The sequence below is a fragment of the Patiria miniata genome, unplaced genomic scaffold, assembly GCF_015706575.1.
Source record: "Patiria miniata isolate m_02_andy unplaced genomic scaffold, ASM1570657v1 HiC_scaffold_3, whole genome shotgun sequence".
In the NCBI taxonomy this organism is placed as follows: Eukaryota; Metazoa; Echinodermata; class Asteroidea; order Valvatida; family Asterinidae; genus Patiria; species Patiria miniata.
This window is the reverse complement of record NW_024037069.1, coordinates 36436209-36503268: the sequence shown is the minus strand read 5'-3', so window position 1 is coordinate 36503268 and position 67060 is coordinate 36436209. Positions and strand designations below refer to the sequence as shown.

The 67060-nt window shown below is 40.9% G+C and overlaps 4 protein-coding genes across 5 annotated transcripts; 2 read left to right on the top strand and 2 right to left on the bottom strand.

Moving 5' to 3' along the window:
- Nucleotides 1-6398: 6398 nt before the first annotated feature.
- On the top strand, nucleotides 6399-10803 carry LOC119736778. The gene is made up of 4 exons (XM_038210787.1): nucleotides 6399-6412; nucleotides 7124-7358; nucleotides 8012-8466; nucleotides 8619-10803. Exons 1-4 carry the CDS (start codon nucleotides 6399-6401, stop codon nucleotides 10801-10803), a joined length of 2889 nt encoding a protein of 962 aa, XP_038066715.1.
- An 8125-nt stretch (nucleotides 10804-18928) lies between these two features.
- Nucleotides 18929-35647, bottom strand: LOC119737108 (CMP-N-acetylneuraminate-poly-alpha-2,8-sialyltransferase-like). The gene is made up of 7 exons (XM_038211202.1): nucleotides 34802-35647; nucleotides 26121-26243; nucleotides 25704-25881; nucleotides 24933-25045; nucleotides 24488-24577; nucleotides 23121-23365; nucleotides 18929-22263 (listed from the first exon to the last, which is right to left on the bottom strand). The coding sequence occupies exons 1-7, from the start codon at nucleotides 35053-35055 to the stop codon at nucleotides 21998-22000; spliced, it is 1269 nt and encodes a 422-aa protein (XP_038067130.1). The 5' UTR covers nucleotides 35056-35647; the 3' UTR covers nucleotides 18929-21997.
- A 2455-nt stretch (nucleotides 35648-38102) lies between these two features.
- Nucleotides 38103-44769, bottom strand: LOC119737968 (uncharacterized protein C19orf44-like). 2 transcript variants are annotated; one of them, XM_038212645.1, is made up of 8 exons: nucleotides 44616-44769; nucleotides 43806-43960; nucleotides 42082-43068; nucleotides 41027-41213; nucleotides 40008-40754; nucleotides 39805-39891; nucleotides 39405-39568; nucleotides 38103-38965 (listed from the first exon to the last, which is right to left on the bottom strand). In XM_038212645.1, the coding sequence occupies exons 2-8, from the start codon at nucleotides 43947-43949 to the stop codon at nucleotides 38879-38881; spliced, it is 2403 nt and encodes an 800-aa protein (XP_038068573.1). In that variant the 5' UTR covers nucleotides 43950-43960; nucleotides 44616-44769; the 3' UTR covers nucleotides 38103-38878. The 2 variants fall into 2 exon arrangements, with proteins under 2 accessions (XP_038068573.1, XP_038068572.1); XM_038212644.1 differs by having other exon boundaries at nucleotides 43806-43957.
- Nucleotides 44770-48178: 3409 nt separating this feature from the next.
- Nucleotides 48179-61656, top strand: LOC119737940 (E3 ubiquitin-protein ligase TRIM23-like). Its single transcript, XM_038212618.1, has 10 exons — nucleotides 48179-48339; nucleotides 49793-50086; nucleotides 50483-50761; nucleotides 51424-51606; nucleotides 52087-52302; nucleotides 52962-53096; nucleotides 53964-54093; nucleotides 58275-58385; nucleotides 59018-59142; nucleotides 59991-61656. The coding sequence occupies exons 1-10, from the start codon at nucleotides 48277-48279 to the stop codon at nucleotides 60168-60170; spliced, it is 1716 nt and encodes a 571-aa protein (XP_038068546.1). The 5' UTR covers nucleotides 48179-48276; the 3' UTR covers nucleotides 60171-61656.
- Nucleotides 61657-67060: the final 5404 nt, after the last annotated feature.

The following is a 67060-nucleotide window of genomic DNA, read 5'->3' as shown; positions in this document are numbered from 1 at the left end:
AACCCTAACCCTAACCCTAACCCTAACCCTAAACCTACCCTAACCCTAACCCTAACCTAACCCTAACCCTACCCCTACCCCTAACCCCTAACCCTAACCCTAACCCCTAACCCCTAACCTAACCCTAACCCTAACCCTAACCCTAACCCTAACCCCTAACCCCTAACCCTAACCCTAACCCTAACCCTAACCCTAACCCTAACCCTAACCCTAACCCTAACCCTAACCCTAACCCTAACCCTAACCCTAACCCTAACCCTAACCCTAACCCTAACCCTAACCCTAACCCTAACCCTAACCCTAACCCTAACCCTAACCCTAACCCTAACCCTAACCCTAACCCTAACCCTAACCCTAACCCTAACCCTAACCCTAACCCTAACCCTAACCCTAACCCTAACCCTAACCCTAACCCTAACCCTAACCCTAACCCTAACCCTAACCCTAACCCTAACCCTAACCCTAACCCTAACCCTAACCCTAACCCTAACCCTAACCCTAACCCTAACCCTAACCCTAACCCTAACCCTAACCCTAACCCTAACCCTAACCCTAACCCTAACCCTAACCCTAACCCTAACCCTAACCCTAACCCTAACCCTAACCCTAACCCTAACCCTAACCCTAACCCTAACCCTAACCCTAACCCTAACCCTAACCCTAACCCTAACCCTAACCCTAACCCTAACCCTAACCCTAACCCTAACCCTAACCCTAACCCTAACCCTAACCCTAACCCTAACCCTAACCCTAACCCTAACCCTAACCCTAACCCTAACCCTAACCCTAACCCTAACCCTAACCCTAACCCTAACCCTAACCCTAACCCTAACCCCTAACCCTAACCCTAACCCTAACCCTAACCCTAACCCTAACCCTAACCCTAACCCTAACCCTAACCCTAACCCTAACCCCTAACCCTAACCCTAACCCTACATAACCCTATTTCTAATGTTTTTCTTTGTTCTTAGGGTTCTTATGTTTTTCTTTGTTATTAGGGTTTGGGTTAGTTTTTCTTTGTTTTATGAATTTTTTATGTTTTTCCTGATATTTTTGAATATCTGATGTTTTTCCTGATATTTTTGAATTTCTTATGTTTTTCTTTATTTTCGGTGTCGGAAATAGACGGATATTACATAGAGGTAGGGCTAGGGTGTCGGAAATAGAGGGATTTGCATAGGGATGGGGCTAGCTGTCGCAAATAGACGGATATTACATAGGGGTAGGGCTAGGGTGTCGGAAATAGAGGGATTAGCTATAGGGGTAGGGTTATACACTGTGATGTAGGGTAAAATCGCCCGAAATATTGTTAAACCGTCTCGAATAGGGTAAATACGGTCGAATCAGGGTAAAAGGGTTAGGGTAGTCTTTTAACGGTCCAATAACACTATCATAGGGTCAAATAGGGTCAAAAACTGGGTATCCGTGCCTAGGTACGGTCCTGCAGACCGCCCAAAACGAATAACTCGGGACCAGGGTGCCAACTCGTCCCTAATGCTCTAATACATCCCAAATACTGGCGTGCATCCAGTACTTCCATTGATATGTGTACAAAGTCGAATTGCCATAGGGTTTGTGCACAAGCCCTTGCCCTATGCGTTAACGCATACACACACTTGAAAAAACGACGAAGTACTAACCCATTCCCTTATATTTGACCCATATTGACTTATATGTTTTTTACACGTTTCACACCATTTTAGAATTTCTTATGTTTTTCTTTATTTTGGGGTGTCGGAAATAGACAACTTTTGGCCATAACTCCTGACCCCAATGACCTATGACCTTGACCTTTGGGTCAGAGGTCATGACCTCCCCCGAAAGATTTTGACCTAGTCACAGTGTTATGCTCCCCAGGGGTCAAAGGTTATGACCTCTCAAGTTTTTTTCCTATACTTTGTGCAGTAACCTTTGACCCCGTGACCTTTGACCCCTAGGGAGCATAACCTTGTGACCCCACCAACAGTTGCAGGGGGTCATGACCTTTGACCTCAGGGGTCACCGACCTTATACTCCGAGGTCGGCCTACAGAAGATCCCTAACTCTAACCCTAACCCTAACCCTAACCCTAACCCTAACCCTAACCCTAACCCTAACCCTAACCCTAACCCTAACCCTAACCCTAACCCTAACCCTAACCCTAACCCTAACCCCTAACCCTAACCCTAACCCTAACCCTAACCCTAACCCTAACCCTAACCCTAACCCTAACCCTAACCCTAACCCCTAACCCTAACCCTAACCCTACCCTAACCCTAACCCTAACCCTAACCCTAACCCTAACCCTAACCCTAACCCTACGGTCGTGTTACTTAACTCCATCGCGTCATCCCCCTCCTCTTTCGCCCCACCCACCCCATGTAAAGTTTTTATATATATACCCCTTTTTTTCATGTTCCCAAATCACTATTCGCCATTTTTTTACAATCAACACTAGCTTTCATTCTGCAACTGCGCATGCTTGGTGACACTGTAAATATTCATTACCTATTTCAATTTCAACTCCCACTTTCATCAACAAGTCCCTAGCTATTCTTACCCTTTTTAGGCTTATAACTCGACAACATCCGTCTTGTTAATACTGCGCTACAGTCGGCTCCCGTTATAACGAGGTCCGATGGACTTTCACAATACTGTCGTTATAGCCGGAACCTCGCTAAAACCGGAGCGCAGTTTTCCCCATTCGTTGTGCACAAGGTACGGTACATGTGCGTGCGTGTTTTAATCGTGTTACGCACGTCCGAAGACATGAAAAGAAGGTCATTTGTTGGTATGTACGTCTGTTAATAATGTATATTAAATATTTAACTGATGGTGATGAATAAATGAAATAAAAAAAATACCTTTGAGGGAACATTGTTCAATATTTGAGGACCTGAATCCGGAGGAAAAGGCATCATCGCTGAGAAGAATCAGGCAAGTAGGTCACTCGCACAAATCGTGCCGAGTGACATTTTGCTTTCATTTTGCATTTGCTGGAATCGGGCAAGAGAGGGCGCCAATACCTGCATTACTTCCGGGTTTTAATGACTCCTGATCCTTAGATGCCTTTTGGTTGTTGACTTTGTGGAACAGTTGGGTATTATTGTTTCTGAAGGGATTCTTTGAAATTGTAATTATTTTGGTTAACTATAGCGCACATTCGTGCCAAGTGACATTTTGCTTTCGTTTTGCATTTGCTGGAATCGGGCAAGAGAGGGCGCTAATATTACTTCCGGGTTTAAGTGTCTCCATGTGTAATTTCGCAGCAATTAGTGATTATTGTTTGTCGGGAGGGATTCTTTTAAGATAATAATAATAAATAAACAAAAGTAATAATTTTGGATTAAAATTTGTTCAATGTATATGTGGTGGGGCGTTTGAAGATCTTGGAAACCTGTTTTCATTGGGATTGTTTTTTAGGCGGGGCCGGAGGGGTTCTTAATTTGTTTAAGATTTTTATTTTTCGGGGGTGGGAACCACGGTATGTTTTAAACTTTGTTTTTTGAAGACAGACTGAATTATCTCTTTTTGGAAGTTGTGGTGGCTCTGAAAAGAGCCGTTTGTTTTGTGATTTGCTGTGTTCTTTACTTCGTATTTTTTTTTATAGCCACAAGCCAACAATAGGGAGCAATTACGCACCCGATGTTCGGGCGGTAGTACTAAAGGCTATTCCTTACAATGTTAACACTTAACTCCTGAGCGCCCCCTATTGTTAGTTTGTAATAATATAGAAACGTGGTACCGCAGTCGTAAGCAAACTTCAAACCTGGTCACGCTAAGGGACTTTTTATATGAAATTTGGCCAAAAATGACTTCTTCAAACTATGCAGAAATACTGTTAAAGGTGCGAGAAACATCAATCAGCATTCAAACACCCAATATTTTAAAGATTTTGGCCAAAATCATCAATTTTTGGTGAAACAAAATATTATTTTAGACTGTTTTTAACGCAAACTTTTGTCAAAATATCCTTTTTAAAAGCTGATCTGTCCTGAAATCGAATCGGAATGTGTTCTAGGGTCTTTAAGGCATCTTACCAGCAAATTTCAAGCGATTTCATTTTTTGACCAAAATTGAAAAAAACACAACGGGTTAGCCTTACTTTTTTTATGAAATTTGGCCAAAAAATGACTTCTTTTTCAAACTATGCAGAAATACCTTTAAATGTGAGAGGAGCATCAATCAGCATTCAAACACCCAATATTTTAAAGATTTTGGCCAAAATCATCAATTTTTGGTGAAAAAAAAAATATTTTAGACTGTTTTTGCCGCAAACTTTGTCAAACTATCCTGTTTAAAAGCTGATCTGTCCGGATATCGAATCGGAATGTGTTCTAGGGTCCTTTAGGCATCTTTCCAGCTAATTTCGAGCAATTTCATTTTTTGGCCAAAATTGAAAAATACACAAGGGGTTAGCCTTACTTTTTTATGAAATTTGGCCCAAAAATGACTTCTTTTTCAAACTATGCAGAAATACCTTTAAATGTGAGAGGAGCATCAATCAGCATTCAAACACCCAATATTTTAAAGATTTTGGCCAAAATCATCAATTTTTGGTGAAAAAAAAAATATTTTAGATACCGCAATCTTTTGTCAAAATATCCTGTTTAAAAGCTGATCTGTCCGGATATCGAATCGGAATGTGTTCTAGGGTCCTTTAGGCATCTTTCCAGCTAATTTTGAGCAATTTCATTTTTTGGCCAAGATTGAAAAATACACAAGGGGTTAGCCTTACTTTTTATTACTTTTTTATGAAATTTGGCCAAAAAATGACTTTTCTTCAAATTATGCAGAAATACTTTTAAGATAATTTTTTAAAGATTTTTAAGGTTGGAGATCCAACCGCACCTGCCTTCAACAAGACCACTGATTATCAGCTGTGTTTATCGACCACCAGACAATGAGGCATTCTTCGAGGATTTTCCAGCTATTCTTGATGATGTCACGAATATGTATAACTCAAGAACTCCACCGGAAATGACCTGCTTGGGCGCTTTTAATACTGATCATTTGCCTTCAAGTTCAAGTCATTGGACAAAATTGAAACAACAATTCGATACTTATTAACTGAATCAATTAATTACCTGTCCGACAAGAATAACACTGCAAAGTTCTACTTGTATAGATCATGTCTGGACCAATCAACCATCTATGTACACTAATTCAGGAACAAAAGAGGTTAATCTTAGCAACCATTTATTGATTGATTGATGCTGTTCAAAAGTCTGTGAAAATTTCCACAGGTCATAAATATATTCGTGCTCGGTCATTTCGAAATTTTAAGGAAGAAGCTTTTAATCATGATCTTAAACATCAACCATGGGATATACTGGAATTATTTATAGAACCAAATACAGCATGGAATATTTTTAAGGAGATATGCTAATGAGTGTTTGTGATATTTATAGCCCAGTGAAAAGTCTCAGAGTTTGCACAAACAAAGCAAAATGAATCAATGGCAATTATTTGGAACTCGGACGAAAATATATGAGGGCCAAAAATCTTGCTAACATATCCAACAATGATGAGCTTTATGGAACAGCAAAGGTTCTTCGAAATAGATTGAATAATCTGGGTGTTAACTTATGAGACAGTACTACAACAAAATTATTTATGACAATAACGGAAATACTAAAACAAATTGTGGACCACTCTGAAAAGCCTGCTTCCGAGTAAGAAATCAACTCATACTTACACCGACACCGAAGAAAAAGAAAAGAATCATGACGTTGCAAATTTCTTTAATGACCATTTTGCTGTGGGCCAAATTCAGGACAGCCAGTTTGACACTATTTTAGAAATAGATACAGAATTAAATGAGAACAACGCGATTAAAGATCAACAAAACTTTAAATTTTGCCCAGTTTCTACTGGCGAAGTATTGAATCTTCTTAGGAAAAAACCTGCTGGGAAAGCCTTTGGTATGGATGGGATTAACGGCTGGTTTTTTTTTTTTATCTGGCGCTTATGTTCCTGCCAAACCACTTGCTGTAATATTTCAATAAAGTTTGCAGAGTGGTATTGTTCCCGATGAATGGAAATTGTACAAAGTTACTACTATCCACAAAGGTGGTGTAATTCATGACCTTAATCAATATAGGCACCTATTTCATTTATATCAACTGATATAAAAAAAAATTGAGCGTATTGTTCATAATCAGTTTCTCATTTTCTTACAGTAAATGACTGCTTAGCACAGGAACAGTCGGGCTTCAGACCTCTTCATTTCAAACAAAGAGCACTCCTTGATGTCTCAGACTTTTTACTCAAGCAGATGGACGGTGGTAAATTTATTGGAGCAGTGTTTTTAGAACTTCGTAAAGCTTTTGACACTGTCAATTACACAATTTGTCTTAACAAATTACACAATATAGGCGTAAGAGGTCTGGAGCTCGACTGGTTCCGGTCTTACCTTTATGGAAGGACACAGGTAAACAAAATTGGGAATGTCTTATCGAACAAATCGAATGCTATCAATTTTGGAGTCCAACAAGGAACTATCCTGGGCCCATTATTATTTTCTAACTTTATTAATGATATCACGTCAGTGACTGAATACCACCAAGTCAAAAAGCATATTGATTGATTTAGCCTAAAAACTTGCCAGATGTGAACATTCCAATGTTAATATTTTTGTAAATGACAATTGCCTGGAACAAGTAACCACTTAAAATTATCTCGGTGTTCACGTTGATTGTAAAATGAAATGGATGGAACAGATTGACCATGCAGCATCTTCTGTCTCTAGGTATTTTGAATAGACTTAAAATGTTTGGCCTACACAAACCCTTAACCTTATTGTAAAAAGCCGTATTTTACCTCAGTTTGATTATTGTGATTTTAAATGGAGTAGTGCTTCCTAAACCTTGATACAACGGCTTGATGTACTTTTGAATAGAGCAGGAAGGACAATTCTTAAGGTCCCATCTAGAACATCAGCATCAGCTGTTGGAAAACTCTACATGAAAGAAGAGACATTCATATTAATACTCGTGTACTAAAGTTTTCGAGTTTGAAAGTGCAGTTTAAAAATGCTCTTATTTAAACCAGTGTGTTAGTGGTTTACCACAGGGTGGTGTGATGCGTCTAGTGCAGTAGCGTAGTTGTAGTTAGTATTGCACACCCCGCTCTCTACCTTCAGCTGCTGCCGCTGGCTAGCCCCGTTTTGGGGCGAAAAGGGAGCCGAGTGCGTAAGTCTCCCCTGCCAGTACATAGCCTCTCCCTCACCAAGACTCCTACAGTGCCTCCTCGTGGCAACACATGGTAACTGGGCATCTTGCGACCCCAGGCTGAACTGTAGGGGGTCTCGGAGCAGCAGTGGGCCCCAGAGACATGGTGTGCAGGCCCACCGGCGTGTGGATACGCCCTGGCGCCATGTCAACCACTGCCCCAGCTATGGGTAAATAGCAGGGTAGATGGAGCTCTTCAGCCCCGTAAGGCAGTTCATCTTTTAAAAATCCAGAGCCGGAGTCCCGAAGGCAGTCTGATGTTGACTCAACACCCTACTGGCAACTCCTGCGGCGTCTCTGATCCCAAATTGTAATGGCCTCTGCCTTTCCTTTGGACCCATCACTGACGCGGAGAGGGGGGATCCGCTGAATGGGCTACAGCCTTTCCTCCATAGAAATCAGCCCAGGCCTGCGCCCTGGAGAGGACACTCCAGCCTCGCCACATGGTGTGGATAAAACACGGGAAGTAATAGTCTACCAGTAATAAGTCTAACTCAATTGGCGTAGAGTAAGGCGCTAGGGGTTGCTTCCGACGGTGGGAGAGATCATCGCGTCTCAATGGACAGCTGCAGCTACCGCCCGCCTTAAGCTGGGCAGCCCCCAGCCAGTTAGGTGCTGTCCCGCCACAGTTCGCCTGCCTCACTGGGTGCGTGGGGCTCAGGGTTTTAACTAGCCTGACAAGCGGACTGTAAAACCCATGTACCAGACAACAAAAAAAGAAAACCAAGTAAAAAGCCGGCACTCAAGATTGGGTGCTGGAATGTACGGACAATGACCATTGGACTGACTGAAACCTGCAGGAGATCAGTGACTCGCGCAAGACAGCGGTGATCAACAATGAGCTACTGAGACTGCAGGTCGACATTGCTGCAGTTCAAGAAACTCGCCTATTGGGCTCAGGCACCCTGCGCGAGAGGGATTTTACTTTCTTCTGGCAGGGAAAGGGGCCAGAGGAGATCAGAGAGCATGGTGTCGGCTTCGCTGTCCGAAGCACACTTATAGGGATGACCGAACCATGCGAGAGAGGAACAGAGAGAATTCTCACACTACGCTTACATACAACTGATGGACCAGTCAACCTCGTTAGTGCCTACGCTCCTACCCTCTACTCCTCGCAAGAAGCCAAGGATGAGTTTTACGACCAGTTGCAGACTGTTATACAGGGGATCCCCAGTCGGGAACTACTGCTGCTGCTCGGCGACGTCAATGCCAGAGTGGGTGCTGATCGTGACTCCTGGCCCACCTGCTTGGGAAGGCACGGAATTGGGAAAATAAACAAGAACGGGCAACGTCTACTGGAGCTGTGTACATTGCACAACATTTTTTTCAGACCAAGCCACAACACAAGGTATCTTGGAGACATCCCAGATCTAAACACTGGCACCAACTGGACCTAATCATTACCAGGCGAGACCATCTGAGGAACGTGCTCACCACCCGTTCCTATCAGAGCGCCGATTGCGACACTGATCATTCCCTTGTGTGCTGCAAGATCAGGCTCCAGCCAAAGAAGATGCACCAAGCCAAACCTCTTGGCAAACCACGCATAGACGTCATCAAGACCTCACATCCAAAGAGGGTGGAATCCTTCACCAAGAGTCCGGAAGAAGCTCTCTTCACAGACCCCCCAGAGGGAGACGCTCAACAGAGATGGAGCCAGTTGAGGCAAATCATCTATAACAGCGCTTTACAAGCCTTCGGGAAGAAGCAAAAGAAGACTCAAGACTGGTTTGAAGCCAATTCCAGTGAGCTCAACCCCGTCATTGAAGAAAAACATGCTGCACTACTAGAACACAAACGCAACCCCAGCCAAGCAACACAGCAAGCTCTGAAGTCAGCTCGAAGCAAAGTTCAGAAAAGAGCCAGAAGATGTGCCAATGACTATTGGTTGCAGCTCTGTAAAGATATTCAGACATCAGCTGACACCGGCAACATCCGAGGGGTCTATGATGGGATAAAGAGAGCCATGGGACCCACACAAACCAAGGTGGCGCCTCTTAAATCCTCAACAGGTGAAGTCATCAAGGATAAAGCCAAGCAAATGGACAGATGGGTTGAGCATTACTCGGAGCTGTACTCCAGAGAAAACATCGTCTCCGATGATGCCTTTGATGCCATTGACAGCTTGCCTTGCATGATGGAGCTGGACGTGCCGCCCACGGTGATGGAGTTGAGAAAAGCAATAGACAACCTGCCCACTGGAAAGGCTCCTGGACTTGATGGCATTCCACCTGAGGCCATCAAGTGTGCGAAAGGAGTCTTGCTGAGCCACCTGTTTGAATTACTCTGCCAGTGCTGGACGGAGGGACAAGTACCTCAGGATATGAGAGATAGCAACATCGTCACCCTCTACAAGAATAAAGGGGACAGGAGTGATTGTAATAATTACAGGGGCATCTCTCTACTGAATATCGTCGGCAAGGTCTATGCACGTGTCATCCTGAACAGATTGCAAAAACTGGCCGACAGAGTCTATCCCGAGTCTCAGTGTGGCTTCAGGTCAAGGCGCTCAACGATAGACATGGTCTTCTCCCTACGCCAGCTACAGGAGAGGTGCAGAGAGCAGAGACAGCCACTGTACATTGCCTTCATTGACCTCACAAAGGCCTTCGACCTTGTGAGTCGCGATGGCCTGTTCCGGATCCTAGCCAAGATCGGATGCCCACCCAAGCTACTCAGTGTGATACAGGCGTTCCACACTGACATGAAAGGTGTCGTGCAGTTCGACGGCGCTTCCTCAAAGGCTTTCAGCATATGCAATGGCGTTAAGCAGGGGTGTGTGCTTGCTCCAACCCTGTTTGGCATCTTCTTTGCTGTCATGCTGAAGCATGCCTTTGGCTCATCTACAGAGGGCGTGTACCTCCACACTCGATCGGATGGGAGGCTGTTCAACCTCTCCCGGCTCAAAGCGAAGACCAAAGTTCGTAAAGCGGTTATCAGGGATATGCTCTTTGCAGACGATGCAGCTTTAGCCACCCATACAGAGCAGCAGCTACAAAGTCTCATGGACAGTTTCTCATGCGCCTGCCTGGACTTCGGCATGAACATCAGCATAAAAAAGACTGAAGTGTTGGGCCAGGGCGTTGAACAGCCACCGGTCATCTCAGCCAATAACAGCAAGCTGGAGGTTGTGCACGAATTCACCTATCTAGGCTCAACAGTGTCAGACGACCTCTCCCTGGACATTGAGATAAATAGGCGCATTGGACGAGCGGCCTCTACCTTTGCCAGGCTTACCGAAAGGGTCTGGGAAAACGGCAAGTTGACCATCCACACCAAGACAGCCGTCTACAGAACCTGCGTTCTCAGTACCCTCCTTTATGGCAGTGAGTCCTGGGCCCTATACTCAAGACAGGAAAAGAGGCTCAACACATTCCATCTGCGAAATCTGCGGCGCATTCTTGGCATCAAGTGGTCCGACCATGTGACGAACACTGAGGTCCTTGCCCAGGCTGGCATTCAGAGCCTGGTCACCCTTCTCCAACAACGCAGACTCCGCTGGCTTGGACATGTCTACCGCATGCCAGAAGGGAGGATCCCAAAGGTCCTGCTGTATGGTGAACTGGCTAGTGGCAAAATATCTATTTCGTAAAAACCTTGTGGAGACGTATTCATCTATAGAAACTGCCCTGTGGAGACGTATACAATCTTTTGTTCCCTATTGTACACACGTCTCCAGAAGGTACGGTGTATCAGATTCATGGAACAAAGGAATGTCTCCACAAGGATACAAATTACAGTATGCGTGTTTTTCAGTGTTTATCAGGCAATGTTCCTAATTATCTCAGCGAAGTTTTTGCTCCAGTCAGTGAACTACATTGTCATCGAACTAGGAGTAGCACTGTTGGTAATGTGGCTCTTCCACACCCTAGAACAGAAAATGGAAGAACTTTTAACTTCAGGGGTCCCAGGCTTGGAATAACTTACCGCAACATTTAAAATCTCCGCAATCAACAAGTCTTAATCACTTCGTCAGTCAACTCAAACAGCTCACTTAAAAAAAAAAAATTAAAAAAGCGGGGGAAAAAAGAAAAAATCCAGGGGTGGGGGATGTCATCTTGCAGTGATGTTTTGTATTGTATTGTAAATGTCTGTTTATCATCTGTGTGATTCATATTTTATTTCAGTTTATTTAAATGAATTTGTTAACATTCTTACACTGTACTCTTAATATTTTAATTGTATTTTAATTGTAGTTTTGTGTGAGCCGGGATCCATGGGAGATCAGTGAGTTGTTTTCACTGAATAGATTTCCCAGGATAAATAAGAAATAAATAAATAAATAATATTACTTTTACGGTTGCACCATAATGCAACCGAGTTTCCCGTTTCTTTTCATGAGATTTGTTACACGGTAGGCCTACAGCCGTAAATTTAATCCCATTGCAACATCGTATTATCATATCATTGTACACAGGCAAGGACCCAGAGGAGGAGGGGGGTGGGTTGGGGGTTCAAACCCAAAAAAAATTCTACAAATAAAATCTGCCTGTGCACAAAATTCGGCAGAGCCAGCTGGGTTACGTGGTATTTGTGCCGTAATAGTGTTACTATTGATCGTCGGAGTTGAACCGCGCTCCCATTGAAAGTATGAGTCCCTCCCCCCTCCCCCCCCCCCCCCCCACCCTCACCACCCATTGATTTTACGGAGGCCAAGTGACCGAAGAACAAAAAATCTGTCTACATTTCAGCATTTATTTGCTGATTAACTCCCCCCCCCCGGAAAAAACTCCTGAATCCGCCCTGGTATAACAATGCAACTTGACTGCGCGTCTATGACTGGAAATGTCCTTTTGTGAAATGTTGTCCGTGTCTTCAAAACGGTACGTAGATTGAAACATGGAGTCGCCTGATCTTATTATATTATACAGTATTGCACTTACAGTCTAATATTAAAATATTAATTATAATAAAAAGAATGAAATTGTATAGTTTTTAGCATACATGCTTGCAACGGACAGCAGAAAGCAACGCACAGCAGATTTTTTTGCAGAGTACTCAAGTTGTTTGCATCAGACTTTGGGCGGAAAACATCGAAAGCTTTATAGTGACTTGTCAGGCCAAACAGATTGAAAGGCGGGTGTTCATCATTAGCTTCAGAAATCATTAATATGATATTATAATGGTAAATAATTAATTAACTTTTGCCTTCAGTAACTTGTCTCGGATTTTACAGATTCAAGATTAAAATTGGAACATACGCCAAAACAATTGTGGAACACAAAGGGTTTAGTATTCCAACAGGCCCAGACTGAATCATGTAAAACCACATTCTTTTGCATCCTCAACAATTTGAAGTTCACTGAGTAGTGGAACTAATGTTCTTATTAGACGCTGATGTCACCTGCATCATCCGTGTTGCCCGCGTTGTATGATAGGCAGCTTGTGATTGGTTACTTCTACCCGGTAGCCCCAGCCTCATCTGGAGCATGCGCAGCACCCTCGCGTTGCAGACGAATGCTATGAACACATAGGCACCCTGGAAGGAGTTGAAGATGATGAAAACGAACCAGAAGGCGTCGATTCTGGTAAAGGCACCGATGAGAGCCCAGGACCACGAAAACCCCATCAGCAATGAGACCTATGAAAGCGGATTATTGTTAACATATATACATTTATTAATAATGCCAAAATATCGTCCATAAATTCTGGACTAGTACGACCCCTCCAAGAAGCCACAATAGATTGTTGCAAATCATAAATTTCTTTTGTATAATTAATGGTGAATTATGAACGATATACCCCGAACACGGTTAACCGATATCAGTGGAATTTGCTGTGTATGTAGCTTGGATAAAGGAAGGGTTTACTGAACACATTGATTTTCTCACCTTAACGTAAATGGTGAGTTCCAGTCTGGCACGTTGGATAAAGGAGACATGTGCATTTAGACGTCTCGTAGCCTTCTTAGACGCCCGTAAACCTAGCACAGACTTCGCAAACATACCAACATTGGCGAGGAGAGACAATATCACTGGTACCCCAAAAACAACCAGGTTTGCTTCCTTGGGTTGAATCCAGCACGCGCTTTCCCCTCCGTAGACTAAGACATCCCGGTTCTGGTGACCGGCGAAGTGAACGATCAAGCATGCAGCCACGATTAGCCCTGGCCCTCCCCAGCCATAGAGGGCGTTCAGCTTAGCCGTCTGCATCTTGCTTTGCAGTTGTCGCTGCTTGCCAGTAGGGTTACCCAATGTGCGACTGAGGCCCAGAGCGAGGCACGAGGTCCACGAGAATGAAGCCAGCCAGACGTAGTGTAAGATCGCCGCCAAGGCTGTGCACAGAGCAGTAGTGACAGTGCTCGCTGTTTGGCCGGCTATGAGGAGTCCCAGCTGAGCCGTGAAAGTCGCTGCTATTAGATTCATAGTGCCTACCCCGGGCACCGTACGCAAACCAGGTAAAATCATGTACGTCATAAATGTCAACAGAAGTCCCACCAATGAAACCGCGGTACCAATTACGTACAACAAATACTGTACCTGTTCAGACTTGGAATGTTCCTTGATGTTACAGATGAACAGTTGAGACCTCTCAGACATGTTTCCATTCTCTGTGTCCCTGAATCGATAGCGAACTCTCCTCAAAACTTTGCTAGATTTGATATCGTCGTTGCTCATATTAAATATCAAAGTATTATTTCTCACAGTGACATGTTCATCTTGTACCTCAATTATGCTGGAGTCAGCCACGCATTGGTCAATGGTGTAGTCTCCACATGGCAACATGAATTCCACCATGGACACGATGTATGACCGATTAGCTTGCCCATTTAACAAGAGATCTTTGGCTATGGCGCTAAGTACATGTTCAATAGATGAATTCAAAGGGAGTTGAACCTTAAAGGCGATTGCTCTGCTCTCTTCGAGTTGAATAATTGGTTCCCAATCGTGATTTGGCCACGAAACAACTTCAACGTTAGCGTCTGTGATTCCGATGGCTTCGCGGAAAGCTAACATGAAGTCTTGGCGTACTGCATCCTTAGCAACTGACTTCATCAGAGGTGACATCTGTAGACGCACCAATATAATGTGAGGCTCAGCATGTCGTGACAAGCAAAGCAAAGTCTCGGTCGATGGAGATGGGATTGTGATGTCCGGTGGGCCAAGGACATGAACACACTTCCACAGGTTAAAATCGTAGATAAATTGGCCAGGGCAAGGGACAAATTCAGTTTGAACAAATGAAGGAAAGTTGAATGGAATTTTGAAATTCAGAGCCTCCATAGGCAAGTTTGGTAAATAACACCAGGGTGTATCGAGGTGCTGCGTGCATACGAGGCAACTACCAGATTCTAAAACATTCGATAGACTGGAACATTTGTTGGCTATCGAGGTGTTTTGTGTATCCGGGTCTGAAACTTCAACGTCGGTGATGCACCCTCGAGGCTGCGTTATATTGAGAATAGAGGGCGCACTAGGGGGTTCGAACCAATACCGAGAGTACACTTCATTACTGTCAGCAGGTAGTGAGGAGCGGGCAACCCAAGGAACTAGACTATCAACTGGAACCCCGTTACACAGAGCGCAATAAATGTTTTTGTAATGCAGTCCAGTTAGATTACTGGCAACTGGTAACATCTTGATTGTTGCAGTGAGCTTTTGCAGAGAAATCTTGGTAAAATTGGGCTGAAGTGTTTGACAGAGCTCGCCAAATGCTCCCCAATCTTTGGTTTCCAAACAACTCGACACCATGAAGAAACCGTATTTCTCCTTGTACAAGTTCGTCTGAGCATTCGACGTCCAAACACATTCCAACCTCTTTTGACGGTCATCGTGATGTGACGAATGGCTTCTGTTCATGCATCGATCCGAATAATGGGGACAACAGTCGTCATAATCGATACAGAAAGAATCGCATTTACAAATCAGATTCTCGTATGTTGTAATCCTATCGACGTTTTTACTTTCAGGATCACAACCAGTTTGACACGCCACTGAACAGCAGAGTGCGCTCTCTGGAATTGTAACAGATCCATACGTTGGTGTCACCACTGGAATTAAGTAAAGAATTTAAAGACTTTATGTTGAAGCAACAAAAACACGAAGTTTGATGTGACTACTTGGAACACGTTAGCTCTTACAAAATAGTATTTCAGTAGTTGGACTTTCCAGTGGTTGGACGTGCTTGTTACTGTACATAGGGACGATTATAAATGGTGCGCGTGTGGGATGTGGCTCGATAAAAGTTGCTAGCCTAATTTTCTGTATGGAGCCGCCCACCAGGGAATAAAGACTACTCACAATTCTCTGTTTAATATTGTCCAAGCCACACAGCAGACATGCCCTAGGTCATCTATTATTAGATCCCAGTTTGGACCATGGTACATCCACCAGAGGGGGTGTCACTTGCCTGGCCCTAGTGGGTGGCTTAAAATTGGCGGGAAAACCTACTGAACTTGTGCACATTTAAGATCATTGTGGATTGCCATGGATCGCCCCTGCTGACAAAATTAAGGAGTCTTGATCTTCACAGGGCAATTCTGTGGTTTTAATAATTTGGGGTTTGAATGGTTCGTGTTTGAAGGCAGGGTGGCTCAAATAACATTGTGGTGTGAAAGTGATCCCGCCAAGTTCTAATATGTGTGGATTAAAGGGGTGGCTCCGCAAAAGGTTTCAATTCTGGTTCTGGTAGGATACTACTCAACGCCCCTAAAAAGGAGCAAAACGAGTAGAGAGGTGCACTGGGTTTCTTGGTTGCTTTTTGATGATTGGTTACTGGTTGTAGTGCTTGTTGGCGGCTGCTTTGAACTTGTCTTTGTCTTAAATTAAATCACCATTTCCATATATTTCATCTGGCGCTCCATGTGTAGTTTGGGAAATAACCACACAAAATGGCGATATAACAGCTACTTTTTCTGAGCCACATACGTATCCCGTACGCGTACCATTTCTAATGGTTCATGTGCATGTGTACTCGCGTTTACATTATGTTCAGCAGGATATTTTGAAGGTTTTTTTTCACTCTTCGGTGGTGTGGCTATAATTATAGCCAATTCGACATCCAGCGGCGGCGGAGCTGTTTTCAAACTGGGCCGGGGGGGGGCATCAAAAGGGGCACTTGCTCAGTATAAAAGGCATATTCCGTCGGTGCAGCAGCGTACTCAGCATTTTTTTGTGGGTTTTTTGGCACACCCGTGCTGAAATTACGTTCTTTTTTACTGGACACTGTCTTGGTCTCCGTAAATCAAATAGTGGGCCGTGGTACCATGCATCTTCCAAAGTAGGGGCGCTCTTCAAAACCGGCCATCATGCAAACTACGCATTATGTGCCCATTTTCAGGGCGAATTGTAATGGTTTTCGGGCTTGGTTTTTATCTTCCTCGTTCATATCAGAAATGAAAACAATTATCCGAAATGTTAAGGCCAGTTTTGTTTTCATCTCGAGGGGGCACATTTATATCCGCAAGAGGGGCTCTTGGATAAATCGGGGGGGGGGGTGGAAGTGTCCCCCGGCCCCCCGTTCCGCCGCCCCTGTCAACATCTCGTGTGAGCAATTATTAACTGTTGGATACAAAAAAAGCAAATATTCAACAAGGACCGCGTGACGTGTTTTGTTTATATAAGAAACTGCATCGTTCACGAGAGTTTGCACATGCGTGAGTGAAATGTTGAATAGGCTTATTGGTAGCTGAATACGAAACACTCAATGGTTGACTTCATTGGCAACATCCCACTCACGCAATTGGTATTCATATCTAAATATTATTTTCCGAATTTTTTGGACAGAGATTAGTGATAGATTTTAATCCCAGTCTCACGCGTCGTTTCAACACACTGACTTATAGGCCTACTTGGAATCAGGGCTATTCTTAATACCATATGGATAATCAGAGGAGTGGCTGTCGAATTTAACTCTCACTCGTCTAGCTCTTTTTAACCACACACTGTTCTTTGCACACACCTCATCTGTCAAGGTTTCCTCCTCGTGTACTACTATTTCAGGCACATTTCCATAAAGTTCGGATGTTCTACATTTAGTCGGCCATTTTTTCGGACGTTGAATTCTCTGTGCCATAAGGTTGGCACCTATGATTGTCAAACAATGGCCGAATCTAGAACCGTTGATAAAAAAATAAGGGCCGTTTAGTAAGCAACTAAAGAACAAAAACACAATTTGAATTGGCACTTACAGATCACACCAGTACCTCCCACGATTGGATAATATCCTACAACAATCATCAAGGCCAGATATGGATCCATTCCGCCGCACAATCAAAGAATGTCTACTCGTCCGTGTGTACGCGTTTCTTCAAGTATCTGATGCCAGCGAGAAATGTAATGACCATACGCTTGGTCGTCTATGATAGATAATGCACTTGCGAGCACAACGTATAAGTATTTATAATTCCTTAGTCATCAACCCGTTAGGCAGGCAAGGAAAACATTGGTTTACCTCTCGCCTCGTGCATCCACGGGAGCTGTCTGGGTGTGGGTGTTCTTCATTAAAAGCACGGTGGTGAGAAATCTAGATGCGCCCTACATGCAAATAGCGTCTTTGATGTTTGCCAGGCGTAAGTAATGAACTTTGCAGCGTAGATCAATCCTTTCTGCCCTCAATGCTTCCATCAAGTTTAAACACCAATTTCGCTATACCGACGGCTGATCTATTTAACTAAAACAGGTGAAGTATGAGATGCGACTTTCAGAAAAACGGTCTCTTGATTATATTGTCTCGAAATGACATTGTGAGGGGGCGAGTCTGTTTCGGCGTGAGGATACCGGTTTTCCTACATGTCCAATTTGCATCCAACGGGTGAGAACTGGCTCAAGGGACCTTTTTTCCAATTTGTTCCCCCCCCCCCCCCAGATAGCATAGGATATTCTCTGTCTGCTAAATCGTGCGAGAAATTGATGTCATGTTAACACCACTGTCTTGGCAATAACATGGGCGGGTGTGTTTGATAGAAACATTATGCAGCCTATCCAAAACAGCAGGAAAACATTGCATTTTCAGCTAATTACCAGGAGATGGGAAATAACTTCAGTCATTGATGAAGCGAGAAATGTTTTAACTTGGCAACTGTGACATTGTGTCGGTTTTGACCGTTATTTTGTAAAATATAAGATGTACATGTACATCGACGTTTTAGGCCACTATAGGCCCGGTAGCGATTTTTTTTCCCATACCACACGCTCGCTAGTATATACATGTATATAGAATTATGCTGTTGGGCGCTATACATGTATATGCAATAATATAAAGTTTAAAACTACCACATCGATCGAGTCGCTGCTGTAGTGGCTTGGATACTACATTGGATTACAAATCCGATGGTGTGAGTTCGATTTCCATTGAATGTTTTTTTAATTTCTTCTTCTTTACTTCTTTTTTTCTCTTAAAAAGGTCTGTTAGTCATTTTTAACACTTTTCTTTTACCAATGTGTGGTTTGGATTTTTTTTTTCAAGGGAAAAAAAAGTCCGAGAACCTGACTTGCAACTCAACGCCTACTTCGAAATACGCCCATATGCATTCGTACAGAAAAAAAAGGCATGCGGAAAAAAATATCGCGGCCCGGTATGAGCTGCTGCAATTGCGTAAAATTGGTAGTGAACGACCGACAATCCATAGGAGCTGTTACAGTACTATTGTGAAATATTTTCAGTTATGTGGAAATGTATGAGCGCTTGCTGAGATAAATATTTGTTCTAATTAAATCATTTATATTTGGAGGCAGGGGGGAAATCTAACGACTTCATAAAAGACCAATTCAAAACGATTTGTTACCATATAAGTACTTTAATACAAACAAATAATTGTACCCAAATAATAATAACCTCAAGAGAAAGTTATAGTTTATAAAAACATAACGTTGATCATAATAAGACAGGGAAACCCTAAATGCAACTAAACAAATACTGTCGCAAAAAAGTCTTTTAACAATAGTTTACAGAGTATCTTACATTTAACAGTTTGGAGAAAAAAATACACATAAACATTAAGACGTTCCATTTATAAACACATATGGCATGAAAACTTTTGTTACAAGAGCAGAACCATTATATACAATCAACAATCCATAGCAGCTATATTTTTAGCATCTTTCGCGGGAAGACACTTGGTGTTTTTCAATTTGTGACTTACAATCTCGAACGGAAAATTATAGGAATGGACGGAGTTGATGGTGTCATTCTAAATTTCCTCCGTAAAAGGAAGAAACCTACGCGGTTTCTTCCCTTCCTGCCAATATTCCGATCCACTATTTGCATCTTTTAAAAGAAAAAGGAGTATACATGTACATGTAAATTACTTCACCTCTTCTCAAAATACATGTATTTACTTCTTAAATAGTGGTCATTTTGTCTAGCTGTTGCCTTCGCCTTGGAAATATTAAAGAGAAAAAAAATATTGCACCAACAACTGTACACATTACGATAACACTCATTCAATGGATAGCATTATAAAGTTTGTCCATATACACGGCATTGCTTAACAATGTGAAGTTCACGTGCCAGTCCTACTGGTACCCGTCCCACTGGCGAACCATATTCATCACGATAGCCAAAAGGCTGGCAACCCATTTTGCAAAGTTTAATAATGTTTTCCAAGTTATAAACAATTACGCTGGTGCACGTGCATATGTCCAGAGAACAAAGTGTTCTAACTTACGCGTGGTTTCATGCAACATATGTGCGGTTTTTTTAAGAATTCGTTCGTAAGTGCTTTAAAGAAAAAATACCACAGCCTCTGGATTTAGCTATAAATACGACTAACAGTCTTCATCTGTAGAATGTTAGTATCAAAAGCCTCATATCTGCCTGCCCTACCTAACGCATAGCCAATCATTACAGAAGTATTAAAAAAAATATAATCGCAGAGAGTTTCAAAGCCCCCGAGAGAATATCTCCAAAGTATGTCAATAGCACAACTCAACGTGTTACAAGTACTGTTTCTGAAAAGGGTTTTTCATTGATCATTTTCCCTGGGGTGAACGTAGGTCATATCCCCTGTTTCAACAATACAAAATATAAATACATGTACTGTAACAATGCAAAATACTGATTGTTGTTAGATACTGCTTAGCGCCATTATTATGCAGAGTAAACAAAGTATTATAATATTTTCTTGTATACCGTACTATTCATAAGGCAAATGCAATAAAGGCAATATGTACACTAGTACCTCTGTATAACACATCAAAATCGTAGCCATGATACTCGTCGCCAGTGGCTTATATTATGACATGTAATTTGATTTCGTTCTAATTTCTGGCTATATGGCAACCTCATCAATAGAAGAACGTTCCAGGAACGCGAAGTTCGACTATAAAGTTAACTTAAATACCTCTTTAGTCAAACCTCTTTAGTCAAACCTCTTTAGTATTGGTTTTATTTCGTGAGTGCACCGATCTCGGATTAAAACAACGCTACACATGTGTTATAATATACTGGGTGAGTAAAAAAAAAACGAAACACAAACGGCACTTTTCGAGATCCGTGGACAGAATTTTAAAACGATGTCTGTGTTAAAAATTCCGTTAACTGGAAAAGTACAAAAGTGATTCGAATGATTCTTGTTCTAAAAGAAAGCTTATAACTTGGATTTCATATCCTAGATTTCGAAAGTGCTACGGGCAAAATTTATGTTAAAAATTGGTCCTTCTATTTGGATTTCTTTTTTGTTTACTCACCCAGTATTCCAGAACACAAGGGACACAATCAAATCAAACAATTTTGATTTGACCAACATATATTGTAGGCCCTTCTCCGTTTGTTTTACATCAAACAAATAAGCATTGATCGTGTCCGAGGAACACATTCACAATGTAGAATGCTATTGATAGGCCTTAATGTCTTTATACAACATGAACCATTTAAAAGCACTTAGCGCTGCACCATCGAACATTCTTTTTCGTCAGCATTCTAAGAAATGTTTTCACGTAATGCAGTGCTGCAGCTTTATAATTTTACCTAGACACATAAACAAAAACTTATTTAAATTTAATGGTAATAATAAATATCAATCAAGCATTGGCAATTATTAAAACACATCAGAAGTTTAGGAGTGGCAACAACGTGGAAGAAGACAAACTGAAACATCGGCTTCGGTTTAGGCTGATTGTCTGCCGTTACCAAAGCACTTCCCAGTGTTGCACCTTCAGGCATTGCATTGGTGCAAAACAGGCTCACACACCGAGTACATGTACATGACCGCATCAAAGAGAAGGCTATGGCAATAATGTCGCTAAAAAAATACACGGATGGCTCAGACCCAAAACTTTATGTACAGGTAATAAGAATCAGGAATGGCAATTATGATAATAAATATCGACGGGACATTATTCTTTCCATCGGACAGAGTACCCGCGGAAATAAAACGCTGGTCCTAGTCGTCATATAGAAAAGCTCTCTTTTTTCGGCTAATAATTATTCAGTGTTTGTCCATCTTGACTTTATGGCCTTGTGAGCATAGAACACCTGAAATTGTAGGTAAGCGATATGTGCTTCATATAATAAAAATATTCACAAAACATTGGAAGTTATCCATGTACCCTGCACACATTCAGCAGTTCATCTTTGCTGATGAAACATAATGTCTCTGTTCAATGAGCATTGAAATCTGGCCCCAGGATTAGGCAAGCTCGAAAGACGAACCCCGTCATTTGTTCAATCATGCGCACTGCAGTCATGACTACTACCAGCCTGGGTTTTCAACGACAGAGGGCGTTTTAGCCAAGCTACGCCAGCTTGCAGTTGGAAGCTTTGGAAATCGATGTGGTGTTGTTCCATAAGAGGGAGATATTTAATTTTTAAAAAGGGGGAACGGGAGGTAGAAGGGTGGAAGAGTTTCATTCTTGACAACTACTGGCGTGCATTTTCAGCATTCCTAGTTTGTGCATCTGTACCAGCACTCCAAACTCGTCCTGCATTGAGTGAGCGCCGTTTGGTCCTGGTAGATTGTCAAAGTAGTGGTATCGGACTTTCCTTTGCCTGAATGACACCGTGTTGTTGTCAGGGTCTGTAGGGCTGTCTTCTACCGTAGTTCCGAAAGGCCAAAAGCCGTACAAGTGCGTCTCGTCACACATGGCTAACGACAAGTGGGTCACGTAAAAACCTACCAAGGATCAGGTGGAAAATCAGTTAAAAGGCGGTAAACAAAATAAATGCAGTCCCACTAACATCTTTGTGAAATAGTTTGTCGCAATGTAATGACTCACACAGAATTCAAAGGTTCGATCAAGAATTTCTTTTGAACCAAACGACAACCTGTAGTCATTAAGAGCATCACACGTATTTGCAATAGTGATTGTGACAACAGAGGGCGCTGGAGTCCACTTTTCTATAGACAAGAGACAAGGCTCAATTTTTAGCTGCTAAGCACAAAATAATGCCCAAGCTATTATAACTTTTAAAGTTCTGAGCAAAAATCTGCTGTGAATAGATTGCACAGTAATGCACACTGCAAATTAGTCAGGCTTGTAGCCTATTTTACTAAGCACAATTCATGAGGTTGAATTTGCGCCAGGATGATTTTTAATTTCATCATTGTATAACATTGAATACTCAGTGTTGTCTCGTGTGCTTGTGAAAGGCAAAACCCAATATTGAATATATTATTTATACTTGATAAAAGCCTCATACAATGAGAGGACATGCAAACCTTCACATCTTTGTGCTAGTTTTCGAGTAGATGACTGTCTTGTACACATACGAATCAGGTGTCAAATGTACGCTTGTTAAACTTCAAATAGTTCACACCACGGCCATGCAGAAGTCAATCAGAATAGCGACGGGGCACTTCATCACAGTACACGTGCACGAGCCCCACTCCAATGGCGAAAGCATTTTGCAAAGCAACTGCCTATGATTATCTGAACAAAAGTTGTTAGCAAAATCCTTTTGCCATAGAAGGGGGATTCGTGGTAGAAGTGAGCCCGGGTTGGTCTGTAATCGGAGAGATTGTATACTAACCTGTGGACATAAACTGCGTCAAATTCCTGTGACTCCAAAAGTACTGGACGGCGATATAATGATACGGGTTGGCGATAGCTGTCCTAGGGTTACCTCCCCCGTGGAAATCAAGTGACCGTTTTGCCTGGAGACAAACCTCCACCATCTTGACCGATCCAATGCACGGAAGCCACAGCATGCCGTTATACTCGCCAATTTCCTTTGCGAATTTCTCGTGGTCTGCAATGTCTTTAAGGCGTCGAAATCTGTAGCGTAAAATGATATAACATAAAAACTGCAATGACATAAAACTACTTGTACCATGTTATTGCTTGACATTTCCTTTTATTTAATATATCAACATACAGAAAATATAAAATATTTCGCCAGAAAATGCGCATTAAAAAAGAACGTCTTGCTGGAATTGGGTCGATGTCCTTGTTGCGATGCATTATCAATTTCACGTAAACTATAGAAAAGGGATGCATTTTCTGAGCAAACCTTAAATTGATACCTGACTTTTTCGATATCACAAAATCAAACAGCGAGTGTAAGGCAATAGAGTTGAAACTTTAAAAAAAAAAATTACAGACTGACATTGATTCAACCTATGAGAATTTTGCGTTTACACCTCTCGGTCGATATGCTCTGATGTCATCCATGACCTGCGCGCACATACATCCGGTGTCACGGTCTCACTTCTCCGGCGTGCTAGCTTCTCCGCAGAGGGAAATTTCGCCTAAACACGCATGCGCAAGTTGCGCAGTAGTGTACATTTCGCCAACTTTATTGTGTGCTGAGTCCTTTGGGGTTGTACGGGTGCACGTGTAATCTTTGGATATTTGTATGTACAAATGTATACGTTACAAGGTACCAGTCGAATCCAGAATTTTCGTGGCGCGCGGAACTCCCAATACACTGTACATGTAAAGATGTGAAGGATACACATGGTTGCAAAAATAAAGACAACCACGAACGAGCATGGAACACAGACCTTTCACAGACCAAGGAGCCATGCACAGACCAAGGAGTTCGTTCTTAATTATTCTTCCATACACACACGTACACACACACGCTGTTGCAAGACCATGGAATGACCCAGGCAATGGTCCTCTCTACATGCTCTAAGCTTCATCCACAGGAAGTGTTACATAACACATCCTTGGGTGGACTGGGTAGACCCCATAGCACCGCCCGAGGAAAAGTAAGTACAGCGGACACATGAGCATGTATCGTGCTCATGTAACGTGCACTGTAACGTGCTCCATTATCCGCCGCATTCACCCGGAGAATCCAGCACGCCGGAGAAGTGAGACCGTGACACCGGCTAGGCATGCTGTGAAACAATACGTTGGCGCGATGGCAAGCTCATAGCAGGTTGGGCATACCTGTTATTGATGATGCTTGGGTTCATGGTGGATAGGTTGGATTTCCGTCCGGCGTCCACAACAAAAGGACGAAGAGGTGGCACGTTGGATCTGTTGGATTACATTGTTTGTTAATTGTTATTTCATTTGTAAAATAAGGAACCTATAGGTTATTTATCTTTAAAAAACATCAACCGTGATGGTCAACAATCAAAATATGCAAATTCGGTGTGCCAACTGGTCATTCGGGATAAACAAAATAAACAAAGGAGCCTTATTTGGTCTTTCTGCAATCTGCAATTGGTTGGTTTAGTGTGCATTCAACAAATGTTAATCTTAGCAGCAACATTTTATACTTCTACATTGTCATACTTATCATCCCTTATGATCTTGACATAAACTTCTTCATTGCGCAGAAACCAAATGCCGATTAGGAATTGGCTTTAAAAAAAAAAACACACGATACCTGAACACAAAGTCTGCCTTGTCGATGTCTTTCCCGCATTTGCTGTTCCAGAGAATTCCACTGTTTCCAACGACGCTACACCGCTTGAACGTCTTCCCATGGAAAGGAGAGGCCTACAGTGCAAAAGTGAACCGAGTAAGTATCTGAGCAGTCGAATCACTAGTCTGTAGTTAATTGGTGGGATCTCGCTTGACTGACAAGTCCTTTTGAGTCCCTAAGTTCTGTTATTATTGTCGCCAAGGCCACAAAAATGAAGGGCCCACATTGAAATATATAAATCTTCCCGACGCGAAAATACCATCATGCAACCAAAGGCCATAACTCGATTTCAAAGAGCTGCCTACATAACGATTTTAGCTGAATTAAATTTTAGCTAGACAAAATTAACAGTTTGTCTGTTAATTGTTAGCTAAATTGCAAATTAAATTTGGTCTTGTATGACCACAAGTTTTGGTTGAATTTAACAGAAATTCTAACCCAAACCGTTGCTTATAGAACTCCCCAATTTTGGGTAGTTGCAGTTTTCACCCTGTCTTGGGTGAAGTTAACCCATGCAATTTTCAGTGTGTATTGGCAGAAATGGAACCTGTTATTAAACGGAAGTTGGATATGATACAAAAATACTGCAAAAATGTGGCCTTAACTGATAAATGTCCCAAGGTTTCTGAATTGAAGCAAAATTGAATAAAAACACAATTTGGGTAGTTGCAGTTTTCACCATTTCTTTGGTAAAATTAACCCAGGCAATTTTTCAGTGCACCGTTAGCCTACCACTGGAATTTCGTCGAGAATTTCCTGCGTAATGTTGAAGTAATACTTGACTCCATCCTTTGCACCCAAAGTGTTGGTGAATGCGTACGGCAGACTATCGCCAAGCTTGACGTTTTGATGGTTTAAAATCACCTCATCTTGTGCGGTCATATTTCTTGTTTGCCTATAAAACACATCTCTGGAAAACATAAACAGGTGAAACGATTTCAGTTCGTACAAAAATTTTCAATGACATTGAATTATCTTTGAAGGGGGCGTGCTAAAAACTTGATTTCTATTACTCAAGTCAAGGACTTATACAAAGTAAAGCACACATTTGAGATGAAGTGCGATTTGTAAAGTGGCATTATGGTACACATCAGTATGCATCATTGGAACTGCACACCGCCCTCTATTGTTTCCAAAAAGATATCTCACCTGAATGAGGCTAAATTCTTGCGATTTGGCATCCATGGCGCTGATAATACCTTGTTATATAAATACAATAGCTGGTCGTCGGTACTCGAGAATGTCCGAATGTCCAAGGGATCTGTACTGTCCCTATAAAAGTAAGAAAAAACATATTAATAAGGATGAACTTAAGCGAGTCCAATAATTATGTGTGATTCAAAATAGAGAGGCCTCGTTAGCTACAAATGTCATGTATAACCAATACAAATGTAGTACCAAATACACGGACCCATATGGCATCATTTTTCGTTAGTTGTGCATTGTCAACACTGAATTCAAAGAGGTGCAAAAAGAGGTGCCTTTTTACCCCCCCCCCCCCCCCCCCGCACAAACACAGTGCCCCTTATGAAAGTAGACCCCACTTTCACCACTGTGTGTAAGTAGCGCTTAAGCTTTTTGGCTGAACGCACGGATATCAACCGGCAAATTTGACTCGGGGAGGATTTAAGCAAGCGAGAAAAAATTTGTTAACGAGTTTTTTGTACAGATAATTGCATTTGTTGTTTTAATGAAGATATTCAGCAGAACGAAAACTACGCGGTCTAAATTGTATGGAGCAGGCAGAAACTACTCCTAATTACATTTGTGAACTGAGCATAATAAAGGGTGGGTCAAGAAAAAGCGGAACCCAAACCCCCAAAACTTTATATTAAATATTTAAAACAATATGTCACCAAACATTATAATGACTGGAATTAAGCAAATTTATTAAGCTACTTTTAGAAAGAAAAAAATACTGGAATTGCTTGGACGAAACAGGTGTTAGGGTCATTGCGTTTAATTGGTGATATTCTTTGAACGAATCGAGCAATTTCAGTATTTTTTTTTATCTTAAAGTAGCTTATGAAATTGACTTTCCAGTCATTATTGTGTTTGTGTGCCTCATATTTTTTTACATATGAAATGTATTTTTGGGGTTTGGGTTCCGCTTTTTTAAACTAAAAATCGTAATGTTATGGAGGACACAAAAGCAGGCGCTATTTGAAGTGGTTACACATCTGAGTAAAAACAATACAGATTACCCACTATAGGGAGCCTATACTTAAATAAGGCCAATTCAGTTATCCAAGGGTTTTTGAGCGGGGGGGGGTGTTAACGGGTTTGGATCCAGGCCTTGATTGGGTTTGCCCGCATCCCCTCCCCACTTACGAAGTAAAATGACGAAGTAAAATGACAAAACGCCAATCCAGAAAACACGCCACTCATCAAATTAACTTGAAAACAAACAAATAAATCCCCTACGAAATGATTACACAATCCAGCCACGATCTGACGCATCATTAAGCTATCGACAGGGAAAAAAATTAACATAAGAATTTAAAACATGTACATGTAGTGGCTAATACACACCCAACCTTTTTATGAATAAGGTGTTTAGAAATAAATAAATAATGATACTCGTGTATATTTGTGGAACAAGCCCCTTTATAAAGTTCATGGTAACAATCTGTGCACTGACAACGCTAGATGAGACATCATGACGACAGCAAAAATCGTTTGAAAATGTTTGTCTTTTCACTGGCAGGTCAAATAACTAAATTAAGATTGTCTGTGTCTTGATTAACATGGGTGGGTCGGTTATTAAAATGTTGATGTCAGAGACATAAATTAATGTTCCGGAGAAAACATCCGCTGACCGGGTTTATGTACATGGATCCAACGGCATTTAATGATGGTGTAAAATCTTACGTAATGTACATGTACAAACGGCAACGCCATGCAAACATATAAATACGAACGAATGCGTTAATAAGAGGCTAGGCTATATCAACAGACAACATATGATGAGGCATTTGCCAGGACGACCATTATTACTCATCCCAAGATTAGATAACTAAATTAATCAAACCAATAAGATCACCATCTAATGGCGACGCACACTAACGTCCACCCAAGCTCGAGAGAATCACGATAAATTTCGCAAAACATTAAGCTGCTGAGTCAAACATTCACGGCAGAATATGATTTGTTTACAATGTGAAACTTGAAAACCTGCAGTGTGACAAATAAATTTTCATGCATGTAAAATTTGGATACATAAATATGTCATAATCAAAATTCACATTCTATATTCTAAGGCAAAAATAGCGGGGGGGGGGGTCTTCCAACTGAGCTATCCAACCTTAAACGTGGTACACCATCGCAATAACATGTGCAAAACCAACCTCGTTTCCATGGGTATGATCTTGCTGCGCCATGTTGTTTCCCATCATGCCTTGCGCGATCTAAACCCTTGGATTGGTCTAATTTAAATGTGTCAGAATATGACACATTTGAATTAGGACTGCAGTCGATATCTAACGCGCGACGTCATGTTTAAAACGTTACAAGTTGTGTTTTTGAAGCATAAAATTTCGACGTCGAGTTATTTAGCAAGGATTTGTATTAAATGTACGTACGAGGTTAGTGAAGGAACGCGCACGCGCCCATGGAGTCGAGGCTGGTGCAAAACATGCCTCCTGATGTCAGGCGCATCTCCGCAACATCAGTTTTATTTTATGTAAATGTTGTCATTCTCTGAAGAAAGATACACGTACTGTGTTCCTTTAATAAAGGCGTCCCCAATACAGTCGAGTCTCGTTAATACAAACTCATTCGGACCTAGCCAAATTGTTTGTTATATCAGAATTTTGTATTAAGAGGAACATCAGTCCCATTCATTGTGCACATAAATGCACAGTCGGGACTAAGGCTTTATGTTTGTTATAACCAGAATTTTGTAGTAACAGAGTTTGTACTAACTAGATTTGACTGTATTGGTATAACTTTGCGTCTTTTTCAGAAAATTGTGTTGATTAACGCGCAAGAAATCAGTTTCGTGGACTTTCACCGATCTTTGGATCATCCTCTCCTATTATGGAGGTTTTGTTAAACTATGAAAAATCGCGATTTAAATCAAACGATTTTATTTTCAATTGCTGATTTAAATCACTTTTTTGAGTCTTATATTTGGCAAAATTAATTGATTGGGGATCAGTTTAATCTTTTAAATCAACTGATTCCACTTAATCAGTGGCGTAACCTCGGCTCGACTCGAGTCACTGCGAGCAAATGACTCGACTCGACTCGAGTCCCTCATCAGAATGACTCGACTCGACTTGAGGAAGGCTTAAAAGACTCGATTGGTGCTTTTCATTTAACTTTATTTATGTTTGTAATTTTGTGGACTATTTCTAAACACGATTACATGTTAACAAAGCTTTGTAGAAACAAGGGTGAGATCAACGTCATAACCTGAAAACAAAATAGGCTCTTCTGTCCATTACAATTATAGGCAAATGCGAATCAGCAGAAAAAGGAATCCAGAAATTGGAGTCCAGATATGTGAAAACTATTTGCTAGTTCATTCAATCGAATTCTCTTTCAACCTCTTTCTGAGGCCTTTAACGAATTTGAATGAACGCAACGACTATATAAATTTGACATATTTATCCAAAAAAACGAAATAGAACGACTCGTTTTGATGCTCGAATGCTCATTTAAGGGAGCATTCACTTAAACCGAATTTGAATGGGCCTCGGTTCAAATTGAACGATTTTTTGATGAAATTGGTCCGGAAAAAAACTATGTCCCTCAAAGCGGGATCCTTCTAACAGAAAAAATATTAAAATCACAGCTTCAATCATTCAACGACAAATGCACATGGATGATAAAAATTTTGGTAAAATTGGCAACTCCCTAAAATAAAAGACTTGATATTGAAATTGATGTCTTGGGTGTAGAGAAGTCACAAAATCTTCAAGAAAAGTTGTCTTCCGTTTGACCTCAAGAATGTAGGTCATGTTTGCCTATACCAAAAGCCCTGCACCATTATAATTACATAGGTGTCTGTTTGCACACTGTATTTCAGAGTTTGTCCATTATGCCGTTTCTCAATCACATCATCAACCACACGACGTCGCAACAGGCCATTAGACTTGTTGTCCATTAGGCCACTATCTGGGGATTGGTCCATGCAGTTTATAATGGCATCTATCCATTCATTCTTGTCTACATCGCGTAGTGTGTGCTTTGTTTTATATACCCCAGCCCCTTACTAGTCTCTTACAACGTCTGGCTTTAATTACCCGGGTGTTAATTACTTTTTCAGAATTTGCATTTCTGCAAATTAGATTTCGTAATAAAAATAAGGAGCGCCGTTTTGTATGGATGACCTTCAGTTGGCGTCAATATAACGGAGATAATTTTTGCCCCAAACAGAAAGGGAAATATGTTTATTCAGTTAAGGTTATTTCTGTCGAGAATTCAGTGATTTTGAGGGTTACATATAAAAACTGTAAATTTCCCCCACCCTTTACGGTTGAGTCACAATAGTCCGAAGTACCATTGGTCCGAAATCCCATTGGTCCGACGTCCCATTGGTCCCACGTCCCATTGGTCCGACGTCCCATTGGTCCCACGTCCCATTGGTCCGACGTCCCATTGGTCCGACGTCCCATTGGTCCGACGTCCCATTGGTCCGACGTCCCATTGGTCCGACGTCCCATTGGTCCGACGTCCCATTGGTCCGACGTCCCATTGGTCCGACGTCCCATTGGTCCGACGTCCCATTGGTCCGAAGTCCCATTGGTCCGACGTCCCATTGGTCCGACGTCCCATTGGTCCGATGAAACATAATACTGTGTAGTTCCACTGGTTCAGGTTGACTGACCCTAACCCTAACCCTAATCCTATGGGACGTCGGACCAATGGAACGTCGGAACAATGGGACGTCGGACCAATGGGACGTTGGACCAATGGGACGTCGGACCAATGGCACTTCGGACTATAGAGACGTTGCCCGCCCCCCCCCCCCCCTTTACGGCCGTCCATAGATTATAAACCAGACTAGCAAAAACATATGACGCGCAAAAAGTTCCTGTGTCAACGACACTATAGGTCTTGTAAACTGTTTAAAACCAAACTGTACAGTATTGAATATATGTCCCTTACTGAAAAGAACATGACAAGTGAAAGCTGTTCTTTCTGATATTTAAGATCCGTATATACGATAAAATTATACGGTTCTACGTAGAAAATTATTACCCATGCAATCATTAACAAACGAAAGTATGTGCATGTTAATCATGAATGTAATATCCTAGGCTCGAAATGGACGAGTTACGCATAATATTAAGACCATCTGGGCCAAAGTAACATTATAATACATTTTATTAAAAACCAAACAGAATGTACAAATTGTGTATTCTGTTTGGTTTCTAATTTGCACGTACGTAGTTACGACCACACAAAACTATGACAATTATTACAGCACCCAACAGGTCACACAAACCGAATGTTAAGGGGAGTTATTATTATACGAAGCAGGATTTTCTTTCCCTTTCGAAATGAGAATTCATACATTAGATTTACGCAGACCTATCTCCTACAGCTCATCATTACCAAAATAATAAAAGTCACCGATGAAAAGCAAACATGCAAGGCCATGTCAATACGTAAACACCAAAATGACGTCAATCGGTGAGATTGTTTTTTTCGTCGTACTTCAGTGGCATTTACCACATGGAAGTGGGCATAACCATAACGACGTCAAGGTTGTTGATATCTTTGTTGATTTAAGTAAACAAGAGTATATTTTGTAGAACACTGAACATTAATTTTCAAAGAAATCGGTTTTATTTTAGTGACATTTATATACATAAACGACATCATGTGCAAATTACGTGTCTTAATGGGCCGAATACAAAAGACCATTACTTGTAAAACATCCTATAAACATGCGTGAAAGAAAGTAACATGTTTATTTGTTATAAAGTGCACGTTGCGAGTGCAGACATTGACTGGGGCATCTTAATTGGCGAACTGGCACATTTGAGTATCACGACCGAATAGATTACCGCCTTTGAAATTAACTCGTATAAAACAAAGGCTGATAACTTTCTCGCAAGAACGAAAAATATATTTTCTCAAGGGAATAAATCTAGGATTTTACACGACCAACATATAGGCTAACTCAGATTTAAGCAGGAAATCAAAACCAAATTGAACGTCCGAACTGAATTTAAAGGACCTCAATATCGTAGGCCCTTATATATGTCCTACGTCAGAATAGACTTGTTTCGTTAAGGCGGAGCTAGAGGGCAATGTTCTTACATCTCTTGAATAGTGCATTAAATGTTAATAAATACATTTGATAAACTAAAATAACAAAGGATGCCCTCTGAGACTCCCGCAACGCATAATTATGTATGCCTACGGGCTTTAATTACACACCCATCTCTATGTACATGTACATGTACATGTACATGTATATATACGTGAACCAAAGCCAACATGTGCCGCTTATGGTGGTATTCAAATTCAATGATGTTTGGAAGTTGCGGGGCCCTTGTTGTGTTTTCGTTATCAGCTTTACACGCCCAACAGACCACAACACACCATGGCAACAATGGGCTTAAACTCGGCTGTGGAATATTTACATTTCAATGCAGACTCGCGATCGATGCATCATGCATGACACACACAAATTTACATAACACTGGTCAAAACCTTGGACGATAGCCCTGCTAGCTGATATGCAATAATCCGTGTCACAATTTCAAAATTAACTGTGTTTTTTATTTGGTATAAGAAAACTACTAAGTAAAGAGGAACTGTAAAAACAAAATGCTTCCTCGAACGCAATTTTAGGATGTTCAATAAAATAATCAATACATGGAAGGCTGGTGCATAAATTTACTAAATGTACTGAATTGTGCACCGCAATGATTATGCAGAAGAGGCATGCGCACGTACCCTGGTACGTGTAATTGGTATACCAAGCATAAATTTAATTGAGTCCCATAGCAAAAAAATGGAAATGACAAATATTCAAGGACAATTTCGGTTTCATCGCACTGAGAACAAGAGCACTGCAGTGACGAAACAATGCTATGACTAATCCAAGCGAAGCATCATTATACACGAATTATCGATAATTAACTCAACCATGGCTACGTCGCGCTTGGGACCGCAGCTGCTCAAGATCAATTGGATTCAACACAATTTGCGAAGAAAAGGTTTCATGCATGCTTGTAGTGACGAAAATCAGGGGGAATGCTATATCACTTGACAATGGATACGTGAAAAATGCGGGGGGCCGTAAAGACCGTTTTTAAAAAAAATAAACGGCACACTAGTGACGTATCACATAAAAGCACTTATTGTGATCGTCGCGTTTCTTTCTTTCTTTCTTCGGGCAAACGCTCACAAATAAAATGCTATATCTGCCAAATTTCCTGGCCGATTTCAGCCAAATTCGGACAGGATTTTCCTAGACCCGAGTTATCACCTAATGGCCAGTATAGAGTAATTTTACTGACACAGGTACAACGCCTTTTTGCCAAAATTCTTTACCTGGTTTGACCCAATTTTCGTCAATGGGCCTTATGCACGAGTCGGCCACATTGAATTGAAAGTGAGGTAAAATCTTAATTTTGGAACTTGCGAAGAAAGGAGTAAGCGATTTCAGTCTGCTTCAAATAATAATTTAAAATTTGTAATAAAACATTCCCTAATGTCAATTAACCAAAAAATGACAGTAAAATAAGGATGCATTATACCTGCATAAATAGTCTGGCGCCATCCCATTCAACGGTTACAATAAATGAAATACATTCTGGGAACTCGACAAAAATTGCCAACTCGTGCACAAGGCCCACGACATTCTAAGCCCATACCCCATACAGTATTTTAGTAGATTTCAGGACTCCATTTCAGGTAGTGGTGACTTACTGGTCATTTTGTCATATCTGCCAAATTTCATGGCCGATTTCAACAAAATTTTGACAGGATCTTCCTTGAACTGAGTCCTATCTTAAGTAACCAGCATGTTTGGTCAATGGTCACCCAGTGGTCACTAATTTTTTTTGCCAACATATTCTTCACCTGATTTGAACAATTTTTCGTCAATTACATACTTAGCCCATATACAGCATTTTAGAAGATTTCAGGTAATGGTCACTCAGTGGTTATTTTAGGAAAATGTGCAACACTCAAACAAATATGCTTCTTCTCCTAGACACTTAGGTCAATTTTAGCCAAGCTTGGTGAAATATGCATCCCTAGCCCAAGCTCCTTCGGACGGTATTCACATTTTGGGTTCAAATGTCACCAACTGGTAAGTAGGGGTCAATTTGCGAAAATTTACAAAATGCCAGAACTTTTCGAATTTTGCCGTTTTCAGCCAAACCTAGTCAGATGCTTTTGCAACTTGGGAGCATAGCAGTTTTTTAGCGTGCGGGTCATTTCAGACAAAGCTTTCAAAAGGCTATTTAGGCGGATACCCGTGGTTCGTGAAGCACATTGAGCTCTCTGCTTTTTAGGTTTAGTCATGCATGCGCACGTATTTCAAGAATGGATGCATGGTGTCGCGATGTCGCTATGATTCACCAGTAAATTATGCATTTATTATGGAGGAATAAGAAACGAAACTAGTAAAAATGACCGGCTTGCGTCGTCTTTTCGTGCAGTGTACATGTATTACCCATTAAGGCTACACTAACGGAAAGAACAGTTGTAGAAATTGATGGGGAATTTATAATGTAGATATGGAAAGATAAGAATAAAGATGGGGAGAAAGGCAGGGTGGGGAGAGAGTGGTCGCCAATGAAAGGTGGAAATGGCGGGGGGATTGTGTCGAGAAATTATCCTACTAATACTATACATACCCATTCGGTCCTTGGTCCTTATACGCGTCGTATTCTTCATTAGCTTCGTTGTAGTTATCAAACACTTTGTATTTGTACGGATTAGGAGCATTTTTGGCATGGGCATCAGCCGAGCGTTTGGCATCTCGAGTCCGACTACGCGGTGAAGTCCGCGGTCCACCATGATGATTCCCTCCTCGCAGTGTGACTATGACCATCAAGATCAAAAAGCAGGACACAAAATACAGGAAAGTCCTTCTTTTCCCCACAATCATGATTTGGCTGACCCAGTAGAGTCTACGTGGGATGGGGAGAATGGTATTCCACTCCTATCATGAATTTCGGGTTCGGTGTAAGTTGTCAACGTTGCTTCGTGTGTACGTACGGCCTCTCAGTAATACTCCGTGCATGCAGCCAGGGTGTGTTGTCAACGTGCTGGTACGTCCCAAGCCTGTACAAATATCAAAAACCCGCCGAGCTATTGTACGCGAGTGCGTGTTTCGTTCTGCACTGTAGTCGTCTTTTGTTGTACTGTGCGGTTGCGAACATAAACTGTGGGCCATCAGTTCATGATGGCAGATGCCGCCGTTCGAAAAAGCGGGCTTCCAGCTGTTGTAGACGGGGTTAGAGAGGTGAATAAAAAAGAAAAATGGCGTTGCGTCCTGATTACTGGGACGCGACCTTAAAAAATGAACTTGCTTCTCGGTGGTTCGAATTTCGGGTTGGTCAGGACATCCCTAATACAATGTACGACGTCAATGTAGCCGTGCGGACGCTCACACGTCACGCATGCAAACGGAAACTCATCAGTTTAGGTTTCCTTACCATCAGACCAGGATATGATCCGCAGAGGTCATTCACAATGCTATACCTGTATTTGTTCATATACAGGGTCATCCGTCTGACGAATGATCGGTTTGTGCATCCGGGGTCATGTAGAATCAATAGCTTGAACTGTGTATTTATCCCCGGCTATGCTAGAATTATTCATAATTATGTTGAATCGGTCTCGTGTACTGCACGAAATGTAAGCCCAGCTAAATAACGGGTTTGGCCATTAGCGATTCTCAATTTTAATGATTCATTGTTGTGCCCAAGTTAGACACAGCGGAGTAGAGGCTAGCGGAAACCCCTTTAAAGACACAACATGAACGGAGATATAAACAAATCACATCTACAAATAGGAACAACTGGATAGCAGGAACTTATCTTGCAATACATTTTAGTAAGTTATTTTTATCGAAGGAAATCTATCCATTCCGGGCGTATAATGAGCGCTTGTTCATGAAATCTGTTTGAAAATTCACTGTACATGAAAATAGTTTCATGAACTGTTACATAATTGTCGTCTCCGTTAAAGAAATTGATACTTGTATCAAAAAAAAGCAAAACAGATATACTTTTTGACATGTTTTAAACATTATCTTGAGCTCACGTTTTTCCAACCGGTCGAGAAAATTTGATTAATCCATTGTTTAAACGTTCATGAGTTTTAAAACAAAAAAGTCAAATGTGTCTTTAAAGTTTAGCCCATATAACTGCAGACCATTGAAAGAAAAATGCAAACAGTTCTTGTATTCCAAATAGAGTAACTCTCATTAATATTTATTGTGACTTCATTTTTACTTCTAACTACACTGAACCAAAAAAAGAAAATCCCCCTTCCAATACTGTTTGTCTAACTCAAAAACTACGGAGCACCTCTCGCTCAAATAAGGACTAATCAGTACAGACATTCCTTAGCAATCCAGCCATACTCTTTGTTTGGCCCAAAACAGTTATAATGTGTTCGAATTTATGTAATTTATGACAAATGATACCAAAAACAGTTGCAAGTTGTGGTTCACACTCACCTTGCACGTATACAAAAGTGCAACTTTTTTCGGTACCATTTGTCATAAATTGCATAATATGTTCAAACTATATCACCATTTAAACACAATGACCCTATAACCTCTTTCGTCCAAAAATGCAATTTCAAGAATCGTCTTCACAATTGTCTTCAAACATCACCAGCGATAAAACCTCTCAGATTAAAAGTTAAAGAAAGTCCTTGTGAAGGCCCGTTTTTTAAAATAAATGATACTGTTTGCCTTAGCAGGGTTGTTATTAAATACATTGTGTACTACAGTTGTTGACAGTTGTTGAAACATGTATTATGTCATTTTCTTTGTTGTTCCAGTCAGAACACACAATCAACTGCTTTTTGTTTTGGACCAAACAGGTTTTACGGTCATTGCGTTTAAATGGTGATATTCTTTGAACGGATTAAACAATTTCAGTAATTTTTTTTTTATCTAAAAGTAGTTTATATAATTGGCTTTCCTGTTTATTATTTTTTGGTGCTACATAATTTTTTGAATATGAAATACATTTATGGGAGTTGGGTTCCGTTTTATTTATTCACCCTGTATGAGCTTATAGTTTATTACGGGCAGGACTTCTTAGGCAAACATGCAAAAGCTGTTCATTGTACAACAGATGTAAAACACAAAACAAACGTAAGGTGTACCCCTAGTAACTTCACCTCACAAGAGACAAGAGTTGTTAACACTCAAGCAAGACTCGGCTTTGTGCAAAGTGATCCTTATCCTCCTCTTGGATGATGCTGACATCTTACAAGATGTTCTATTAATCTCACGTACCCATGCAGTATGCAATCAGTCTTCTAGATTGCCCCAACCACCTGCCTCCAACCACCATGGACGTCCTCTACAGCAATCATGGTGACAATCTCTGGTGATAACCATTGTCCTTTCTGAACTGACTTCTGCCACATGTAAAGTGCTCAGGGTATTATCTTCAGTAGCTTTCTTTGCTATTCTCCTATTGAAAATATTTTCAAACAGTATCTCTCCCCCGTCTCCCGACTGTAACCTCCAGCATCCCTCCATGTTGTCTGACTGACTCCAGGTTTATCAATCTATTCTCTACCATCTGTCTTTAACTTAAAACGTCAAAATGTTACATCCTTAATTAATTTGACTGCCAAGTCAGGTGCAGTACCGGGAAGATCAAATTAAAACCCAGCTCTGTCTCAATTTTTTATATTTTGTACAAGTACATTAAATATAATGTGAACCCCCCCCCCCCCCCTTCTGCCACCCAACAAATTATAACAATTATACTGGTAATAATATCCGCCTGTGCACAGAATTCGGTCAGAGCCTGCTGGGTTACGATGATTGTTGGATGTGAACAGTGCCCCCATTAAAAGAATGGTACAACCCCCCCCCCCCCCCCCCCACCCCACCTATTGATTTTACGGAGGCCAAGTGTCCGGAGAAACAAACATGTCTACATTTCAGCATTTATTTGCTGATAACAACACCTCCCCCCTCCCCCGCAAAAATTCCTGGATCCGCCCCTGCAAGTGTATCAGATTTACATCATTCACATGCTTAGTTTCAGTTCCATGTATAATCCATGTCCTCCAGACTTCCTACAGATATATAAGATTGCTCTCATCTTCCACCCCTCCTTTATCTCTTGCCATGTTTCTAGATATTGTATATCTTATTGACAGGATCTGTCAGATGAGTTTCCTTTCTCTTAATACATGTTTATTGTAATGTCTTCAAAAAACTCCCTACAGGTCTCATCCTCAAAACAACCTCCTTCACTTCTTGTCTAAACTCTGGAGATTTGTCAGATTGACAGCATTTCAAAAAGAAGTTATCTATGGCCTTCTAATTCTTTGTCCTCCAGATTTGACAGGCAAACCTCCCTCCTCCATCTCTAGCCCGACTACCTAATTCCTGTTATCTGCATCTCGTGGAGTATATGTCCTCTGGATTTACCGGATTGGCTTCATCTCTTGGACACTAGTATTCCTCCTGACACTCTTCATTTGTTTCCTCTTTATATATCAAACTGTTTCCATCTCTCAGAAACTCGTATCCCTCCTTTAACTCTTTCCCGACATCATAGCTCTTGTTATCTGCATTCCTCAACATCTTTGTTCTTAGATTACCACCATCTCCCAGGTGATCTAAAACACCCTTTTTCCTCATACACATTCGGTGAGACTCAAAATAATAGATTTATTGGTTGACAGGCCCAGATGACAATTCGTACTTCCTCCATCAGTAACTCCTGTTACCTGTATCCCTCCTCCATCTCTTGCCTGACTTCTGCCAAGGCTTGCTCCATGGTCAGCTTTGGTCGTCTGTGACGATGAATAAACTGCAAAAACATGAAAAAGGTCAAATTAAAGCACAAGTTAACATTAAACTTTTCTTGAGTCCTTTTTTATTTTGACTTATGATCCTCATACTAGGGTGTTACACTTGGTTAAATACTTGAATAGTATACAATGACTGTAGCCAAACTTCCTTCAACTTCAACATTTCTTTGCAATCTCAATCAGCGTTTATCATCATGTAGTACTCGCTAAGGTAGTTTACACTGTTGCAATGAATATCAAAAGGAAAAGCTATTTATTTCAAAATTTTTGTTTCTGTCTATAGAAATGTCTAAGGAGTGTTACCACTATTATGACCACAGAAACTCAAAACAATGACAAGTTAGAACTACTGCTTGAACAGTGAAACCTGAACACCGACTAGCTTGAATTGTGCTCTTGATAACTTGAGACACACATTGCCAGAAGTTTTACACCCACCTCTTTGGTGTCTTCCAGAGTTGTATAGCTAAAGTCAGTCTCGATGTTCTCCATGAATGATTGATGGAGTCTGAGTGACGACTTGATGGACTCCTGAGTATGTCTCAGCTGAGAGAGTAACGTCTGATTCATGGCTAAGATACTTGGACTGTAAGATGTTAGAGCTGCAAAAGAAAGACATGAAAAGGAACACATGGCTAAGATACCTAAACTATTAAGATGACAGATCATTACAAATTTGAATTTGCCCTTAATTAACCCTTTATATTCAGCAGTGTATGCTTAGTATATTTGAACAGGTCTGCAGTAAGGGCAGTAAATACAGCCACTTGTCTCCGTTTCTTTTGTAATATTTCATTTCTTTATTTTTTTTTTATCAATCCTGATAATCTTATCTTACCTTCAAGAGCCTGGGGGTTGATGACATGCATGGCTACTGGCAAGGGATCGACACCAGTCACTGTGCCTAGAGCGCTCAAATCTAGATCTGAATATAGGCCAAACAAAATTATCACAATTAAAACAGAAATATTCCATGTGTATTATACTTTTATGTGTAAGTATTACCTTCCCAGGCACAGAGTTAACACATGTGCAATGTACCTCTAAGCCACTGATGTGTAGCGGAAGTCGCTCCATCTGCCTGCACCGCTGCATCCTTAGTCATCTCTTTCCGTCTTTCTTTCCTCCGTTCTTTTCTAGGTGTCTTCTCACTTCTTGTCACTGTCCTGCTCTCTGTGTAAGATGTAAAGCTCCTACTGTGGGTCACTGAGTCTGTCCGTGTCCTGCTGTTATCATCTGAGGAGAAATCTTCAACATCCGAGTCTGTACCATGGGAGTGAAAATCATCGCTGTAGCTCTGGCTCTTGGAGTCGTACCGCCGTCTGGTATCCTCCTCACTGGTAAATTCAGAGTTGGTATCAGGCACTGTTTTCGTACTTGTCCTAGTCTCAGATGGAGATTCTGTCTGTGAGACGAATGTATCGTCTGCGTAAACCTCTCCCGGGGTCTTGCTCCCAGTTCTTTTTAATGTTCCCTCGGACAGCACCTCTGAGATGGAATGTTCAACTTCTGTGCCTATCTCATCAGCACTGTCAATCACACTTTCTTTCCTTACAGAGCGTTTTCTGTCATGTTTTTGGACTGTCTTTTTCACTAGCAGGTCGTCGACTGTTTGTAAGCCGACAAAAACATCCTTCTTTATTGAGTCGTGCTCGGATATATGATCAGAATTGTCATTATAGTTTTCTTTAGCTAAAGCATTTGGTTTCGACAAAGGACCACTGGCTTCGATTGTTATGACTCCAAAAGGCTCCAAATCCTCCAGTTGCATAATGTTGGTGTGTATTCCTGCATAAATTAATAATTTTTACTTGTCATCCAAAAGCAAAAGTCTTTTACTTTGAAATGATACATATTACATGCATAAAGAAGTTATTTTCACCAATCATCACATTTGATACTTTAAATCAACACCAACTCGATCATAAAATAAACTGGTAATTAACCAAATAAATCTTGTGTCATGTTCACAAGCAATACATAAAAAACTTTGGACGTGCTAGCCAAGTTTGGGACATTTGTATTGCTCACTATGGATCGTCTAACTGAAGCAGACTCACCACTGAATAAGTTTCCATCATCTTCATCATTCACACTGTCAGCAATAGATTGAGCTGACTCGTCAGCTACAGGACTGCCCATGGATGAAGAGTCCACATCTCTTGGCACAAATACTGTCTTCTTAGTAGCAGGAGTAGCCGGCCTTTTCACAGGTGTAGATTTTACAGCTGAGGGTTCTTGACTCTCCTGCAATTTGTTAACAAATTTAAATTCACTAGCCTTTCTCATCTGTGATTACCCAAAAAACTACCTACATTGTACACAAGGTTTTTCAAATATTTTAAGGAGAAATTTAACTTTATTTTTTATGGCCAGCACATTGAAGACGGAGCATAAATAAATATATACATAAACAAAATAACGTTTCAAAGTAGCCATGGCAAGGCCACAGTTTACTGTTGTCCAAAGGGCCTTGACGGTCAGAACGTTTTATGAAACAGGTATACGGTACAAGACACAATACATGTAGGTCAATTTGGAAAACACCTTCTGGAGGTACCGGTACAGCAGCCTAATGCTCGGACAGTGCGCAGAAATGTTGTAAAATACAAACAAAAAGGAAACAAGCATGAACCTAAACAGGACAGTGAAAATGTAAACGTTATTTATAAATTCAGTTTCAAGTTCAATAAATGTAATTCCATTTAATCGGTGTCCTGTTCTGTTATTTTTCTTTTTATTTACTTCATCATCCAGAGGCCCACTGTTGCTATTATTCTGAACATTGTGTTGGTAGTGTTTTGGGGTAGTCACCTAGAAAGGCCAGTATCCTTGTCGTGCATGGCTGAAAATCAGTGAAACTTTTACAGATTGTGGTCAATCACCAAATTAAATGTTGGCCAAATAGAGAAACATTTGGTAACCTAATAACCTTTCCCATTTTTGATTGAGACAAGAACGTATCCAACTTAAGGAATTTTTTTTTCTTACTCATGATCCTGTACATCTTACAACCTGTAAATGATTTTTGCAAGGTAAATGTTGGTGTAAAAGCATTTTTACATTGCTATATTGTTTTAAATTGATTTGATTCCAAAGGACAGGATTATCTTACCCAAATAACTGTAGCCTTTCCTGTTGGCTTGTGATCCCTGACTGGAGGGATTTCCGGTGAGCTAGTAGGTGTAAGATTCTTGATGAAGTCCTCCAGATCTTCTTCGTCACTGTCCAGTCCAAATTTGGCTCCTGAGGGGGCTTTTCGTGACAGCTTTGAATTGCCATCTGGATCTTTCTTTGGTGTTGACGTCAAATAGCCATGGTGGGTGGCTACAAATTTCTCATTATTTGTCTTAATTTTGCTGGATTTTGCATCGTCTGCCTGGGGCTTTTTTATGGGTTTCTTCAAGAATCCACTCCCACTCTCCTCTTCTGAGTCCGTCTTTGATTGAGAGATGCCAGGCTTTTTGGAAACAGCTGATTTCTTGAGGAATTTGTTTCCGTCTCTGCCAAAGTCACTGCCATCTTCGTCATCACTCCCACCAACATAGAATGACGGCTTGGTAGACTTCTTCAAGAATTTACTGGCGTCGTTCTTGGGTTCATCGCTACTGTTGCTTTGTAGGTTGACTTTGCCAGAAAGTACCTTCCCCTTAAACCCACTGATGCTTCTTTTTTGCTGGACGTTGCTACCGCTTTCGTCACTCAGTGAAATGTCAAAATCACTCTCTGAGTCCGGCAAGTTGTCTGCACTCCGCTTCTGCTTAGCAAACTTGGCCCCCAGCTGTGCAGCCTTTTGTAAGGCAGCCGAGGCATAAACAGGTGCAGATTTGTTCAGGAAACTGGGTGTAGTAGCCGACTTCTTCAAGGTGGAGCCCCCTGATAGTGTCTCACTCCTCCGTCGCACACTGTCACTGTCCACCAATGTCTGACTGTGGCTTTTCTTGACAAAGCGACTGGCTGACAGACCAGTCCACCCCTCACGGCCTCCATGTTCATCGTTGTCATCTGAAAGGTCGAGGTCACTCAGATCATCGCCGGTGGTGGTTTTTATCTGCTTGCCACCAGCCTGGGAGACTTTCTGGTTGAGTTTACTCAGATAGGCCTGTCAGGGGGAAAACGCTATATAGCTTGTTACATTGTATAACGAAAGCACATCCAATTTCATTGTCTCTTGTTTGCCTTGGTATCTACATGTAGGTTCCTAGCCAATCTAATACATTAAATCACTTGTCTACGTACAAATAATTATTTTGAACAAAAAGAAGTCAATTAATGAAGGCAAGTGCTCTTTGATGAGTTTTTTTTTTTGGGGGGGGGGTTTGTTTTAAGTGAAGTTGTGTAAGTTTGTGCATAAGACTGAGCACAAATAAATAACCCTAACAGGTTAGATTGTCTAGTATTTTCATTTGATGATGAAATAAGAAATACACTTATAAGCACAATTATAGTACTAACAAAGTCTACAAGAACTTCCACAGTGCAACTGATGTGGGAGTCAGGTTGGCGTTGCGGTTCCTTTCCTTGCCTTGTGAACCAGGTTCAATTCCCACCTGGGCCAATATGATGATTAGGTAATTTCAGCCCCTACTTGATTCTGTGGTTTTCTTCAGAATATTCTTCTGGGGTTTTTTTCCCACATCTAAAGGTGTAATTTCTTCACATTGTCTTCTCTTTACTGTGCTCCATGGGAGACCAGTGGATTCCACTGAATGGGCTACGCAGTAACAAGTAATATATAAAAAAGAAATACATGAATGTGCAGCAGTAACAACTTCCCATTCACTCTGTGTATGAAAATTGTGATGTTAGATAAGTTTACTTCTCACTTCAGGCACTTACATGTACATTAAGATCACTGTCATCCCTCTTTCTTTCCTCTGCGCCATTCCTTCCTCGGGAGGATCCTGTGGAAATCCTCTTGCCTTGTAGTTGCTGCTGCGCTCTCTGAAGCACTGATGACTGACTGGAAAATCTCCTTTGCATTATGGCAACTGCTTTAACAACAAAAGTTCAATACATTTCAAATAATTAACAAACGTGTTATAATAATACCAGATGGTATGGCAACTACATATGTTTTAACAATAACATTACCTTACTATATACTGTAATTATATTTTTCAAACTGAATGCCACTGTCAGTAAAATTCTCCAAAAGTTGCATTGGCCTGGATGGGCAAAGAAAAGGTCCTCAGAATCAGTATTTCACTAACAAAGTTTGAAAACTCAACAAGCCTGCGGAAACGGGGGTGCTGTTGGTACTGCCATGACTGCAGCACCCCCAACTTTTTGGATGGTGGTGCTGGAATATACTTCAGCACCCCCTACTTCTGCTGGGCGCAAAAATATGTTCCAGCCAGCAGTATTCTACTACGATGGAATTGCGCCGCTACACGTTATACATTTTGCTTGCTCAACAAATATCTCATTTCGTTTTGTTCATTTAGCGTTGTCCTTGTCCTAGCCCGACTGCGTCTGGCCGTACAGTACTATCGCAAGCTCTGTAGTACTACTACAGAGCTTGCGATAGTACTGTACGGCCAGACGCAGTCGGGCTATCCTTGTCCATGCCATTGCTGGATTCGTCCCCAGTGCTTACTTTATTTCCAGCCATCAGGAAAACCTGAATAAGGTCTGCATAAAACTCACCTTAATTACATTTTCATCATTCATGTCTGCAGGCTTTCGGGTTCACGAGAAATCTAGTTTAAATTATTTGGAGCATTAAACTTTAGGCCCAGCCTACTAACAACTGAACCTTTGATTTTCACGTACGTACGTAAGAAGATAAGTGCGCCCTCTCTTGGTCGTGTTTTAATGTTACGATCGGCGATTCGCCCCCGAAGCAACCTCGTCCCCAGGGTATTGAGCAGTACGCGTCCACTACTACCAGCTCTCTTACTATAGAAAACCAGGTTGGAAATAAAGTAAGCACTGGGACGAGGTTGCCCCGGGGAAAGATATCTAGACAGGACACTGGGTATCAATTTGTATGGTGACCTGTGAAACACGAGACGTCATCACATTGACCCAGCCGTAGCATGGGGAAGGGCTCCGCTTACGGCAGGTAGGTAAATGTGCATGACGGTGTAACCCTGCAATAAAATTCCCATAGACACTAGTGCTAAATGCCTATGCTTCAAAATTCTTTTTAAAATACCCAGAACTCTCACAGGTATTTAAGCTGCACAAAAAAATTATGATCAACATGACATCTTTCATTTTCTTTTCGTTATTTAGAGGGTTGACCATTGACTTTTCGAGGAATTCTCACTCAAAGCAGATGACCCCTATTTTTCCCAAAGCGGAAAAGTAGCCATCTTGGAAAACGATCCCTCCACAGCATGGCAAAATTGTTAGTGCCACTTTCGAGTCTAATTGCATCCAAAATGCTCAGATTTGGAAGCCCCAAGACCGGGCCAGACGTTCATTGCCATATCTCTTCGATTCCCCAATTGTATGGCTCTCAGAACTCTCTCAATATAGAATATTTTGAGGGTATAACTTTTAAACATGAGCTCGGCGGATGGATTTAAGCCTATGCACTCATGAAGGGAAAATACAACATTTGCAAACATCAAAAAATAAATCTACCAAATCATTTTGAAATACCTTGCTGGACTGTTAGTAAATGACAGTGTAAAGCATCCTGTAAAATCATGGCACCTGGTATACCGTCATTTTCAAGAAAAGTGGTATTTTTGTATCAATTTCCAACGCTGATCGGCCGATCAGCGTTGGAAAAAAACTGGCTTTTTTTCAAATACTGGCCCCAATTGACCATCGCACTTGTTTGCAATCGATTACAAACCTATGAAAAAGTACGAGCCAGCTAGACTGGTTCCCCGACCTTACAATTCCCCAATGTATATAAACTGCTCTGTTTCTTCTTATATGGAGTCAGGGAACCAGACTACAAGAAAATGATTGTTTTTCTTGGTTTTTATAGCATTTTCGAACCCAAAACCTCAAAAAAGTCAGTGTAACTATATTTACTATTATATTTCCAACCCCCCAATTCCATCCATTTCTGAAAATTACAGCAAAAGCAAATGATGTATATTCCCTTTAAAGGGAAGATACAACATTTGCAACCATCACAAAACGAAATGATCAAATTATCACGGAATATCTTATTGGATTGTTATTGAATGACAATCTAAAGCATCCTGTAAATCGTGGCTCCTGGTGTGCTGACATTTTCAAGAAGAATGGTATTTTTCCAACGCTGGTCGGCCGCCCAGCGTTGGAGAAAACAGGCTTTTTTAAGAAACTGCTTGCAAAATCTTTGCTGCAAAAAACTGCAAAACTCTTTGCAATTGGTTACACAACTGTGAAGGGGTACAAGCCTGCTAGACTGATTCTCTGACCTTACAATTCCCCATAGTCTATAAATTCTCCGTTTCATCTTAAAGGGAATATACAACATTTGCAAACATCGAAAAATAAAACTACCAAGTTTTTACGAAATACCTTTGGATGTTGGTAAATGACAGTCTAAAGCATCCTGTAAAATTATGGCACCTGGTGTGAAGTCATTTTCAAGAAAATTGTATTTTTGTATAAATTTCCAACAATGGTCGGCCGACCACCGTTGGAAAAACCTAACTATTTTTCAACTACTGCTCCAAATTTACAATGTTTTCAGTCCAAATTTTGTTTGCTATTGGTTACATGTTCTTGAACGGGTGCTGGCCAGCTACAACTGGTTCCCTTATCTTACAATTTTCCGGCATCTATAATATATATATATATATTGATCTATAATACTAACCCCTCAAATAGTTATTGTGTGGTCAGTGAAACAGACTACAAGAACATAAATGGTTTTCTTGGTTTTACCAGCATCTACGAGCCCAAAACGTGAAATAAATCATTTTAACAATATTTGCTTTAACATACTAATCCTCCATATTAATTTATTTCTGAAAATTGGACCAAAAGCAAATGTTGTTCGCTTGTACCCCCCCCCCCCCCCAGATAATTTGTACAGCTTTACCCATACATCATTACGCTTTTCAACAAAAAATGCATATATGAATGAGCATGAAAGAGTGATGACTCGTCTTAACAGCCGTTTAAAACCTTACAGGGTCGTGGCCGTGATGACTTGCAGGTCACAGGTCACGCAAAATCTATCCAATCGGAGCGTGATCATCCCTTCCCCTGAGCCCTCCCCAGCGTCCTGTTTGCAGGGCGGGGCTATAGGTGCGAGCGAATTGAATTATAGGACATCGGGTGTAATGCGAGCGGGATTTACATTGAAGAAGAAAAACCTTTAAAAAAGACAAATACACGGAGAAACGAATTTAAAAATAAAAGGAATAAATGAATGAACGAATAAATGAATACAAAGGGAATTAAAGTCAATGACAATAGTAACGTTGAGAATGAATAATGTTTATAGTAATTGGGGGGACCAGACCGGGTAAGCAAAAAATCAATAACGACTCTGGCGGCGATTACTTAAAAAGTATTCAACTTTCCTGAAGTTGTTCAAATATGGAGGCCAGCTTCGGGTTTTTTTTTTTTTGCCTTGAACAAATTAGCATTTATTTGCAGTATTAAATAAATCATTTCCTATACCCGTTGCCCATAACTTTCAAGTTCTCAAGTTTTGACGTCATAATAATAATTCATTATTTAATAATGCTTCCATAATATTACAAGCACTGTTCACTAAAATAAAATGCATATATTCTTTAAAAAATAAAAAATAAAAATCATTAACAATTTAATCATTAAATTGTTTGACTGTATATTATTTTTTAATGTTTTAGACGGTCAGAGCATACTGACCGGAACGTCGAGTTTATACCTCTGGTTCTTTTTAGAACCATTCTCTTAGTTGAGAAATTATTCACACGGTGTTTCCGCAAACCTTTCATTTTATTTAGTTACACATAGGATTTGGCTCCGTGGATAACTGGCGATACTGGTTTTTACCTACCTGACGTGCGAGGCGCACTTCCCCATCGTGACTTTTGAGCAAATACAGTCGACTCTCGTTATAACAAGGTCGATGGCACTAGCCAAATTACCTCTTTATAACAGGAATGTTGTTATAAAAGGACAGCGAAACAAAGAAACACATAGAGAACCTGACATTTGGGAACTCCGAATTTGCTCTCTAAGCAGAACCTCTTTATAAAAGTGCTCTAGTATACAGTTCGCGTTTCACTTTTTAAGCAGACTGTCCTATCTTCCCCTTGCTATCTTTTTGCTGTTTGTCACTTCGACCCACAATCTCATTGCTTATTATGGGGCGAAATGGTATTATTATTATTCGTGATAGCGGTACAACAATAACATGGCGAGCTGCGATGGAACCGGCGCAAAAGTAGTGAAGAAAAGACGACCTGGGAACACGAATGTATGACTTGATTTATTGCAAATATTGGAAATTATGTTGCATCCTGATGCCACTTCAGCTGTTGTGTAACATAATTAATAACAAATTGAACATGTTTCTGTTCCAGATTCACATCTTTTATCGACTTTTTTGGAATGACTGATGACTGAGTGACACTGACATGACACTGTTGACAGACATGACACTGACAGACTGACCTTTTAAACTTAAAGGGACACATCGTCCTGAAACAGCCCAATGGGGGTCCTACTAACATGACTAAAATGCGTCAACAAGCATCAACTGGCGTCAACAAGGGTTAACGGTCGTCTACCCAGCATCAACAAATTTTGTACAAACTACAAGTTTTGGAACATCAAAAGACGTTTTTTTATGGTAGAAATACATGTAGGGGCTTAGTGACAAAGAACACATTCACAGTGATTCAGCATCTGAAATAAAGTTTGTTTTTTGAACGCGAAATGTACGACGAGTTTTCGATTAGTCACTAATCAACAAACTCGTACATTTCGCGTCAAGGGAGTTACGTTCACTTGGGAGTCGGGTCTTTTTTTGCATTTTTGTACATTGCACAGACAAGTTTGGCATCATGGGAACACTATAACCAAAGGAGTACAACAGTGCTATTAGTTCGTAGCTTTTTCTGGTGAGGGGTCATGGCAAATAAATTTAATGCCAATTTTTAGGTGGGGGGTAGATTTCTTTCATCTTTTTTCACTTTGACTCCCAATTGTTTACAAAGCATTTATTTATTCTGCATTATGAAAGAAATTTACCAGTACTAAAGATATATTGTATCAACAGACAAAGCAGGAACTACGGTACATTGTACAGATACAGTTCTTTTTATTAGCCTCATACTAGTCCGAACATTTGGGACTCTCTATACTGCGTATGAGATGGCCTCATACCTGTTTCAAAGGTGGAGTTAAAGGCTTTACAAGATCAACCATGTATTAGGGAGTTTCTGCAAACAATTTTTTAAATGAGCACTGCCATTTGTATGCATGTAGTAAACTACCATCATGACCATAGCATTACAAAATCAATTTTTGTGTACCACATAAATCTGCAGTCATGTGTTTTTCGCTGTAGGAATTTCAAACATCATATAGATTTGTAATGTGTTGCAATCTGATAAATGCAGCCATTGAAGAATGTGTTGTAACTTGTTATATGGCACTGCAATCTAAAAAAGAGGGGAGGGGGTTCTGTGGGTTAGCTCCAACATTAAGTAAGGTGATTGTAAACTGGTCCAAACCGTGATAAAGCAGGTGTCTAACGTTGGGCCTTGTTTAACTAAGCTACCTGTATTGCCACAATACATTGCTGTTTACTATGTGTACACCAAACTTGATATTGGATAATTTGCACCTTAAAACCGACTTCCTTGCTGGACATGCGTACAAACTGTGATACACTATTAATTCAAAGTTCAATTCTTGCCTGGTAGGTTTTGGAATGCAGCGTGTGTGAGGATGTCTTTAGTTTCCAAGGTGAGAAGGTGCCACGCCTTCTCCTGTGTGGCCACACCCTCTGCCATGAGTGTCTGACACGCCTGTCCCCACATGGTCGAACCCTGCTCTGTCCATTTGACAGACAGCCTACTGAGTTGGGGGACTCTGGAGTGTGGGGACTGAAGAAGAACTTTGCCCTTTTGGAGCTACTTGAGAGGCTTCAGCTGGCTAGGGAGGGTGTTAGCAGTGCTGGTGCATGGCCAGATAACAGGCAGTCCACAGGATTGAAGGTATCCCCAACGGAGCATTTAGGCCCCTAAGTTTTATGTTTTCATTTTTAGTAAAGACCTTGTCACCTATGAAGCCATGCCAACAGGCCATACAAATCCCAAAGCATCTTATGCATGTTATTTTCCTAGACAATAAATTTCAACACGTACACCTATGGACCACCATTATTTCAAGTGTTACACGTGCACTACATAATAAAAAGATTTACAGAGGTTTATATCACATGACTACTAAACCAATTTTCTAAACAGGTGTGACAGAATGCAAACAGAAGCAAACTCAGCAACAGTGCTGAAATGCATGGAGGCACCTAACTCTTCATATCACCGCAGTATGCCCAGTCAATCAAGTCATAGAAGTCAACTTGAACTAATTCATCCTATTGAATTCCACAGAGCTGTATCCCCTGCGATGAGAATGAGGACCACATCGCTTCAATCTACTGTACTGTGTGCAGCACCCACCTATGTGCTGAGTGTTCCCACGCCACACACTCCACTCGCACCCTGATCAAACACAAACGCATCCCACTATCAGAGAAACCACGAGAGCGACCCAGCTGTCCACACCACCAGCCCCACCTGGTAGAGTTTGTGTGTATGGAGACGGGGTGCCAGGCCAACCCCTTAATGTGTTTTGTGTGCAAGGAGTATGGTACCCACAGGGGCCATAAGGTAATCATGAATTTATGTTTCTCGTTTCCTTTGGTTCAGGGAAAATGCATGATTTGGCAACAAGTGCACAATCTACATATAGGACTATAGTTGACTAATGGGTTGATTTGTGGTAGATCCATTGATATTGGTTTATATATAAACTAAGTTCTAAGTTTTGTTTATATATAAACTAAGTTTACAAACATCCTAGCAACTACCTAGACATTCACGTGTGCAGAGCCATAGTTGAATGTCTTATATTTCTTCACATGCAAATTTTATACGACCGCGCGCCAGTCAATCGGAGTCATCTTCAGAACTGTGACGTCAATTTGATCAGAAAATAATGTGGACTAAGCTGTTGATTGGTCAATTTGGATGCAGAACAGGTTACCGATGAAGGGATAAAGAAGGTACCCGCTGAATGATCAGAATCTCGAGGTCGAGGATTGCATAATTAATCGTCGAATCTTCTCGCATATCATAGACCTTTGCTGTGCAGACTAGCAACTACTTGGCAAATTGTATGAATGCAAGGTCCCATTAATAAAATAAATGGATTCTGATTTCACCGTTTAAGCATGCAAGTGTCACATCCAAACAGCAGATCCTTCAGCCTTACTCTCATCTTTATGACTTGTTCATTTTGTGATATCATCTACCTGTGCCATTATGTGCAGCACACATTACTGCAACAAGAGGCAGAGGGGCGACGTAGCTCCATCATTGACGTAGCCCAGCGGGTACGTCCCTTCACAGAAGAGGTATCAGAGGTGGCTCGACGACTATCAGAGGTCATCCAGCAAATAGAAGGAGGCGTACAAGTGGTTGAAGATTTGGATGGCATTGCTGAACCAAGACATGTAAGAAGTTGTAAGCATAAGTTGACTGAAGACTTGATACTATTATGCGGACCAGCAACACCCTCAAAACCTCTGAAACTGATTGGTTGTAATATACTGACAAATTTACCTTCACTACTATGGACTGTATACACGATTACCACCGAACAGTGAACCATGAGCACCTTTACCTCTGTCTACCCATACTCACATGCATTCCTCTGGGAAGATGCCAGGGATTTGAACACAGTAAAAGGACCATTTAATTTCCGCCATATACTCTTGAAAAAGTGCACGGGGAGTGTATACATGCGTGCATAGGGCACAAAGTACCACCTCCTTGTGTGAGCAGTATCTCTGAAAATTCACAATGAAATTTAATATTGGATTTTGCATTTACTGACAAAATACTAATTTTATACTGATTTCCTTTTCTTCATCTTTGTAGCAAAAGAAAACACAAGCAAGAAAGTTTACAGGAACATAACCTAAATCTTTCAGATTCCTGGCACAGCCCAGATGTCGCGAGCCAAGGTTCACCATTATTTCCAGGAACTCCATGAAACCCTTCAGCATCAAGAGGAGGTGGCAATGAACGTAGTCGATGCCCATGTGAGGGAGAAGTTATACCTACTACGACAGCAGCAGGAGAATTTGGCTGTCATGCTTACCACAATCAACAGCATGTGTGTGGAGTGTGAGCGCTGTGTGCAGCAGGTAAATCTGTCTGTTGGTCTGTATGTCTGTGTGGTCACTCAAAATGAACATAGTCATCTCCCATGTTAGGGAGAAGTACACATACCAATCATAACAGGAGCTGACTACTATCAACAGCATGTGCTTGGAGTGTGAGTGCTTACTGCAGCAGATATGCATGTCTGTCGGTTTCCATGTCTGTGTGGTCTCTCATAATGAAAGCCATCGTTGCAAATGCGAGTGAGAATTAATACCATCCCTTAATTAATTATAAAGCAGCCAACATGTGTATGGAGTGTGAGCGTCGTGTGCAGCATTTTTGTATGTCTGTGTTGGTCTGATGTCTGTTTGGTCACTTATAATTTTATTTATTTTGCCAACCACACTTGCTCAAATCTGGTGATAATCATCACAGCAATTTTGCCCTGCTAATGAGCAATAGTTAAAAAAAACACTGAAAGTCTGGCAAATTTTACCGTTTGTGGTGTCCATTTCACTTTGTATTCAAAGGAAGTATGAACAGAACTTTACTTTTCACTTTAAAAAAAAAGTTGACAGTATGTTAAGAATTTAATAAAAAGGAAAATGGTTCTTTTGACAATTTTTGGGTTGGAAAATCGTAAGGTCTTCAAAGCAAGATTCCACTTACTAACCTCGCTTATTGTGTTATGTTACCCCAGGATGACGCCAGAGTGATTGGTGCCAAACAGCAGGTGACTGCCTTACAGGAGACACTACAGAGCCAACAGCTGCAGTTTACTGACATGCAGGAACACCTACAGCTAGACGCAAGCATCCCAGTCACGTTCACTAAGGTAAAGTGATTTGCAGACTGGCATCCCAGAAACACACCAAAGCAAAATGTATTTAGACCGAGTCAAGTCAATGAAAATAGAATTTGGTTTCAGACTTTATGACTTTATGTAAACTTTATGTACAAATTTCCATTGACTGGACTCGGGGGTCATTTCCAATGACTCCAATAGTCATTCTCTCGCATGTTGTTGCTCTTCAAACGTTGGAATTCATTCTAATCTTAGGAATGGTTTAGTTTTATGTGACTCTGGAATGCCAAGTCAGAAAATATTGTTTGTCCATCTCAAGAAATCTTGCGCAGTAGAAATTGTGAACCATAATTCTTGACATGTACCTGTATCCAATATACTATGGACTCAATGTAGGAGAGGAGATACTACTGTATGACAACTCACTGGAACCAAGGGTGGGACACGGTGCCTGTCCACTCTTTATATCAATTGCAAGGAATAAGACAAATACATATATTACTAACGAGCAGCTCTGTCAATTTGGATGTACATGTCAGACACTTACATGAGCTACTGTTGGAAAAGTGAATGTGATACATCACTGACATGTGACATCTAAAAAACATTGGGACCAAATAAAAGGTAACACCACAATTAACGCCTTTGCGCATGTACTACATGTGGTCAGACGTACATTGGATTTTACAGAACTGCCCAAACCTAACTGCCAATTTGAGGTCACTGTTGTGCTATTATTGTCTTTTGATGGAATTGTGTTTAGTGAAGAAATTTGGGGCAACAGTTTTATCAGTGAAGGGTAAAACCCAGTAATAAAAACAACAGGCTGTTATAGGCAGTTTCTCGTCATGTATTTTGCCAGTGTCTCACCTTGATTTGTGTGTCCTATCACCACAGGACAACCGAGTACACATTGGTCCCAAGATGGAAATGAGAGTAGTGGTCCTAGGACTTGACAATGCGGGAAAAACAACCATTCTCTTCAAACTCAAGCAGAATGAGTTTATCCAGACCATACCAACAATCGGTAAGTCCACCAATCTAACGATTTAAGTATGCAGCAAACACTGCTTTCCCAAACATTTACCCATGACTTACCTTAGCCGGTATTGGATTTCAATGTTAACAGTATGCTCACCATCAGAGTGCTGTGGTTTGTGGTGTTATCTTGACGGTATGTTATCAGTATGCTCTTGTGCAATGGGGATGTCCGAGATTGATTTAATGTGCCAGATAGACTAAACGGATATAAATATACTGTCAGTAAACATTAGCTGGCAAAATACCATTTCCTTTACTTATAAGTAGACCATTGCTTGGTTTAAAGGAGAAAAAGAACAACTCTGTTTTTTTTTCCATATACACAAATGTGTCATGTTTTAAAGTTGCATTCAAGGTTATGCGTACAGGCGCAGATCCAGAGGGGGGTTTTGGTGTCCACCCCCCCCCCCCCCCCCAGCTCTGTCCAAAAAAATTTTTTTGTGAAAACAAAATGTGGACCCCCCCCCCCCCCCCAGCTCCGACACCCCAAAATGTTGTGCTAGTATTAATGTCCGCCTTGCACAAAATACGTACAGAGCCAGGTTGTTTAGGGGGTATCTGTGATACAGTTTTAATAATCGTCGTATTTGAACAGCACCCCCATTGAAAGTATGGAAAGAGCCTTTCCCCCCCCCCCCCCCCTTCCCTTTTGGATTTTACGGAGGCCAAGTGTCCGAAGATAAAAAAGTGTCTAAATTTTAGATTTTGTTTGCCGATGGACCCCCCCCCCCCCCCCCCCCCCCCACCGCTGAAATAAAGGATAGTTAGTAAGTGTTCTGTATAGTGTAGTGATACAGAACTTATTAAAGTATTAAAACATTTAGGAAAGGAGGGCAGCATTGATTGTTCACGTTTGACCCATCGCACTATCCACAGTTGAGCCACCAACACAGTCGTTACATGTACCCAGAAAGTCCTCAAACAAGGGGGCTCAGCTCATCAGCCTCCGTTAAAATGCGGTAATTATGGATGATACACAACATGATAATTCTATAATCATTTAGTCACTGAGTCACAGTTTAGTTTTGTTCATTAATGTTTTACTTTTGTACATTGTACATTTTCAGAAAGTGGCTTCTTTTTTTAGTGAGTTGATGAAGTGTATCTTCTGTTTATTTCTGTTTTTGTGGTCACAGGTCTTTGGTTTGGGATTGGTACAGTCACCTGAAATTTGTAATCCCAGCCTTCTACTATTAACAACTTTACGGAAAATATTTGTGTTATTTTCATATAATTTGTTAAGTGAATGATGACAATTGCTAAGTTTTAATGATAGAAATAACAGAACATATATATTTTAAGTTTCAAGTCCCCACAAATTAAAAAGTAAAATAGAAAAATAAATAAGAAAACAACTTCACTGAAAGGGAGAAAGAGGAACACAAAAGAGAATAATTCAGCATTGAAGGAAAGCCAAGCTGTCTTGAGTGCTTGTGACTCTAATGTAAAGGCTCATTGTAATTAAATTGCAATTACAAGCCTTTTCAATTTGCTGAAGTGTGAAATACTCTTGTGAACAACAATACACCGTGCAAATTTTGGCGGGTGACCGCACTTCTTTGTTTTGCTTGTGCACTTTCCCTTGGGATGCCGGAAGGCAATTTTTGTTGTTGATGGGGGGGGGGGGGGGGGGGGAGAGAGAAATGCACAGGGGCCTGGTGTCTGAGACTGAGAATAGAGCTTGTCTATGCTGGCCCGACCCATGCCAAATTAGATGTCATCCCAGGCACGTGTTATCACAACACTTTAGCTCACTTGACGCTCTAAAGTGCATCGTTAACCAGCATCCCTCGCACAGGGGAAAAAAAAAAAAGAATGATTGCATATGATTAACTTGTTATTATATGCACTTGATCATCAATTTGAGTAAAATGATGGGGGCCCTAATGAAATTAAGTTACAATTTCACGAAAGGAGACGTCCAATTTGATTAGCAGCGTCGGATCACTTGCTCGCACAACAAGCGGTAGTTTCCTTTGAGTGTGGCTGGGGGGGGGGGGTGTAATTAAATGAGGGAACTGTCATTGCATGGGCGATTGAATGGAAGAGAGAGTGCACATTAATGAAGGGTGCTGGTGTTAATGGTGGACACTGTGTGATCATTGTAAACACAATGCAAAAAAAAAACGCTGTACAAAGTGCTAAGGTGAACAAAAAATTTTACTTGGAAACAGTTTGAGCCTGTCCAGTTATGTCTTCTATGTTTCTCCCTCATGGCTTTAAGCGGTCCTACACATCGTCTTGCTACAACCCCCCCCCCCCCCTTGTAATAGTGAGTCAAATCATTAAGAGATAATAATGGCAACCAATGCAAACAGTTGTTAATGAGTTCAGACAATGAGTACCAGCAGGACTGGCATGGTGCCTATTGTTGATAGGTTGTAAGGGGATTCTTTGTTCAGTGCGGCCAGGAATATGTGGGGGGGGGGAAGAGGCAGAATGGTAAATTGTACATTCACCTTAGTGTTGGAGGTCCACATGTACTTTGGTTTACTTTGTTATTTGACTAAGAGCAGTGATACGCATTTCTATTTATTGTAACTTCATCAACGTGTGCACTTTGCTGTACAAATAATAGTGTTACTCTGCTGAAATGATTTGTAAATAACTAAGTTACTTGTTTCCTTAATATCAGGGGAAAAAAGTTGCTCTGGTGTGTTTGTTTCATACATTTTATTGTAGATTTGAAAAGTGATTTAAAATCACTTTAACCTAAACTTCCTTGTTTTGGGGGGATGGGGTTTGTTGGGGTGTTTGTTTGTTTGTTTTGTTTGGGTTTTTTATTTTGTATTCTGAATTTGTCAAAATTTAACGCTGTATTGAATACAAACTTGTACATTTCAAAACTGCACATTTCTGAATCCATGACATGCTGCACACTTTGTTAAAGAAACTTTCATATTTTTAACTCATGCTTGCTTTGTTTTACAAAATGTACAAGAATATATCTGTATGACGCATAGATGGGACATGGTCCCCCTCAGAGGCCTGTGTCCCCCTTCCCTTGGACCCTGTCCCTCTCCCCTCCCTCCCCCATCAGTACCGGTACTTGGATAAGAAAAAAGTGTTAAATATTTCTTCAAAATATGACCAAATCCACTGAGTACCCCCTCCAGAAATGAAGATTTCCCCATCCAGTGTTCCTAGGTATGCCACAGCAAGTGCATTGTGTTATATCCATTAGTTTCTCTATTCTGACCTTTTGTTATCACACCACAAACACATTTAATGTCATAATGAGCTAAAATAATGCCTAATTACACATTATGTTTGTATTTAAGCATAATTCCTATAAGTACATACTGTCCATGTTTTTTTTATCAAGCACTATCGTCAGAGGCTGTGTAATACCAATATCCCCATAAATACAATGTGCACATATTTTGCAAATAACAGTAGTGCACTTTGGGTAAAACTCTCTTGGTGTTACTGTTCCCCCCCCCCCCCATTTTTTTTGGGGGGACCATTTTATCATGCCTTTTGATCTTCCTCTTAGACTCAATCTGTCATGGTTCAACCATGTCATTTTTGCTTCATCTGTAGACTGCTAAAGCCCCTAGGAATGTTTCATAAAAAAAGGCCAAACAAATTATTGCAAAAGAGGGAAAAAGCAGAGTCTCAGTCAGGTTTCCCTGCGGCCTGTGATTGCCATGCATGTCAAATCAAATTACTGAAAGGAGAAAAAAAATTATATTACAATTGAAATAACTTTGCATTTTCCCTTTGCCGCTGGGAGATCAAAGGAAAAAGAAGGAAAAAATCAAGAACCTAAAGGGAAGAAAAGAGTTTTTTTATTATCTCTACTCGAGACTGATCAAGTTTGCTACTGAGAGTATTGTGTCAAATCAAATCCCAGAGGAAGTTGACTTTCTGGAAAGATTCTGCTCGTGTTTTCGGAAAGAATTTGGATTGGCCTCTAACTGAGTTACAGGGTGAAGTGTATGTATACTGATTCATAATTGTTGTTGTATACATATCTTTTTTATATATTTTTGTCATTGCTAACAAGGTTTTCTGTCCATCATTTTTGTCACAAATAGGCAGAAAGATAATGATAGCTGTGTAGAAGCATCTGGCTTTCTTGTGTCATATTGGGCTTGAACAAAATTTGTCAGTTAATTTTTGCAATGATACCTTACTGATGATAGCTTTTTATCTAAATGACAGGTTTCAATGTGGAAACCGTAGAGTACAAGAATGTAAAGTTCACTATTTGGGATGTAGGAGGGGACACGAAGCTCAGACCATTGTGGAAACATTACTACTTCAATACCCAAGGTACAGTATTTGAATTCCTTTTTATTGAGCCTCAAAAAAGAAAAATTATGGACTACAACCCAAACCAAAAGAAGAAACAGTGTTGTCATCACAAGCCCTTGTACATTTTTTTAAGTCTATGTGTATTGTCAATATAGAAATCATGTTCTGTTTACAAATTGGTATTTGAGAGGAAAAGCAAAGAAATTAACAGTGACAATACAGATAAACAATGCATGACATTGTTTTATGTAGGGTAATGTTGAGCTGCAAGTAGTGTGATCATTGCATCTTGCTTTTTACATCTAGTCTTCTTGATATATATATTCTTTTTTATAAAAAAAAAAAAAAGGGAGACTCAAAAACGTTTTTCTTTGGTTGTGTTTATGGGTGGTGTCTAAGCACAGGCCTTATAGAAAAAGAAGAATAAAGCTGGACACAAAAATATCTCAATTCCACTATGGTGGTGTCTGTTAAACTGCTTTGGATATGTCCCAATTATATTCCAGAACTGGAATGCTATACCAGAGGTTTCAGGTTGGGTGATTCAAAGTGAACCTTGTTTGATAAGTCCGGTTCAATTGAGGTTGGAGATATTACATAACATTTGTTTTTAATTTAATTGGGTATACATGTATGTCTCTTCATTTCAGCTCTCTTGTTTGTGATTGACTCTACTGATGCAGACAGGCTGGATGAGGTCTATGATGAATTGGCGGTGCTCATGTCAGAAAAACAGCTGAAAGACTCATTACTACTCATCTTCGCAAATAAACAAGTGAGATAGTTTTAGGATTGGGTCCTCTCCTTAAACCCTTTCCGGCAGAGATTGAATCAGTTACAAGTCACTTCACAATTATTGGTTTGTTGTTTTATTGCAGTTTCATATCATCAAACGTAATTTACAAGAATACAGGATAAAAGGGTGGCATAGGTGGCTAGTGCGTAAAGTGCTCCCCTCTCCTGTGGCCTGGGTTTGATTCCCGGCTCAGACCATGTGAGCAGAGTTGTTCGTTGATTCTCTCCTATGTGCCACAAGGTTTTTTCCCAGGCTCTCCAGTTTTCCCCCCTCTGGTCGTATGTCGGCAGCCTAAGGTGCCTTGACATGCCTTCTGCTTGACTATGATCCAGCAGCATCCTTCGCATTTGAGCTTCTCAGCTGAGAGTAAGGATAATTAGGGCCCCCCCCCCCAAAAAAAAAATAGGATCCCGGTAAAAAGCAAAGGCTTGTACAAGACCTGGGACCCTGTAATTACAAGTTAACATAGAAATACACTGAACTAGAGTAGTAAACTTAATGAAAGTATGGTATATTATATCAACGGATGAGCAATGATGAGGATAATTTTATTTTGGGCTTTTGAGTTGACTTGAGACTGAGAGTAGTGAGTAGTGTTTGCCTCCCGCAGTTCACGATGTGGGTCCAATTTCATTAAGCTGCCTAGCTGAAAATATTACTCAGCACATTGCCTTGTCAAGCAACTGTCAGCTAGGTGCCACTCATGGGTAGCTTGAGTATTGTACATCACATGACATTTTTGGCCGTTAAGCTGATGTTACTAAGCAAATTGTTTTTTTTTATCAAACATTGGTCTTGATTGGATGATTATCTGCAAATCATTACAGGATAGCCCACAAGCCCTCAGTGTTGACACCCTTGCAGAACGACTCGGACTACACAAGCTTTGCTGTGGCCGCAACTGGTGCATTCAACCCAGCGATGCACAGACCGGAGCCGGACTACTGGAAGGGCTGGACTGGTTGTCACGGCAACTGATTGCTGCAGGGGTGGTTGATCTTGCCTGAATTTCTTTTTTTGCTCAGTAAGATTTTATGTCTCTATGCATGATGCTGTGTGAGCATCAATGTCTTTTTTTATGATTTTGTTTCTTCACAGAGGTCTGTTAAAATCAAACATTAAGGTGAGTAATAACTTAGCTTCCCCTTTAATGCCAACCTATCTCAAACTCAAATCAGCTCTTTACAAAAACTTGTACCACTGCAAAGGATACAGGGTACGGTATCCTCCTGCATTCTAGAGTGTGGTGCAGCATAGCCAAATATCTCTCTTTCTCTGACACCTATGTCATCTCTTCAAAAAAACTTTTCAATGATTTCTTTTTTTATTTTAGATATTTTATTATGCTTTTTAATTGCTGAAAGTAACTATTTATTGATTGTTTTCACAGCAGATTTTTCTTTTCTGTATATTTTGTTGATCTGCATTAAATTATAGTAGTGTCCAATAACGTCGGTGTTAGACTATCAGCTGTATGTGCGTTGTAAAGGTTGCATTACAAATAAAACTTCATTATGTAAATATAAAAGTACATAGAGAACACACTACATTGTAGCACTATAATTGACAGATTTGCAGACGCAGGTAAGTTTGGCTGAGCGCTCAATTCTCTGGTCATATTGAGCAGAAAGAAATGTATTTGCTCAATTCTCTGCTCATATTATATTGAGCAATGTGCTCAGCAAGGTTTAATAAATAAAGCCTGTTACATTAACCTTGAATCAACCCGTTCTCTTGATATGGATCTGGCTATGTACAGTTTTTCAAATGCGTAATATGTTGTTATGCATTTGGCAAAGTATTCTAAAACATCGTACATGTGCAAACGCCATTCGACAACGAAGTACAGTCATGCAGTATGAAATGAATTATGTATTATATCGTGTGGTTAATATGTATTACGTGTAATCATTGCATACATGTTTATGTAATATACATGCAAAGTATTCATATTTGTGAATAGGTATTTGAAGTATATCATAATTATATTCTCCGGAAAACAACGAAGCTTCTCTAAGTAATTAAATTGCAATGGCACAGCAGCGTCGAACTACTTGATTTAACAACAACAACGACATGTTCAATTTCTTATACGACGAAGGTTAAGACAAAAATAGATTTGTTTCTGCTTAAAAGGATGTAAATGATGTAGCGCCTTGAGCACCAATAATGGTGGATAAGTGCGTTTTATAAATACCCATTACTGCTATTATTATCAAATGCCGTAAAATATAATCTGCTCTGTTAGGAGTACAAAGTTGTCATCGTTTTAATATATTGTTTTTACAAGTTTGAGCCAATCTAAATATCGGACATCAAATGTGTTCCTTGTCATCAGCCCCGTGACTTTTTTGTGCACTTTTGTGGCGAGCTACTATTTTGTGTAAATGTAATGCACGCCGATGTTCCTTTTAATATATTTGAGTAGTGATGTACCAACGCAAACAAGCTGTTAAAATAACCGATAAACGTTGATTCCATGTTTCAGCGACAGTGGTTTAGGTATATGGAGGCTACATGTGTCATAGCTTCTAATTGGTAGCAGTACCGACATTTGTCGGTGAAATAGAGAAAACATAAGAAACTTCTGGATAATGTAAATCCGGCAAGATCACCCCAGACGCTAACCTGCCTGGCACTCCAGTACCGCGGCACGGCTTCCTTTGGAATTCCCGGCCATCCCGTCCGCGCCTCATAAATTCACGGCCTTCTTTGAAAGTTAAACTGTTGCCGACGAAAGCAAGAAACTTGGAAGACATCTGCGTTCGCTGAGCTCTAAATTGTCACGGCTCATGAGGTGTGAAACTGTCTCCGGATCTGTTGGGCGGGTTGAAGCAGCCCCTGGGAGCAATCCAAATCGAGGCGACTGCCAGGTGCTTCGTAAGGTTAGCTCATAAAACATCGCTAAATGCATCGCTTGTCCATCGCCCAAGGGGTGAACTATCCCACGGACGAATATTGACAATCGGCATTGAAATGATACACATTAAAAATTGATTTTAAATATATTTTGCATTGACCTTAATTGATTTTGATATTTACCTTAAAATGTATATGTGTAATCATTGGAATGTAATCATAGACCCCCCAAAAAAGAGAGCAAAAATGTGCAACACAGACAACACTCATAGTGACTTAAGTAAAACTAAAAACATACCGTCGAAACACGGATACTACATACAGAAGTGGATCTGTGAGTGCTACAGAACAAATAAAATAAAAACGAGGTTACGTTGAAACGGGGAGAGTAAAGATCATCCAAACTACAAACACCGTTCCACCAAAAGGTCAACGGCAAGTCTACCTCCTTAACCATCCTATGATTTATGTCTTCAACGACACACTGTCCTTGGCAACTTTATCCGGAAAACTCATCAACCAGTCAGGTCCGATAAACTCGCCCAAAAAGAAAAGGGGTTATATCGGCAAACACGCAACGGCAACAGTGCGACATGTTTGCCACCTCGCCCGCTTTACGACCCGCTAGGGAAGACTGCACGGTTGGCTCCGGCCGCAGGACGTGTCAAGCAAACGGACAGGATAAGGTGTTGGGAGGGATAAACTCGGGGCTTGACCCGAGCGAGAAAAAGTCATTCGTTGGTGTACATTTTCTCTGTTTCACCTATGCTAGGTGTTGCGGCCGTATATCTTTTACATGTCAATTTATTTTATTTTTTACGACTAGGGAAGCGGCTGGCAAGGGGTTGGAAGTTCGGCGTGGCCGGGCATTAAATCACTTGACATCCGGTTATTTTGATTTGGTGGTTCATTTTCCGAGAGACTCTAAGCCGACTAAGAGAAAGTATTACGGGGGGGGGGGGTTCACCCCCACACCCCGTAAAGCTACGGTCCTCATTACAGAATCTTAAAACGAAATTGCGAAATGATGATGGGACAGATAACGAATCCGTTATTGCATATTACCATTCTTCCATAACGATTCAGAAGTACTGCTTCGTGCCTATACCCGACATATTAATGGAGGCTATATAAGAAATTCACCCTCTTCACTTGGTGGCGCCAGATGAACGTAACTATGCTGGACATCGACACTGGGTTACTTCGTACGATGTACGTATTGCGATTTTTGACGTCACATCCCTGTCAACAACTAACGTATCTTTACATTCAAAGGAATTTTGAATTTTTTTCGTTTATTGTGTGTTTTCGATCATTTACGACCACCGCGTTTAACTACGGCTACTCGTTCTTTTGCACATGTAACCAGAAGAAAAACAAAATTGTTGACAAAAAAAACGGATATGAAACCGTCCCCGCACGGGGGACCACGATCGTCATCCTATCTCCACGGGGCCTTTAGTGAAATACTACACCCTCATAAACGCCAGACATATTATCGCATGGTGCTAAACGATTTACACTATACCCACCCCCTTCCGACGGGCGGGGGTAACTGGTTCTTTTCACGGTCTGTCTCGGCCGCCGATCGCTGACAGTTTCCCGTGATTGGAAAAACGGCTTGTCGTCTAAAGGAATGTTGGAAAGTGTAATAGAAAAATAATGGAGTTGGTCGTTGATCTGATACTCAAGGAGCCATAATTATTCCTGCACTGTTGTGGACTCAGTGTCACCTCCAATGTAATTAGACATTTTAAATCATTTGACTTTTTCTTTTGCCACGTCACAGTCGTAGGTTTCTTAACTTTCTGGTTCTTGGCCGAGGAGGTGCCTTGGTAAACCTCAGTTGGAAGTCGTACCAACCAAAAAATGTCTACATTTGGCAAACGCCGTTGCAAATTACCGTTTGGGCAAAAATTAACATGAAAATTGGAAGTTTGGCACAAGTCTCACGTTCACTTGTACCTGTATAGAGAACGGTCGAACTATAGGCCTTAAAGGGGAATGTCTGAAAACTTTGGCTGTCACTAGCTGAGATTTGAAAGGGAAATAAATATCACAATACGGTCTTTTTATATTTTTGGTCTTTCGAAAATGACCGAGGAATTCATTAACGTTACAAAAAAATTGCCAGTTATCTTTGGCTTCAATCATTTGAGAGGTGTTCAACCCTGCACATTGTGATTCCATCTTTATACGACAATCCACTGTCATCCTACACGGATACAGTATCCTGCATGCGTTGGGTTTACACACCTTCAGCTACACTACACTTCCTATCTCCATGGCGTTACTCAATGCCCGAGACCAAACAGTCCCTTCCGAAGGGCTTCTGCAGTTTGAGTTTGTTTGGACACTCAGTCGAGTATTGTCCTGCTCGTCGGTAGGTTGGGGGAAGGGGGTCAAGGTATTGATGTCGCGAGATCTGTCAACAATCGGAGAAAAACTAAACCACTGGTGTATGTACATGAGGTTTTTTTCTGCGTTCATTAGGGGACGTTGAACGATAGAGGAAAATAGGGTCCCCAGTTCCCGAAGGTACCCAATTTGGCGATCGTGTACAAAACTTATGGGAGGTCTTCCTAAAAAGTTTGTACCAACAAAAGAGGGACAATAGGGGATCCTCGGTTGCACGCAAATATACACTTTGTGTGTACATGATTTTGTATACATATCTACATCCGGTCCACCGTTAAATTGTTTTCCACAACATTAAGACGTCACCAATAATTATCATCGCCTCCCCATCGCTGAAATCTTTGTCGAGTTTCCTTAATCTCACCATCAACACCACATCCATCACCACCAAGGCTACCATCACCACAATCGCCATAAGTACAGCCCGTGTAGGTCGCCGCCATCACCTTTCTCATTTTCACCACCAACATTGAGACATTTTCTACCCACCCCTCCTTCAAAACCCAAGTACCCCTACTCCAATCCGTAAAGAAACCTCCAAAAGATGTTAGTTTTGTAGCGTGTTTATCCGCTGCTGGGATGGCCAAGGGGTGAAAACGGAGCGAGTACCGGCTAACAACGCCACGACTCCCGCAGGTTCTGATGTTACACCGCGCAAGGTTCCGAGGAAGAGCGGAGTAGCGAGCGGGTAAACACTCGATGGAGCGACGGGTGTCTCGCGGCCAGTAATCCGGCACTCGCTGGCTCGTCCGTTTGTGTATTTTTCATGTAGTGTTCGTATATTTTGACAGGAGTATCCGTGTTGCCTCAATAATTATTGACGTAGGGGATATCCTAGTTTTCATAATATACATACACTGGCAAAGAAAACGCCTGGCACGACTTAATTGTGTTTAATTACTTCACAACCACTATATGTGCCTAGATCTGGCTTAAGCATGTCATTGTTTCTCATAAATTCTGATTTATTTTCGAGATGGTTACTAATCATACACGAAGAGCGGTTCTATAGATGAACAAAGTAAAGAATGACTGATACAAAGTGTTCTCTCTTCGTTCTTTCCTTATTTTACAGCAAAATAGCATGATCAGTCATCTAAATCAACGTTGCCCAGACAGTTTAACGAATCATGTATGTTTAATTTTGCAGGTTTGAGATTGAAAATCATTGAAATGCGTTTGACTGATAATAATATGCCGTACGTGCCGTTTGGATTTTTTTTATATCGATATCTGATTGGCACGGAAGAGCAATTATGTCATCCAATTTAGAAAATTGTGTTACTAAATGTCTGGGGTTTTTTTTCAGTTTCTTATTCAGACCTTTGAAGACTGCTGTACAGATTTACGACGACCTTCTATGTTCCTACCAGACGGAGTAATAAATTTCCAGTTTGTAAATAATTACTGAAACTACCAAGTGTAAACGCACTGTTTCGGCAGATTGTTGACTAACTTGCTCGACTGCTGTTATTTTTCTTTCAACACCATTCAGAGTTGTTTGTTAGTTTGTTACATAGTGTCAAGCCTTATAAGTTGACCCGCATCAAAGTGCCGCAGCGTCGTCTGAACAATACCGACACGTGACTCGGACAGAGCGGCTGCACTTTTAAGGTTAGCAAAATATGACTTTCCCGATCGACAATAACATCCGAAAATGACCCAAAGATTTGTTAATCCATTCAACCACAACTTCCCCTGGTTTCCGGTTTTTTGCGTTGTTCACAAGCGACTTCAGACCACTAATCATGTTAATCGCAACCCCCATGATAGAAAAGAGGGAAAATCTGTCTACTTGGTCGTTAATTCGGATCGTACAATAAAAACCATTTTTTGTAAAAGAAAGAAGGCTTCAGGGGTTTTATTGTGGCTTTTAGCGGTCGAGTCGAATCATAATTATTCGTCTACAAAATGAAGTGGGGATTAAAACGGAGGCGAAAACACGAGTTTAGTTTGTGGGCGAGGTACGGCCAGCAGCCTGAGGTCAGACGTGTTTGTCTGAGCTACAGCATTATAACCGTGCGTGATAGACTAACACGGTGGGTGTACAAGTTGTGTGTGTATATCCTGGGTCCAGCATCGCACCATGGACCGTCACGAACCCACCGGCGGTTCATCTGCTCTGCCCGGCCAGCCCCAGCCAGGCTGCCCAGTCGCTGATAGCCACTGGGCAACTGTGTCGTAGTTGCAAAGCCCCAGGAGTCAGTAAACATGTTGAGGAGTCGGTAATTTCACAACTCTGCTAAGCACATTGTAGTTTCTGACAGGGACGGTATAAAGAGTTAGCACCGCAACGCAACCATGCCGACTCCAGGGACAGAATTTAATTAAATAAGTATCTAGGCCTATATATTCCAGCTATAATTTATTCTGAACATGATTAGGTTTTGAAAAAATGTTACAGTTAGCACATTTGTGTTTTTTTGCGAACATACTAAGCTACATGTAATTTTTTGTTCATCGCAAATACGGCTACTTACGGTTGGTATCGCCTCACTATTAAAATGGGTGGTATCCTATTACGACAGAGGATAAAACGCGTATACTTCTCCCTAGAAGTCGACCGCGGATACCATGATCATAATGGGTTTTTTTTAAATTAATGTCAGAACAACCACAA

Coding starts and splice junctions, on each gene's coding strand:
- LOC119737968 (XM_038212645.1), bottom strand. CDS start 43,949: ATGCAAAGGAGATTTTCCAGTCAGTCATCAGTGCTTCAGAGAGCGCAG. Junction 41,214..42,081: donor GAAAGGCTACAGTTATTTGG/GTAAGATAATCC, acceptor AACAAATTGCAG/GAGAGTCAAGAACCCTCAGC. Junction 39,892..40,007: donor TACACATCAGTGGCTTAGAG/GTACATTGCACA, acceptor GCCTATATTCAG/ATCTAGATTTGAGCGCTCTA.
- LOC119737108 (XM_038211202.1), bottom strand. CDS start 35,055: ATGATTGTGGGGAAAAGAAGGACTTTCCTGTATTTTGTGTCCTGCTTT. Junction 26,244..34,801: donor AAGGACCAAGGACCGAATGG/GTATGTATAGTA, acceptor TTACTTTTATAG/GGACAGTACAGATCCCTTGG. Junction 22,264..23,120: donor GACGCAGTTTATGTCCACAG/GTTAGTATACAA, acceptor GATCCTTGGTAG/GTTTTTACGTGACCCACTTG.
- LOC119737940 (XM_038212618.1), top strand. CDS start 48,277: ATGGCGAGCTGCGATGGAACCGGCGCAAAAGTAGTGAAGAAAAGACGA. Junction 50,087..50,482: donor GGCAGTCCACAGGATTGAAG/GTATCCCCAACG, acceptor TGAATTCCACAG/AGCTGTATCCCCTGCGATGA. Junction 53,097..53,963: donor TCCCAGTCACGTTCACTAAG/GTAAAGTGATTT, acceptor CTATCACCACAG/GACAACCGAGTACACATTGG.
- LOC119736778 (XM_038210787.1), top strand. Junction 7,359..8,011: donor TGGATACGCCCTGGCGCCAT/GTCAACCACTGC, acceptor TGAAACCTGCAG/GAGATCAGTGACTCGCGCAA. Junction 8,467..8,618: donor TGGCCCACCTGCTTGGGAAG/GCACGGAATTGG, acceptor AATCATTACCAG/GCGAGACCATCTGAGGAACG.